Source organism: Azolla caroliniana, unplaced genomic scaffold (assembly GCF_043228905.1).
Source record: "Azolla caroliniana isolate FFs.n. ecotype wild unplaced genomic scaffold, voAzoCaro1.0.p SCAF_15, whole genome shotgun sequence".
Lineage (NCBI taxonomy): Eukaryota > Viridiplantae > Streptophyta > Polypodiopsida > Salviniales > Salviniaceae > Azolla > Azolla caroliniana.
In genome coordinates this window covers 7,409,103-7,481,191 of record NW_028230450.1, presented here as the reverse complement: position 1 = coordinate 7,481,191, position 72,089 = coordinate 7,409,103, and the positions used below count along the sequence as shown (strand labels likewise).

The window sequence follows — 72,089 nt, the reverse complement described above, 5'->3', positions numbered from 1 at the left end:
ATGTGTATACAATCCAATCACATTTACAAAGAATACATAAGCACATACAAAACCAGAAAGGTCTCATCCACACAAGAGGACTAACAGGAGGGCAAACTGTACTCCTCAAAAGAAATGAAATGCAAATATTTGACATCTATGAGCACCCTATTCTTGACAACTTGGCATTCACTACAACAGAATTGGGGATTAGCAATGGCCTTGTTTTTGCTAAAGTGCATCTCAAAGCAACACCTCAAGTGTGCACCATTGTGCGACGGTACCAACGTTGATGTAATGTTTCCATACTAGAATGTGTTGCTAAATGACATGCATAAAAAAACTTCACATAACAACGCATTTTTACACGTTGCATAGCAATGTGCCTAGAAAGACATCGTTGTGTGATGCCTTTTTTAAATGTTTTTACATTATTTTTAAGAAAGGGGGTTCATAAGACCAAAAGCTTACATTGTTGATGTGCAACAATGCAATAGATTGGCACCGAGATCCCCTCTTCAATTGCTAGATATGTTTAGTTAATTAAGTCTGGAGTTAATATTATGGTTACACATGTACATGAACAAAAAAATTCATTGATACCTACACACACATGCTCATTCAAAATTAGTATTAGGGTTTTAATATACATACATAGAAAATTTAACATGGAAATTAACCACATTCCAAATATATACATAGAAAATTTAACATGGAAATTAACCACCTTCACAATACATACACTACACACACATTCATTTATCTACACATATGCTACACACATTCATTCATTTATGCACACATACCCTACACACACATTTATTCATTCATACAAATATAGGTTCATATATTTATGCATTCATACATAAGTGTTAGAGTTTAAGTAATAAATTAAACAAAAGATAAGGAAGTATTGACAAAACAAAGGAAAGAGGGGTGCCAAACCACCCAATCACCCCTTAGCAATAACTTGAGCTGAACCGAACCTCCTCAATGTCCCACACCATTGAGGTTCTAAGGTGTGCAAGTATGGGGTGTTAGCATCACTAAGTCCACAAAGAAAGAGTTTGAAAATGTCCAACAACATTTTCTTAGAAAGTTTCTTCAAGTCAAGAAGCAAATGTCATACACCCTTGTACTTCTTGAGACAATATCACCTCCAATTGAGATCGTGGCCATGGAAACAGTTTTAGAATATATGCTTAAGGTTCAAAAACATCTCTCACGTTGACTTCTGAGAATTGCATGAGAAATAATTAAAATATCCAAAAGACAGATAAAAGAAAAATTGTGTGTTTTGGTTGGATGCAAGATATGGAAAAATAGTTTGGAAGATGGGATGCAACACACTTGCTTCATGATGCAAATTTGCTAGATTACTCAATAAATGAGGTATTATCACAATGCCAATGTATCATGACATGACAGACGCGCATGTTTATGCTTCACACATTATACTACATATGTTTCAGCTTATTACAAACCAGATTCTTCGATGATCAAGGGAACCACACACATCAATACATGTTAGAGCCCATCCCGTTCTCAACCATCCAAACCATTGCTTCCATGAGATTTAGCTCACACGCTCTACAATGTAAGATGAGTCATTGGGGAACAAGTGATGAGAGTAGTCAATTATCCATTCTTTGATTGAAACAAGTTTAGGAGTCTCAATATTACACTATAATTTAATGCTCTAGCTATAATCACATTCGATTATGCTTTCCACACATCTTAGACTAAACCCAATCCTTGCACGATTTTCTCTCACAGTCATAGTGTGCTCTCTTGAATACAACATTCATTAGTCAAGTTCTTGAATATCAAGATTCTCTACTCACTATCACATACATGTTACATGAAAATGTAATATTTTTTGTCTCATATTTGACTTTGAAGACGATAACACAATCTATCTATCTCATGGTGAGTCTATAATCAACATCTCCAACACCTCAATCATCGTAGGCCTATCATGCAAACCTTTGTGAAGAACTTCCTATATGGGTTCTCCTCAATGTCCAAGCTTTCGAAAAAATTCTCCTACAAGTCGTGAACCTAAGAATGAGCTCTTTCTATCTCTCATTTTGAAGCTCTTACATGAACTCTCATATTGAGTGTGACTAGCTTCTCCTTTTTCTCCACTTTTGGTGCAACGCTCTTCCTTTAACATGAACCTCTCATTTTTGTCTTGCATGGGAGCTTGGATTGACCAAAACTACATGTTTCACATTCATCCTTATTGATTGCTTTGATTTTGTCCTTGTTCGTTGTAGATTTATCCCTTTTCTTCCAATCATGTATAGTGGGCTTAAAATCCTCTCTTTTTGTTAACAATGGTTAACTCTTAATGTTTGAGCCATCATTTGTTTTGCATCTTTTTACATCTTCTTTTATCTCTCCTCCAATGACTACAATGTCCAAATTCTCAAGTTGTCATGCAAAATAGTGTTAGCCTCATGCATGCCTGAATGGAACCTCCTTAATTTTAGACCTAGGAGATGAATGCAATAAGTTTGTGAAGGGATATCAAGGACTTAGGTTAGAAGCCTATATAGAGTAACCTTAAGGAAGAAGATAAAAGGACTTTCTTGCGAGACTTGGTTTAAATCCCAACACACAAATCTCTACAATTCAATATCTTCTACATTATCTATTGCTTGAATGTTTCCCAATATATAGGTGCAAGTTTAAAACTTGCACCATATGTTTACGAGAAATAAATATTGAATATTTATTTACATCTATAAGATGTTTTTCATAAATATCAAATATACAAAAGTATACAATCTACAAGCGTCTTACATTGTGTGCTCTTGTATGTGCCATAAGGTAACATGAAGAATATCAATTAGTTCAACTTCTCTTTCCTTTGTCTTTGCTTCCCTAGTTTTACAGTCTTCCGTTTTTGTTAGGTTCCTTTGTATGAAGCTAAGAACCTCCTCGTTTTGAAAGGAGATTGTATAAGACCTATTTCACTCTCCAAAGTGCAACATGACCTTTGAGATAGCTGATAATATCATAATGAACCAATACTTAAGCCCATACTCTTTCATTTGAAATGCGGAGATTGTTAATAATATCACAATGAACCAATACTTCAACCCATATGTTTCAATTAAAATGCATACCAAACCTAAAGTAGGGGTTTTTTCAACAAAGATGGCCTTGTTCCTATCTTTCGCGGGTTGATTCAAAACAAAATCTCCTACATTCCGTAAACTTGCATCAATCCCATCATTTTTCTATATCAAATTTACCCACTTGATTGGGAACACTTTGACAAAGAATCCATCCTCCTAAGACTCCAAGCAATGGAGAAATGGCTTTTTCAAAGCTTTTCCGTCTCGTGCTAGTGCTTTTTTTGTTAGAATTTATTAACTATTTCAAAGAAAATTAAAAATATGTTAACAAGGCAAAAGAGTAATGTAGGGTTAGGGGGGTTTTGGTGGTTAGAAAGTAAAAGAGTTATCCATTTTGTGGGGCTCAATGAATCACAAATGGGAACACATTCTATGTCAATTATTGGTAGTTGAGATAGAGTTGTTGCTACATTTTTCGTCTATGATTGGAGGAGCAGACCATTGTGATTTTAATATGTTAGTCATGGTGTGTGTAATAAACAATGTCCGACATGTTTCAATATTCTATCAGTCCGGCTTACAATCCTTCACAAAATTGGCCCCATAAATGACTTGTAACGCAAGGATTTTTATAGATGTGGATGATTGAGAGAGATCATCTATCCATTTTTATAATAGAAGGTTTAGCTAAACATGCCTACTAGACAAGCAATTATCGGTGAGTGTGGCTTCCCTCTTAGGAGAAGATGGCAGTTAGGTATCACTCATATATCTCATGTAAGCATGAAAATGAAAAAATAGGTAAGAAAATAAAGAGACAAAGAGAGAAATAGTTGTGTTGATACACCCAACCAGCAAAGGGATCAAGATAAATCCGACCCATGAACAACATCCTACACCACCATTATCGGCTTTGAGTCATACCTAGTATTAACCCAAGCTTGCCACAAATTACAATCTTCACATATTAGTTGAATGATTCCCCAACGAGAGGTAAGCTAGGTGTCATAGATAAGAATCAAACCTCTAACTTCCCATGGCATAACCAAGTCTCATGGCTAATGCATATCATACATCATGTGATTACAAGATAAGGCTTATACATTTAGAGTATTTTTGTCATTCTAGAAATCTCTGGAAAGTTATAGAAAGTTTTGGTACAAGTGCATACAAATTTTCAAAATATTCTTTGCCTACATGCAATTCTCGCAAACACAAATAAATATGTTTATTCATCTTAATCCCAATCAAGGTGAAAAACACTAGTTACGGAATCATAAGTAAAATTTATTATTCTCTCTCAATATCTTGTCCCTTTTCTACTCTGCTCTAGCTATCCATGACAAATTATTCCCCTTTCCCTTCTTAAGTATTATCATGTTTGACTCCACCTATAACCTAAACCATATGGACAATCTTGGAACATATCTAGATTGAAAATGACAACCTTCAAGAAACACCAAATTGAAAATGACAACCTTTCTTAAGCCCCTAATATTCTGGAGCCTAAGGTTTCACATATTAGTTGAATGATTCCCCAACGAGAGGTAAGCTAGGTGTCATAGATAAGAATCAAACCTCTAACTTCCCATGGCATAACCAAGTCTCATGGCTAATGCATATCATACATCATGTGATTACAAGATAAGGCTTATACATTTAGAGTATTTTTGTCATTCTAGAAATCTCTGGAAAGTTATAGAAAGTTTTGGTACAAGTGCATACAAATTTTCAAAATATTCTTTGCCTACATGCAATTCTCGCAAACACAAATAAATATGTTTATTCATCTTAATCCCAATCAAGGTGAAAAACACTAGTTACGGAATCATAAGTAAAATTTATTATTCTCTCTCAATATCTTGTCCCTTTTCTACTCTGCTCTAGCTATCCATGACAAATTATTCCCCTTTCCCTTCTTAAGTATTATCATGTTTGACTCCACCTATAACCTAAACCATATGGACAATCTTGGAACATATCTAGATTGAAAATGACAACCTTCAAGAAACACCAAATTGAAAATGACAACCTTTCTTAAGCCCCTAATATTCTGGAGCCTAAGGTTTCACATATTAGTTGAATGATTCCCCAACGAGAGGTAAGCTAGGTGTCATAGATAAGAATCAAACCTCTAACTTCCCATGGCATAACCAAGTCTCATGGCTAATGCATATCATACATCATGTGATTACAAGATAAGGCTTATACATTTAGAGTATTTTTGTCATTCTAGAAATCTCTGGAAAGTTATAGAAAGTTTTGGTACAAGTGCATACAAATTTTCAAAATATTCTTTGCCTACATGCAATTCTCGCAAACACAAATAAATATGTTTATTCATCTTAATCCCAATCAAGGTGAAAAACACTAGTTACGGAATCATAAGTAAAATTTATTATTCTCTCTCAATATCTTGTCCCTTTTCTACTCTGCTCTAGCTATCCATGACAAATTATTCCCCTTTCCCTTCTTAAGTATTATCATGTTTGACTCCACCTATAACCTAAACCATATGGACAATCTTGGAACATATCTAGATTGAAAATGACAACCTTCAAGAAACACCAAATTGAAAATGACAACCTTTCTTAAGCCCCTAATATTCTGGAGCCTAAGGTTTCACATATTAGTTGAATGATTCCCCAACGAGAGGTAAGCTAGGTGTCATAGATAAGAATCAAACCTCTAACTTCCCATGGCATAACCAAGTCTCATGGCTAATGCATATCATACATCATGTGATTACAAGATAAGGCTTATACATTTAGAGTATTTTTGTCATTCTAGAAATCTCTGGAAAGTTATAGAAAGTTTTGGTACAAGTGCATACAAATTTTCAAAATATTCTTTGCCTACATGCAATTCTCGCAAACACAAATAAATATGTTTATTCATCTTAATCCCAATCAAGGTGAAAAACACTAGTTACGGAATCATAAGTAAAATTTATTATTCTCTCTCAATATCTTGTCCCTTTTCTACTCTGCTCTAGCTATCCATGACAAATTATTCCCCTTTCCCTTCTTAAGTATTATCATGTTTGACTCCACCTATAACCTAAACCATATGGACAATCTTGGAACATATCTAGATTGAAAATGACAACCTTCAAGAAACACCAAATTGAAAATGACAACCTTTCTTAAGCCCCTAATATTCTGGAGCCTAAGGTTTCACATATTAGTTGAATGATTCCCCAACGAGAGGTAAGCTAGGTGTCATAGATAAGAATCAAACCTCTAACTTCCCATGGCATAACCAAGTCTCATGGCTAATGCATATCATACATCATGTGATTACAAGATAAGGCTTATACATTTAGAGTATTTTTGTCATTCTAGAAATCTCTGGAAAGTTATAGAAAGTTTTGGTACAAGTGCATACAAATTTTCAAAATATTCTTTGCCTACATGCAATTCTCGCAAACACAAATAAATATGTTTATTCATCTTAATCCCAATCAAGGTGAAAAACACTAGTTACGGAATCATAAGTAAAATTTATTATTCTCTCTCAATATCTTGTCCCTTTTCTACTCTGCTCTAGCTATCCATGACAAATTATTCCCCTTTCCCTTCTTAAGTATTATCATGTTTGACTCCACCTATAACCTAAACCATATGGACAATCTTGGAACATATCTAGATTGAAAATGACAACCTTCAAGAAACACCAAATTGAAAATGACAACCTTTCTTAAGCCCCTAATATTCTGGAGCCTAAGGTTTCACATATTAGTTGAATGATTCCCCAACGAGAGGTAAGCTAGGTGTCATAGATAAGAATCAAACCTCTAACTTCCCATGGCATAACCAAGTCTCATGGCTAATGCATATCATACATCATGTGATTACAAGATAAGGCTTATACATTTAGAGTATTTTTGTCATTCTAGAAATCTCTGGAAAGTTATAGAAAGTTTTGGTACAAGTGCATACAAATTTTCAAAATATTCTTTGCCTACATGCAATTCTCGCAAACACAAATAAATATGTTTATTCATCTTAATCCCAATCAAGGTGAAAAACACTAGTTACGGAATCATAAGTAAAATTTATTATTCTCTCTCAATATCTTGTCCCTTTTCTACTCTGCTCTAGCTATCCATGACAAATTATTCCCCTTTCCCTTCTTAAGTATTATCATGTTTGACTCCACCTATAACCTAAACCATATGGACAATCTTGGAACATATCTAGATTGAAAATGACAACCTTCAAGAAACACCAAATTGAAAATGACAACCTTTCTTAAGCCCCTAATATTCTGGAGCCTAAGGTTTCACATATTAGTTGAATGATTCCCCAACGAGAGGTAAGCTAGGTGTCATAGATAAGAATCAAACCTCTAACTTCCCATGGCATAACCAAGTCTCATGGCTAATGCATATCATACATCATGTGATTACAAGATAAGGCTTATACATTTAGAGTATTTTTGTCATTCTAGAAATCTCTGGAAAGTTATAGAAAGTTTTGGTACAAGTGCATACAAATTTTCAAAATATTCTTTGCCTACATGCAATTCTCGCAAACACAAATAAATATGTTTATTCATCTTAATCCCAATCAAGGTGAAAAACACTAGTTACGGAATCATAAGTAAAATTTATTATTCTCTCTCAATATCTTGTCCCTTTTCTACTCTGCTCTAGCTATCCATGACAAATTATTCCCCTTTCCCTTCTTAAGTATTATCATGTTTGACTCCACCTATAACCTAAACCATATGGACAATCTTGGAACATATCTAGATTGAAAATGACAACCTTCAAGAAACACCAAATTGAAAATGACAACCTTTCTTAAGCCCCTAATATTCTGGAGCCTAAGGTTTCACATATTAGTTGAATGATTCCCCAACGAGAGGTAAGCTAGGTGTCATAGATAAGAATCAAACCTCTAACTTCCCATGGCATAACCAAGTCTCATGGCTAATGCATATCATACATCATGTGATTACAAGATAAGGCTTATACATTTAGAGTATTTTTGTCATTCTAGAAATCTCTGGAAAGTTATAGAAAGTTTTGGTACAAGTGCATACAAATTTTCAAAATATTCTTTGCCTACATGCAATTCTCGCAAACACAAATAAATATGTTTATTCATCTTAATCCCAATCAAGGTGAAAAACACTAGTTACGGAATCATAAGTAAAATTTATTATTCTCTCTCAATATCTTGTCCCTTTTCTACTCTGCTCTAGCTATCCATGACAAATTATTCCCCTTTCCCTTCTTAAGTATTATCATGTTTGACTCCACCTATAACCTAAACCATATGGACAATCTTGGAACATATCTAGATTGAAAATGACAACCTTCAAGAAACACCAAATTGAAAATGACAACCTTTCTTAAGCCCCTAATATTCTGGAGCCTAAGGTTTCACATATTAGTTGAATGATTCCCCAACGAGAGGTAAGCTAGGTGTCATAGATAAGAATCAAACCTCTAACTTCCCATGGCATAACCAAGTCTCATGGCTAATGCATATCATACATCATGTGATTACAAGATAAGGCTTATACATTTAGAGTATTTTTGTCATTCTAGAAATCTCTGGAAAGTTATAGAAAGTTTTGGTACAAGTGCATACAAATTTTCAAAATATTCTTTGCCTACATGCAATTCTCGCAAACACAAATAAATATGTTTATTCATCTTAATCCCAATCAAGGTGAAAAACACTAGTTACGGAATCATAAGTAAAATTTATTATTCTCTCTCAATATCTTGTCCCTTTTCTACTCTGCTCTAGCTATCCATGACAAATTATTCCCCTTTCCCTTCTTAAGTATTATCATGTTTGACTCCACCTATAACCTAAACCATATGGACAATCTTGGAACATATCTAGATTGAAAATGACAACCTTCAAGAAACACCAAATTGAAAATGACAACCTTTCTTAAGCCCCTAATATTCTGGAGCCTAAGGTTTCACATATTAGTTGAATGATTCCCCAACGAGAGGTAAGCTAGGTGTCATAGATAAGAATCAAACCTCTAACTTCCCATGGCATAACCAAGTCTCATGGCTAATGCATATCATACATCATGTGATTACAAGATAAGGCTTATACATTTAGAGTATTTTTGTCATTCTAGAAATCTCTGGAAAGTTATAGAAAGTTTTGGTACAAGTGCATACAAATTTTCAAAATATTCTTTGCCTACATGCAATTCTCGCAAACACAAATAAATATGTTTATTCATCTTAATCCCAATCAAGGTGAAAAACACTAGTTACGGAATCATAAGTAAAATTTATTATTCTCTCTCAATATCTTGTCCCTTTTCTACTCTGCTCTAGCTATCCATGACAAATTATTCCCCTTTCCCTTCTTAAGTATTATCATGTTTGACTCCACCTATAACCTAAACCATATGGACAATCTTGGAACATATCTAGATTGAAAATGACAACCTTCAAGAAACACCAAATTGAAAATGACAACCTTTCTTAAGCCCCTAATATTCTGGAGCCTAAGGTTTCACATATTAGTTGAATGATTCCCCAACGAGAGGTAAGCTAGGTGTCATAGATAAGAATCAAACCTCTAACTTCCCATGGCATAACCAAGTCTCATGGCTAATGCATATCATACATCATGTGATTACAAGATAAGGCTTATACATTTAGAGTATTTTTGTCATTCTAGAAATCTCTGGAAAGTTATAGAAAGTTTTGGTACAAGTGCATACAAATTTTCAAAATATTCTTTGCCTACATGCAATTCTCGCAAACACAAATAAATATGTTTATTCATCTTAATCCCAATCAAGGTGAAAAACACTAGTTACGGAATCATAAGTAAAATTTATTATTCTCTCTCAATATCTTGTCCCTTTTCTACTCTGCTCTAGCTATCCATGACAAATTATTCCCCTTTCCCTTCTTAAGTATTATCATGTTTGACTCCACCTATAACCTAAACCATATGGACAATCTTGGAACATATCTAGATTGAAAATGACAACCTTCAAGAAACACCAAATTGAAAATGACAACCTTTCTTAAGCCCCTAATATTCTGGAGCCTAAGGTTTCACATATTAGTTGAATGATTCCCCAACGAGAGGTAAGCTAGGTGTCATAGATAAGAATCAAACCTCTAACTTCCCATGGCATAACCAAGTCTCATGGCTAATGCATATCATACATCATGTGATTACAAGATAAGGCTTATACATTTAGAGTATTTTTGTCATTCTAGAAATCTCTGGAAAGTTATAGAAAGTTTTGGTACAAGTGCATACAAATTTTCAAAATATTCTTTGCCTACATGCAATTCTCGCAAACACAAATAAATATGTTTATTCATCTTAATCCCAATCAAGGTGAAAAACACTAGTTACGGAATCATAAGTAAAATTTATTATTCTCTCTCAATATCTTGTCCCTTTTCTACTCTGCTCTAGCTATCCATGACAAATTATTCCCCTTTCCCTTCTTAAGTATTATCATGTTTGACTCCACCTATAACCTAAACCATATGGACAATCTTGGAACATATCTAGATTGAAAATGACAACCTTCAAGAAACACCAAATTGAAAATGACAACCTTTCTTAAGCCCCTAATATTCTGGAGCCTAAGGTTTCACATATTAGTTGAATGATTCCCCAACGAGAGGTAAGCTAGGTGTCATAGATAAGAATCAAACCTCTAACTTCCCATGGCATAACCAAGTCTCATGGCTAATGCATATCATACATCATGTGATTACAAGATAAGGCTTATACATTTAGAGTATTTTTGTCATTCTAGAAATCTCTGGAAAGTTATAGAAAGTTTTGGTACAAGTGCATACAAATTTTCAAAATATTCTTTGCCTACATGCAATTCTCGCAAACACAAATAAATATGTTTATTCATCTTAATCCCAATCAAGGTGAAAAACACTAGTTACGGAATCATAAGTAAAATTTATTATTCTCTCTCAATATCTTGTCCCTTTTCTACTCTGCTCTAGCTATCCATGACAAATTATTCCCCTTTCCCTTCTTAAGTATTATCATGTTTGACTCCACCTATAACCTAAACCATATGGACAATCTTGGAACATATCTAGATTGAAAATGACAACCTTCAAGAAACACCAAATTGAAAATGACAACCTTTCTTAAGCCCCTAATATTCTGGAGCCTAAGGTTTCACATATTAGTTGAATGATTCCCCAACGAGAGGTAAGCTAGGTGTCATAGATAAGAATCAAACCTCTAACTTCCCATGGCATAACCAAGTCTCATGGCTAATGCATATCATACATCATGTGATTACAAGATAAGGCTTATACATTTAGAGTATTTTTGTCATTCTAGAAATCTCTGGAAAGTTATAGAAAGTTTTGGTACAAGTGCATACAAATTTTCAAAATATTCTTTGCCTACATGCAATTCTCGCAAACACAAATAAATATGTTTATTCATCTTAATCCCAATCAAGGTGAAAAACACTAGTTACGGAATCATAAGTAAAATTTATTATTCTCTCTCAATATCTTGTCCCTTTTCTACTCTGCTCTAGCTATCCATGACAAATTATTCCCCTTTCCCTTCTTAAGTATTATCATGTTTGACTCCACCTATAACCTAAACCATATGGACAATCTTGGAACATATCTAGATTGAAAATGACAACCTTCAAGAAACACCAAATTGAAAATGACAACCTTTCTTAAGCCCCTAATATTCTGGAGCCTAAGGTTTCACATATTAGTTGAATGATTCCCCAACGAGAGGTAAGCTAGGTGTCATAGATAAGAATCAAACCTCTAACTTCCCATGGCATAACCAAGTCTCATGGCTAATGCATATCATACATCATGTGATTACAAGATAAGGCTTATACATTTAGAGTATTTTTGTCATTCTAGAAATCTCTGGAAAGTTATAGAAAGTTTTGGTACAAGTGCATACAAATTTTCAAAATATTCTTTGCCTACATGCAATTCTCGCAAACACAAATAAATATGTTTATTCATCTTAATCCCAATCAAGGTGAAAAACACTAGTTACGGAATCATAAGTAAAATTTATTATTCTCTCTCAATATCTTGTCCCTTTTCTACTCTGCTCTAGCTATCCATGACAAATTATTCCCCTTTCCCTTCTTAAGTATTATCATGTTTGACTCCACCTATAACCTAAACCATATGGACAATCTTGGAACATATCTAGATTGAAAATGACAACCTTCAAGAAACACCAAATTGAAAATGACAACCTTTCTTAAGCCCCTAATATTCTGGAGCCTAAGGTTTCACATATTAGTTGAATGATTCCCCAACGAGAGGTAAGCTAGGTGTCATAGATAAGAATCAAACCTCTAACTTCCCATGGCATAACCAAGTCTCATGGCTAATGCATATCATACATCATGTGATTACAAGATAAGGCTTATACATTTAGAGTATTTTTGTCATTCTAGAAATCTCTGGAAAGTTATAGAAAGTTTTGGTACAAGTGCATACAAATTTTCAAAATATTCTTTGCCTACATGCAATTCTCGCAAACACAAATAAATATGTTTATTCATCTTAATCCCAATCAAGGTGAAAAACACTAGTTACGGAATCATAAGTAAAATTTATTATTCTCTCTCAATATCTTGTCCCTTTTCTACTCTGCTCTAGCTATCCATGACAAATTATTCCCCTTTCCCTTCTTAAGTATTATCATGTTTGACTCCACCTATAACCTAAACCATATGGACAATCTTGGAACATATCTAGATTGAAAATGACAACCTTCAAGAAACACCAAATTGAAAATGACAACCTTTCTTAAGCCCCTAATATTCTGGAGCCTAAGGTTTCACATATTAGTTGAATGATTCCCCAACGAGAGGTAAGCTAGGTGTCATAGATAAGAATCAAACCTCTAACTTCCCATGGCATAACCAAGTCTCATGGCTAATGCATATCATACATCATGTGATTACAAGATAAGGCTTATACATTTAGAGTATTTTTGTCATTCTAGAAATCTCTGGAAAGTTATAGAAAGTTTTGGTACAAGTGCATACAAATTTTCAAAATATTCTTTGCCTACATGCAATTCTCGCAAACACAAATAAATATGTTTATTCATCTTAATCCCAATCAAGGTGAAAAACACTAGTTACGGAATCATAAGTAAAATTTATTATTCTCTCTCAATATCTTGTCCCTTTTCTACTCTGCTCTAGCTATCCATGACAAATTATTCCCCTTTCCCTTCTTAAGTATTATCATGTTTGACTCCACCTATAACCTAAACCATATGGACAATCTTGGAACATATCTAGATTGAAAATGACAACCTTCAAGAAACACCAAATTGAAAATGACAACCTTTCTTAAGCCCCTAATATTCTGGAGCCTAAGGTTTCACATATTAGTTGAATGATTCCCCAACGAGAGGTAAGCTAGGTGTCATAGATAAGAATCAAACCTCTAACTTCCCATGGCATAACCAAGTCTCATGGCTAATGCATATCATACATCATGTGATTACAAGATAAGGCTTATACATTTAGAGTATTTTTGTCATTCTAGAAATCTCTGGAAAGTTATAGAAAGTTTTGGTACAAGTGCATACAAATTTTCAAAATATTCTTTGCCTACATGCAATTCTCGCAAACACAAATAAATATGTTTATTCATCTTAATCCCAATCAAGGTGAAAAACACTAGTTACGGAATCATAAGTAAAATTTATTATTCTCTCTCAATATCTTGTCCCTTTTCTACTCTGCTCTAGCTATCCATGACAAATTATTCCCCTTTCCCTTCTTAAGTATTATCATGTTTGACTCCACCTATAACCTAAACCATATGGACAATCTTGGAACATATCTAGATTGAAAATGACAACCTTCAAGAAACACCAAATTGAAAATGACAACCTTTCTTAAGCCCCTAATATTCTGGAGCCTAAGGTTTCACATATTAGTTGAATGATTCCCCAACGAGAGGTAAGCTAGGTGTCATAGATAAGAATCAAACCTCTAACTTCCCATGGCATAACCAAGTCTCATGGCTAATGCATATCATACATCATGTGATTACAAGATAAGGCTTATACATTTAGAGTATTTTTGTCATTCTAGAAATCTCTGGAAAGTTATAGAAAGTTTTGGTACAAGTGCATACAAATTTTCAAAATATTCTTTGCCTACATGCAATTCTCGCAAACACAAATAAATATGTTTATTCATCTTAATCCCAATCAAGGTGAAAAACACTAGTTACGGAATCATAAGTAAAATTTATTATTCTCTCTCAATATCTTGTCCCTTTTCTACTCTGCTCTAGCTATCCATGACAAATTATTCCCCTTTCCCTTCTTAAGTATTATCATGTTTGACTCCACCTATAACCTAAACCATATGGACAATCTTGGAACATATCTAGATTGAAAATGACAACCTTCAAGAAACACCAAATTGAAAATGACAACCTTTCTTAAGCCCCTAATATTCTGGAGCCTAAGGTTTCACATATTAGTTGAATGATTCCCCAACGAGAGGTAAGCTAGGTGTCATAGATAAGAATCAAACCTCTAACTTCCCATGGCATAACCAAGTCTCATGGCTAATGCATATCATACATCATGTGATTACAAGATAAGGCTTATACATTTAGAGTATTTTTGTCATTCTAGAAATCTCTGGAAAGTTATAGAAAGTTTTGGTACAAGTGCATACAAATTTTCAAAATATTCTTTGCCTACATGCAATTCTCGCAAACACAAATAAATATGTTTATTCATCTTAATCCCAATCAAGGTGAAAAACACTAGTTACGGAATCATAAGTAAAATTTATTATTCTCTCTCAATATCTTGTCCCTTTTCTACTCTGCTCTAGCTATCCATGACAAATTATTCCCCTTTCCCTTCTTAAGTATTATCATGTTTGACTCCACCTATAACCTAAACCATATGGACAATCTTGGAACATATCTAGATTGAAAATGACAACCTTCAAGAAACACCAAATTGAAAATGACAACCTTTCTTAAGCCCCTAATATTCTGAAGCCTAAGGTTTGTCTACCAAACAAATTTGATGGGATGTGCTATTAATAGTTTATAAATCAAATCCAACTATAGCCCTAATGCTATTCTAATGATTTTTATCGACCCAATCTCTTAGGTACTCTTCTCTCGGGTTCAACGTAGACATGGTTCGCGCATTTACTTAAAACATCATCACTTCTTCTTTAAGACTTTGATGTTTTCCTTGAGAAGCTTGAATAAAATTCGGGGATATGGAGTGATCTCAAAGGTCCTTACCGGGCTCTGTTCTTTATTGTAACTAATTAGATGTCAAAGCTCTTGAACAATAGACACAGCTGGCTCAGGCGGACACCTATAGACAGTTAGGTATTCACAGAAAGGGAGAGAGATGGAAAGACTAAGTAGAGGAGGAAAAAAAAATTACTATTCAAAAATATGACTCGGGACATACAAATGGCTTACAGAGCACTTTATATACAAGCCCTAACAAAAGGTTGACACAAGTATTGGCAAGTACTTGAATGCTCATAAAGGATGACCTAACAATATCTGAACATAATATTCCTAATACTATGTTCGGCCCTAACGGCTCTTCCAACCTATCGGCTCTTAGTCTATCTGGTTGTCAGTTTCTTTAGCCGATCTTCCTCAGCCAACTCGATTGTTGGCTTCTCCAACCGATCTAGCTCATGTTGATCTTGTCTCTCAACACTCCCCCTCAAGCTCAACTTGAGGTTCCTTGTTAGCTTTAGTTGATCCACCGCTCCAACTTCTCCTAGCTTCACGCCTCCTTGCTCGCGCTCCACGGCCCGTCCGGTCGGCTTGTCTGCTCCTTAGGCCCTCATTAGCCTTCTTCCGGCCTCGGTGACTTCGGCGCCCATCGATCCATCGATTCTCTCACTTCGACATCGTCTTCAACTGTCTTCTCGTCCGCTTGGCCCTAATATGATCCGGCTCATCCGAATCATTCCTCTCAACCGAATCAGCTATCTCCAAATTGTTCCCGCTCTTGTCTGAATTGGGTGTCTCCGATTCGTCTTCAAATTGACCTTTGGCTATATTAGCCCAAGTCTTCCTGGCTTTGTTCTCACAGGTTCTCCCCTTGTATTCGGGTGGCTCTGGCTCACTTGTTCCACCCCCCCTACAATTGGTTGGTCTTCCCTTAGCTAATCTTCTTCCAGTCGTTCTCCTGTCCAATTCAGATTCGGCTTCCTCAGTCGATTCAATTACTCTCTCGTTAGGTCTCTCTTCGACTTCGACTGTCCCCCTCAAGTTCGGCTAGTCGAGCTATTTTAACCCAAGCATGCCCGAGAATTGTCGCAACTTGTCAAGACCAAGGGGCTTGGTGAAGATGTTGACCATCTGTCGATCCTCGAAACATACACTAGTTCCACTTCACTAGAGAGAACATGCTCATGCACGAAGTAGTAGTGCACTTCGATGTGCTTCGTCCAAGCATGGAAGACGAGGTTTTTCTCTAATTGGATATTGTTGAGTTTGTCGTACTAGATCACTGTCAAATCAGACACAAGGGAGTGGATTTCAATGAGATCTTTGCCCCAGTAGTAAAGAAGACATCCATCTGAACAGTGTTGAGCATGACGGTCAGCAAGGACCTTGAAGTCGAACAATTGGATGTCAAGACGGTGTTCCTACATGGATACATTGAAGAAGAAATCTATATAAAACAACCAGAAGGATTCATCAAGAAAGGAAAGGAGCACCTGGTATGCCGATTGAAGAAGAGTCTGTACAGACTGAAGCAGGCTCCCCAACAATGGTACCGGAAGTTCGAATCCTTCATGGCCAACCAAGCATACCACAAGACACAGGCCGACCACTGTGTGTTCATGAAGAAGTTTGACAGAGGAGGCTTCCTAATCCTCATGTTATACGTAGACAACATGCTAATTGTCGAACGGGACTGTATGAAGATCGGAATGCTGAAGAATGCCTTCAGCAGGTCATTCTCAATGAAGGATATGGGTCCACCAAGGCAAATACTGGGGATGCACATTGTTCGGGATCGGACAAAGAGACTATTCTGGTTGTCACAAGAAAAGTACGTGACAAAAGTGGTCTTGAGATTCAGCATGCAAAACATGAAGTCGGTCGGGTCGACACTGCCGACAAACGGCAACCTATCTAGGAGACAAAGTCCAAAGACGAAGGCGGAAAAGGCTAAGATGATGAAGGTACCCTACACCTCAGTAGTCGGAAGCCTTATGTATGTGATGGTCTACACCAGGCCGGTCATCAAATATGCAGTCGGAGTCGTCAATCGATTCATGAGCAATCCTGGCAAAGAGCACTAGGCACTGGTCAATTGGATACTTCGGTACCTGAAATGCGCCTCGAGCGTATGCCTCTAATTCGGTTCAGGTAACCCCTTATGGGAAAGTTTTACCAACTCCGACATGTCAGTTGATGTAGACACTAGCCGGTCCACGTCGAGGTATGTAATGACTTATGCAAGGGGAGCCGTCTCATGGAAGTCGAGGCTGTAGAAGGTTGTAGCATTATCCACCACGGAAGTGGAGTATATGGCAATTGTAGAAGTCGGCAAGGAAATAATATGGATGAAGGGGTTTATAGGAGAGTTGGGGATTCAACAAGCAGAATTCCGACTATATTGCGACAACCAAAGTCTCATTCACCTTGCGAAAAATGTCACATACCACTCGAGGACTAAGCACATCCAACGGATATACCATTGGCTCAGGGAGAGGGTAAAAAAAAAGGAGTTTTCTCTAGTAAAGGTACACACAATGGAGAACAGATCGGACATGCTGACAAAAGTGTTGTCGGAAAAGAGGTTGAACGCATGTCGAAGTCGAGTCGGGTTAACGAACCACCCCATGCCGGAGTGAAGGGGGAGTTTGTTGGGAAACAAGGTCCCTCCAGATGGGAAGGAGAACACAAGTTGGATCCAAAGGAGAAGAAATGTTGGACCTAGATCCGGATCCGTGTCCGGATCAAGTCCAAATAGGCGTCTGGAAAAGGCCACATATGTAAATAGGTTTTGTGAAACTCCTGGTTAGGCCATATTTGTAAAGAAGCCCGAATGTTATATAAGTATAAATATAACTAGGAAAAAAACGTTTGGTATGATGTTCATATTCTTGTAAAAGTGTGATAGTGTGAGAGAGAGCGTGAGACAGAGACAGAGAGACAGAGAGAGACAGAGAGAGTTAGATCGTGTTGTTACATCTCTGTTGTACCCACCATCTGGTGAAGAAGATGAACCCAAGGTTGTTGCCTAGGAGTCTCTTTGTATTTCCTTTCACATAGTGAGATAGTTTGGAGTCTGTGGACTCCCGTGGTTTTTCCTTGTTAGGGTTTTCCACGTAAAACATCTTGTGTCACTGTACTTGTGTATTTCTGCTTCCAATTTTTCTTGTTCAAATCTTTCCACCAACATACGCTAGAGTATAAACCGGTTGTTGTCGACTTTGATCTCAAGACATAGTCCAAGCCCAATTGATAAAACTTTGTTGGCTTTCCAACTCATCTTGATCTCCTTAGTGTCGATGGTGTCGGTTCATCTTCTTCAATTGGTACACATGTTCAGCACCATCGGTTCATCTTCTTCAATTGGTACACATGTTTAGTTAGCGTGATTTGAACCCTTGTTCAATGGAGAGATCTTGTCGAAGGATATGCTTCTTCTACTTTGAGGTTATTCGACCAACTTGTTCCCACGATGGAATCATAAGGTGCATGTGTCGCCACCGGTTCGGGTTGATTAGTCGGCAAGTTGCTCGGAGTTCTCTCTATGAGTGCTCATTCAGCTGAACTAGTCAACTCGCTAGCCATTTGGAATTCTACTTCTGGCATTTGGTTCTCTAACTTGGTCAAAGAATTGTCAAAACTAACTCTCTTGCCGGTTCGAGGTTGCTTATAGACCAAGCCCATGGAGGCTTCATTGAAGACTACACCACTCTATCGAATCAATTTCCCATTTTTTGGGTCCCATAGCCTATAGCCGAAATTTCCGTCCATCCCATACCCAAGAAAAATACATTTTCTTGAATGGGGGGCTACATTCGTTCTTTTCTCCCTCAGTATGTGGGCATAGGTTTCGCACCCCAATGTGCAAAGCCAATCATAGTTTGGTTGTGTTCTCGACCATAGTACTTGTGGCACTTGAAGCTTTATTGCTTTCGACGGTGATAATTTTATCAACTATATTGCCATCTACAAAGCTTCAGCATAAATTTCAGGTTTGAGTCTTGATTGTTGGAGCATTACCATTATCCATTCTTGGATCATCCGGTTCATCTGTTCGGCTACACCAGTTTGCATTAGGGTGTAGGGAACAGCTTGTTGGTGTCTAATCCCTTTTTCGAACAGGTACTTTTCGAAGGCTTTGGAGTTGTATTCTCCTCCATTGTCTGACCGTAGTGTCTTGACTTTATAGTCGTATTATTTTTCGACTTCAGTCAACCACCGAGAGATAACCTCGAGCACTTCATCCTTGGACTTAATTGAGTAAGCCCAAACCTTATGTGTACAATCATCAACGAATGTGATGAAGTACCGTGAGCCACCTAGAGAACTTTTGGGCATCGGACTAGAGATGTTAGTGTGAATAACCTCTAGGGGTTGTCATACCATCTCATAATGAATTGAGTGTAGTCTTCGGGTCTATTTCCCTTATTGGCAATGCTGAGGGATGTAGCCAAGTGTCGAAAGTCTTTCAAGCCCTGCTTGTGATATATGGTTGAGTTGGTCATGCCATAATGATGTTGTCAGCAATTCGGATATGTTCAGTGATCCCTCTTGACTAATCAGAGTGAGTACATATTGTTGTACTTTACGTCATGGCTGATCCAAAGATTTCCCCTTGTAATGTACCACGACAACTCGCTCATTGTTGTCTTGTACCCGCCTTCGGCTAACATGCCAATGGAGATCAGACTCCTCTTCAGATCGGGTACATGCCAAACGTGGTGCAGGGTGATCATGCTTCCATTCAGTAGCCAAATGGGTGTCTCACCTATTCTCATGATTCAACGCTCTTGCCCTTTGCCCAGTCAGACTGAACCGGCTTCGATGGAATAGTCCGAAAACCATTCACATTGGAGGGTCATGTGAAATGTGGCTCCTAAATCGAGTAGCCATGTTTGTGCATTGTGTGCACTGAATTGGATCTCTCCAATGGACGAGCCTTCGAGTGAGAGGAATTCTCCCGACCGGGATTCGACAAAATTTAGTTAGTTGTCAGTTAAAGGGTGGTTTGAGTTGGATGATCCTAAATTCCGATCGAATTTTTTACCACCATTTCCCTACTTGTTATACGACCAGCAGTCGGCAATGTTGTGACTGACCTTCCTGCAGTGTGTGTAGTAGGCATTCGGCTTGCCATTTCGCAACTTCGACCATTGTCGGTCGTTCCCCCTTCTCATCCTACTTTGATTGCAGCCCGTCCTTTGAGTCGTTCCCCCAGAGAAGGGTGCTTCAGCATTCTCATCGATGGTCAGTCCCATTGACTTTCTTTGAAGCTCCTATGATAAGATCTATCTGATTGTTTTGTCAAGCGTCAGCTTTGTCGAGTTGTTCGTGACAATTGTGTAGAAGACTTCCCAACATGTTGGGAGGCTTGAAAGGAGCACAAGTGCCTTGATTTCTTCTTCAAAATTCAGGCCTTGTGAGGAGAGTTCGGTCAACACCCGATTGAAGGTGTTGACGTGGGAGGTAGTTGGCTTCTAGGTGGTGTCTTAAGTATGGCACTTAAGTTATCACTCCCTCTCTCTTTTTTTCTTTTTTTCATTTTTTCCAAAAAGATTTCCTTCATTAGTATTAAGAAAAAACGTCGTAAGGCTACAAACTATACAATTAGAGTGTTATATACAAAATGATAATCAAGGGAAGGGCCAGGGATGATGATATTTCTAGATAGGTCCTTGAGAGGAGATCATGAATAGAGGCAACTTCCTCCATAACTGCAGTAATTTTTTCCTTTTCTTAAGAACAACCTCCGAAGGGCCTGACATATTGTCATATTGCCCACGCACTACCACCAATAAGTTGTCCCATAATTCTAGCAATATATCTAAGAGAAGGGTAATTATAGAATCATATCGTCTTTTACACCGATACTTCCATAAGGTCCATAATGTAACCGTGGATACTGTTTTCCATACATGGGTTGCACGCATTTGCTTTCGAGGTTGCTGAAAAGGGGAGACAGATATTAGATGCCTATTGACGATTGTCTTAGCCTCTAGATCATCATCTGCCTCATACAATAAGAGACTGGAATGGAGAACCCCCCATACCATTGATCCCCAAGAGAATAGGCAACCTACATTAATTGTTAGGAATAAAGAAAGAACTTTATTCCATACATGTTGGGCTATTGAACAGGACCAAAGAGCATGCTTGGTAGTTTCCTGCAAGTCACCACAATAACTACATTAATTGTTAGGAATAAAGAAAGAACTTTATTCCATACATGTTGGGCTATTGAACAGGACCAGAGAGCATGCTTGGTAGTTTCCTGCAAGTCACCACAATAACTACATTGTCGAAGAACGGATGCCATGTTTCCTTTCAAAGACTGACCTATTGGTAGTGCTGCATGTAGTAAAAGCTATCTGAAGAGAGTGTATTTTGTTGGTCCCCTAAAAGACCAAATCCATTTCCAATAAGCCTTCAAGTGATTGCTTGATACACCCCACTTATTCCAATGCTTTTGAGCCGCATGAGTTGGAATATTCTTAGACATGAGTAAGGTTCTACCAAATTTCACAGTATACTGAAAGAACGGAACTTTTTGCATTGGATCCATCATGGGACTAGTCCAAGAGCATCCCCCTGGGTCCCACATTAGCCTATTAATTGGTTGTCGTGCATATAACCATTGTCATTGTCTTCGCCCCATATATCGAGTGTAACTGCTTAAGGTGATCCACTTCTGGCATCTGCCGAAAATGAATCCAGGATCCTACTGATGTTGCTGGCCCATTGTCTAATTTTCCCCATGCAAGACGAGGTCTAAGGCCCAATACATTTCCAGTAGAATCTTGAACAAGAGAATTAGCCAAAAGTGGTTGATTCATCCAACCATCCCATGTGTTAGGCATTTCCTTGCATAAAAAAATCTTGATTGCATCCCATGCTCTGATGATCCCTTGTAGAAATCTATTGGATGTTAGATTCCGTCTCGGTGTCAGAATATCTATCAAGAACATCCATTTCAAATATGGCAACCAGTTTCCTCCTGACTTGGGAGATAATTGCATCAGCTGATTAAGCAACATACCCTTCCATGCCTCTGTCCCTGGCAATAATCCTTTGACTACAAACTTTGTCGAGAGAGCTCGAGATTGTATCAAGGGATCTATTAGAGCCAACCCTCCCTGACTTTTTGGCCTAATCAAAACATCCCATGCCACCTTGGCCACTACATGAGATCCATTTTTTCCACCCCAAAGGAAGTTACATATGAGGCTTTGAACTTTCATGATTTCCAACCTAGAGAACAACCAAGCAAATAAGATAAACCACATTGAGGCCGACAACATCGAATTTGCAATGACAACCCAACCTGCAAGGGATAACTGTTGCGAGTCCCAATATACCAACTTACGCTTAATTGATAATAGCAATGGGGATAGCATCACTTCAGATGGTAAATCTATACCAACAAGATAGCCTAAATAACGAATCGGCTCCCCATGATTTAGCCAACGGAATGTAGGGCCTGGATACCATTCTGGACGCGGTTCATCACTGGTCCAAAGGCCTACAAATTTATTCCAATTGAGAGAGGCTCCAGTAGCATCTGAAAATATCTGTAAAGCATTCTGTACCCGATCAAGATTAACAACATCTCCGTGAATATACAGAGCAATGTCATCCGCAAACTCAGCATCGAGAACTATCGAGTTTGCAATAGGTAAAGCTATTGCTTGGATGGCCTTCATTGAGGATCTAAGAAAAGATGATAAAGCTTCCCCAAATAAAATAAAAAGAAATGGTGCTAACGGACAACCTTGTCGAACAGATCTGGAAATTGGAAATTGGTGTGTCTGCATTATATAGAGGCATGTCTATATAATGCAGACACACCTTTTATCCATGCACTTGGAAACCCTAATCTTAATAGAACTGCCTCTAGAAAGTCCCAATCTACTTTATCATATGCTTTCTCAAAATCTAATAATAGTATTGCAAGTGATTGTTTGTGATGTTGAGCCAATGCAATCATCTCCCAAAAAAGGAAGATATTGTCAAAGATGTTTCTATCTTGAAGGAATCCTGATTGTGTATCATGTATAATCGAGGGAAGCAACGGTCACATTCTATTAGCTATAGTTTTTGGTACTATTTTATAGAAGTTATCACTCCCTCTTAATATGTCATCATATCTTGAACGAATTGCACTATATGCCGAGCATGTGAAGAGCAAGTGACATTCATCCTCTACAATGCCTTCATTGCATACTTTACATGCCCTCAAATTCGTTACATTTCGATACCATGATGCAACTTCAATACCTAACATGTGAGATCGAGTGCAAAATAGTGTGAGGGCTCTACGAGCATTACTACTCATATTGGTAATGAGATAAGGTTGGATATGATCAATAGGCATTCTTGCCTTATATTGAGACCAACATTCAGTGTTGACATTTGCAATGTAATATTTTAGCTTTGTCCTCTTAGTAGCTTCCCATTTCATCCTTAATGATTCCACCAACCTTTCCTCAATCAATAGATAATGCATAGCATCACCCGAAAGCTCTAAAAGATTATCCACACCCCATCTTTTGAACCATTTTCTTATGTCAACAACCCAACCGGATGAGGGAATTTTACTCTTATGATTCTTTTGTAGCTTACGTCCAACATTCCAAGCAAGATGTGGTAATCGATGATTCGGCATATTCTTGAATTTTGTAATGTATCTATATACTCTTTGAAGTGCCAATATTTCTATGGGCCGAACAACTATTTCCAAGAGCATAACCTAGTAAGAGGTAGTGCATTTAACTCCTAATTGCCTCCTTAAAAACATCTTTTGAATTTTCTCAATTTCATTCCATGCATTAAGAGAGATGGTGTCGCCCCATACTTCTACTCCATAAAGCAATACTTGAGTTACCATGGCATTGAACAACATTAGTTTTACTTCCCATCCACAAGTATCACTTTGGTTGCATTGGTTCTCCAAAAGGTAATATGATCTCCTAGAATCAAAGTATGCACTCCATTTATTTGTGGCGGGTACATCAATACCAAGATATTTAAAGCTTTGAACAAATTTTATATTTTCACCTCTATATGTGAGCATAGGGTAATGATGGGGTTGGATGGTTTGCACTACCATCATTTTTGTTTTCTCCACATTCATTGCTAGTCCACTATTATGGCAAAATTCTTCTAATACCCCAAGTAAATGTTGCATACTATCAACATCATATGAGAAGAGTACCATATCATCTGCATAAAAACCAATAAGATAACATGTTGCATCAATTTGAGGACACTCAATTCTTCTTCTCTTGCAACCTTATTTACCACTTCTTCTAATTTATCAATACATAAGCCAAAGAGTGTGGGTGATAATGCACATCCTTTCTTGACCCCCATGTTACTTAAAAAGTGCTTTGAGAATCCACTATCCATTTTTAGTTGGCATTTAACTTGTTCATGTAGGCGTGCAACCGCAACTCGATACTCTAATGGCATGTCAATCTCTAGTATTCTATTCCAAAGCTCACTTTGTGTTACGGTATCAAAAGCTTTCTTGAAATCAACAAAACAACAATAAAGTGTTTTTCTTTGTAGTCGACTCTCTTCCATGATTACTCTCAATGTGACCAAATGGTCCATGATGGAGTGTTTTGGTCTAAATCTTGCTTTCCCAAGTGCTCTTTTGCTTGTATTTTCAGCCCATGTGCTTATCTTTTGCTCCATAATAGTGCTATATAATTTAGAAATAGTTGAGCTCACCATTATTGTATGATAATTTGATACTTGATTCTTATCTCCAACTTTAAAGATTGGTTTAATCCAATTCATAAGACAATCATTTGGAAAACCTTGTTTATAGCTTGCTCCATAATTATTGTCATTATTCAATGACGAGTATGTGACCTTGTCCATTTTAAAAGCTCATTTGAAATGTAGGTTACATTTGCTGCTTTTCCACGTGCCATCTTCATTATTCCCTTATTGACATCATCAATATCGATACGTGTATTGCATGGTGTTTCAATGTTCTCAACCATAAGAGCAACACCTTCATACATATATAGCCTTTGTACATATTCTAGGATGTCTTCATTTGTAAAGTGATCTTTCACATCATCTTTCTTACCCTTGAGTTGTCCCCATGCTAACTTTGGTTTGAGCATAAATAAGTTTTTCTTTTTCATCTCTTGCATTTGGAAATATCTTCTTTTCTTTCTCCTCACTACCTTCTTATATAGGTGCCATGTAACAATCCTTTCATTTTCCCCTTCTATAGACTTAAACCATTTGAGATACATCTTACATTCATCATCAAACCAAAAATTACAAGGAAAACTAGACATCTTATGCCCACCAACATGCCTCTCAAAGTATTGGTATCCAACCTTAAGAAGATATGCACAGAGAAAGAATGAGAGAGATAGACAATTACACAAAGACAATTAGAGCTCAAGAAGGTTGTTGCATTACTAATCCCACCAAACCATTTGTACAAGATACAGTTCCTCGTATTTATAGTTAGGGTAACTAAGCCCTAACTTTGAGGACGTGTTCACACTAAGAATACAATGGGTGGAGTGGAGTGGACCTTTTAGCCCAATGTTGTTTTCTGGAAAGGGTGTACCCCATCAAGAAAGCAACATGAGAACTGATGAAAAACATAAAGAATTTTGTTGATGTAGTTCATGGTTTTCATCCACGGTATCCACACAAGCCACTTGACAAAATTGTGTTGGTTGGCCTTAAAGGGAGAATATTGTCATAGACAGGACATAACCAAGTCTCATAGCTAATGCATCTCAATACATCATGTGATTATGACATAATACTTATACATTTAGAGTAGTTTCGTCATTCTAGAAATCCCCAGAAAGTTGTCGAAATGTTTGGTGCATTCTTTATATTCCATATTAACCCTTCTTTATATCCCCTATTAACCCTCACTCTTATCCTCATGTGAAGAAAACTATTGTAAACTACCACTGTATAAGTCATGGTTATGCCTGAAATGTATTCCACTTTCTTTAAGACATTGCACTCTTGCAAGGAAAAATTAGGGAAGTTAGTTTTAATGGTGTTTTATCATTCTAATGTAGCATCTTTGATAGACTTATCCATCAATTTAGTTTTTAATTCTTGGATTGACTTAGGTCATAGATGTTTTGTTTTAACATTGAAAATTCTATTTGGTAGATGTGATTTAGAAACTAAATCCTTGGAAGTAAGAAAATTTTCGATTGTAACTGTATTTTTGCTAGAACGAAGAAATTCTACCAAACAATGTAAATGAGAAACTAGATGGATTCCAACCCCATCAAGAAGAGTGAGGCGATATGCTAATAAACCAATGCATTTGAGAACATTGAAAGGTCCACAAAACCATGGGGCTAATTCAATGCACTTATCCATAGACAATGTCTTAGAATAATGAAGCATAAGTAGTACCTTTTGTGTAGGGGTGAATATACGAGGTTCCTTATTATGGTCGAGAAACAAAGTTGCTCTATCTTGAGTCGTTTCTATATTATCTCACACAATATTGCAACATATCCATTAGAACATTTTACGTACTTCTCAAACCCATCACGATGTATATTAACAACAATCATCGCTAATGGTTGAAATTCACACATCAACGTAAAAGGACTACATCTCATCGATGTATGATTGGAACTGTTATAATAAAACTCCAAAATTAGTAGATAGCATTCCCATTTTGTTGGTTTTGCCACAATATATGCCCAAAGCATGTCCTCAATAATTTTATGTACCTATTCCATCTATCCATCATATTGAGGACCAGCTTTGGGCATATATTGCTAAATTTTAGGGTTATTGGAATTTTAGGGATTATTAGAATGTGATCTCAAATAAAGATCAGCTAAATTGTGGACCATAAATGGTAATATTTCCATCCCCATAATAAATGATATGTATCTTTAAGATTTTCCCACTAAAAATTAGCTATAAAAAAAACTACTTAGTTGTAGTCATTTTAGCTACATGTTACCTATAATAGTGTTTCCATTCACATGCTTTCACCCTTCATGGATCCTTGTGTCGTCAATCAACGGTAATTCTAAAGAGGTTTTCACAAAAACCCCACAAAACCAAGGAATGATCGAACATCTTGAATATTGCAAACAATGGGCTAGAGTGTGACTTATGTTTATGCGAAAAGGATCAATTTGGACTCCATTCAATTATGAGAGGTTTGAGATATGTAATTGATCTCTTGAAGAACTTGTATTTTGAGATGATCTTCGTGTAGAACTGTTTGTCACGCAATTTTTGTAAAACAAAGCTAACATGTTTACGTTGTTCTTCCAATGTAACAATTATAAATCAGAATATCATCAAATAAATAACGAAAGTTGTTCTTTGAATATGTTGTTCAATTCTTGTTGAATTTTGGTTGAAGAATTGGTCAAACCAAAAGGCATGACCAAGCCTAATAATGGCCACAACGTGTATGAAATGTTATTTTTTAGAACATCATCCTCACCTATACAAATTTGATAGCGGGCCATTTGAAGATGATCAATCAAGTTCTCTGCTCATTGTTTGTGATCGTTAGTTTATTCAAATGTCAATAATTAATACAAATGTATGTCATGTGGTTACTTTTGTGTTTACGAAGAGAACCGGTGTACCCCATGGTGATTTACTATAAGGTATATGATATGACCCATTCGTAACAATTCCATGAGTTTCATAGAGATCTCATCCTCTTTGGATCGACATAGTTGATATGGAGTGTTATAGGTGCAACAACAAGTATAAGATCGATATAATGGTGTACATTATCTCTAAGAGGTAGTTCATATGGTAGTTCACTTGGAAAAACATTACAAAAGTCATTTAAGATTTCATCAAGTAGTTTTTGTTCAAAATAAGATAAAAGATCCCTATCATGCACCATCCAATGGTATGGTAGTCCGAATTGGGGATATCATTAACAAAACAAGCAATTAACCAATTGTCCCATTCAAGAACAGATTTTCAAATCTAGATTCTAGCATGGTGAACATAATCCTCAAGAGAGAGAAAATTTCAGTTAGAGAGGGTCATGAGTGCTTGTGTCACCTCAATGCAAGATGGCGATTCTAAAACGGGACCTTTGAAAATCATAACAAAGTCTTTCCCGATATCTTGCAATTTCTTAAGAGTGTGAACCCCACACCACCATGCAATTGCCTTACCCCTAAGTTCTTAACCAATATAGGAAATCTTCATACTCCGGCTTAGGATAGGGCTCAAAATGAGACTACCATCAACCAAGCCACGTGCATATTACTTGTTTGGTTCTCTCCTTCTAAGATAAAGGATAGTTCACTTTGACATCTGTCTATTGTGTGGTATCCTAATGCATATTAACGATATGGGCTTCAAGAGCTCCATTAGATTGTCATAGTTCGAAAATCTTGTTCAAGGTGAATTTAGGAAAAACTTGTATTTGTAAGAAAGACGAGTCAATCAGAATTGCTCCAAGAGAGTGGTTCCTTGAATCCCTTCCGCTTGGGAGGATGCCATCGGCTGGTCGTTATTATGAGCCCACATATATGATGTTGAAGTTTTTTTGTTGGAAGTACTTCTTGGATATACCGCTCCCCTTGAGTGATAAATTGATCGATCATCATAAAAAACAAAGTCAACAAAAGAAACGTTCGAGAAACTCGCTCCGATACCAATTATCATGGATATATGTAATGGAAGCTTCATAGGAAGAAAAGAAGAAATGGAAAATGAAAATTTTAGACAGTCTTGGAAACTAGAATATGGGATGATGCTATTTGTGGGAGAGCTGAACATTTTGATTTCTAGGTGCACTACGTACATAAAGAAACCCACTTGATGAAGAGGAGGAATCTACAACCCAATATATATATATATATATATATATATATATATATATATAATTTTCGGCTCTCCGTGGATCCAATCCAAGTGGGAGGGTCCCCCCTCAAGAGAGAAAGGCAAATCTAAAGAGAAGGAGATTAAAAAATATATACATATATAGATTTCTTTACATTCACAAACACAGACACATATGAATTTATATATGTATACAAATTGGAATAGTGAGTGAGTGAGTGAGTGAGTGTGTGTATAAATAGGCATGGGATCCAATTATCTCTTCCTCCTTCCTTCATTATTACATTACATCACATGCTTTGATTAGCTGCAAGTAGAAGCAGTGGCAGAAATAATGGATCGTGCAACCACCACCATATCCTTCATCATCATTTTGTATGCCCTTCTACTACTACTACTATTACTGCTCCTACCCCTTTCTTCTGCTGCTCCTCCTCCTCACAATGTCTTCACAGGTAAAACTAATCTAAAATCTAAACCAATCCTCTCTGTTGCTTGCTTATATTCTTCTTGGGAAAGAACATGCCAAAAGAAAAAGAAAAAGAAAAAGGATTAATTTTTGTGTTTTTTCTTCTTCTTTCCAGGTCGCCCTAGTGATTTCTCTCAACAAAAGGTTCGGATCACAAGCTTTGGGGGATGACTCTTCTTGTATTTGATGTTTATGAGTGTGCAATCAAATCCATTTTTTTGTTGAGATTAGGATGAATCAAACTCATTGAAAATTGAAGTACTTTATCCACGCGAATCTTTCTTTTACTCGATGAACACGCGTATTACGTTTCCTGACTGATCTTGGTCAAGCAAAAACAACAGTGAATCAATACGCTACTTTACGTTCTATGCACCCAGCAATCTCTGTATCAGAAATTTATGCGCCTTATCAATGAACCAATTCCTGCTTAAATAAACGAATCCAAAGTATCAAAGAAACGTGGATGGAAATCTGCCATATCCAATTCCACCACATAGTTGGATTCAAGTGTCTGTGTGTATTTTTGTGCGTGCGTGTGTATGTGGCGTGCGTGGTGCGTGCGTAGGTATGTGGCGTGTGTGGCGCGTGCGTATGTATGTATCATGTATGTATGTATGTATGTATGTGTGTGTGTGTGTGAGAGAGAGAGAGAGAGAAGAGAGAATAGAGAATAGGTTTGTATGTAACCTTAACGACTTGTTTATTAACAACTTTAACTGCCTTTTCCAAAATCCAGCCCATTCTGGAGGGTGCTAAACCTAAACCTACAAAAGCAGCAGAGATTCTGGCTAAGGATCAACAAGATGCAAACATTGAGCGAATCATGAGAAAGTTAGTAGACGATGATGGGGGGGTTCATATGCATATGAATAGAGATGAGGTGGGTCATCAAACGAGGACCACGTTACTCGGACACATGCGAGTAGCGAGAGTTCCAAACGCATTATTGAAGAAGAAGAAGAAGAAGAAGACAATGACTCCTCAAGATCCAAGAGTTCCATCACCACCACCACCCCTGCCCCCTCTTCCTCACACATCTTTGAATGATGTAATGTATCATGTTGACTACCATCGTGCCACAACACATACTCCAACCAATAACTAGATTATTGTTTGGGAAGAGTGCTTTCAAATTATCCGATCCATTCTTACACTGTGCCTCCTATGATTGTAAAGGACTGAACCATCAATCATCGAAGAAAAAAATTAATATAAAATAGTTATAGCCATTACCAATATCATTGCCAAAAGTTGGGAATATATAAAATAGCCATTACCATCAGTGCAAAAGCTGGAAACATATATATATCGAATATTTATCGTTTGCTATTTCCAATATATGTCTAGATTTGTGATGATGGATTAATAAGGCAGTGTTTATCATAATATGGACATCAGGTAAAACTTTCCGATTTAATGTGAATTGCTACATGTTACACTCCTATATACAACTCAGAGGACACATGCTTGTTCGAAAACACAACTGTGACAACACTATGGACCTAGATGTGTTCCGAAATTATGGCACCACATGCGTATATTGTAAGCCATATGACACATGAGATGTCGTCATAGACTATAGCGTAAGTAATTTCAAATGATTCAGAAATACCAAGTCCAAAACACCATTGTTTGTGGATTACCATATTCATTATTCTCATCAAAGTTCCCGCTTAAGAATCTGAAGGGGAGAATGGCTCTTGATTGGCGTAAACAAAATTCATGATAAATAGAGATAATAGAGCATTTAGATTGCAAGGTTGAAACAACCCAATAGTAGAGAAACATTCATCTCAAGATACATGTGTCATAAAAATTTTCATAATATTTCCTTTCTTTATTATCAGGAGGTTAAACATCCACCCCATTGAACAATATGAAGCATGTCTATGAGGACCTAGTGACCAGCCGGGACGGCAAAATGGACGTCTAGTCTTCTGTTATTTCAATTACTTGCCTTCTGGCTTTGTTCTAGACGTCGTAGTCTCCGTTTAGCTCTTGTTCCCAAATAATTGGGAGGCCTTGCCAACAAATCATCTTTCCTGTAGTTATGCCAACGTTTGTATTGTTGAGCATCGACCAAATACGGCCGTTGACGAGGAGCAGATGTGCACCCAAAAGAACAACATCCCTTCATTTTATGAGCACATTCCCCACAACATCTGTAAAGCCATCCAAAAATAGTTACATATATGAACCACTAGTTTTAGGAATTTGTAATACTACTAAACTATTGGATCGTATTTAATACTTCCAATCTAATAAACCACAGATGATGTTTATGAATTACATACCATTTACTTCTCAATTTAGAAAAAAATGGTGTCATCAAAAAAAACTTGCAATCTCAATTAAAAATTGGCTCCAATCAATAGTATAAACAGAGTAAGAGAAGCTTACAAGAACAATTTATTGCAGTCCAGATTCGTACAATTGCGATGTCTTATACTCGAAAGAGGTCCATTACATAGGCTGCATTGGCAAAATTCCACTTGAGTAGTGTGAGTCACTAACTCATCATTTACATCCTTACTCATCACGTTTAAGCCAGAATCCAAGTCTAATTTGTAATTCGAAGGTGGTACGGCAAGACGAGAATCGAAAACAAATAGATTCCCCAGCCAGTTTTCACCATTTTCTTCTATCAGATACCTGGCAACTCCTCCTTGCAAACTGTACAAGTTTTTGAAACCCTGCTTTCTGTTCATGACATATGAAGAGAATTTATGATGCTGGAGATTTCCTTTCAAAAGGCAAATGGCTCATCATTTTCACTCTTTGTATTATGGAAAAAACATCAATGTCAATCTTACAAAGACATTTTTCAGGTTCACACCACTGGCATACATGAACTCAAACTAAAATATGAAGTATCTCTTATTATGAATGCAACATCAAAACTGTAATCGTAAAGGTGTAGAGCACTAACTTCACCACTACACCATCATGTTTAGAATCTAAAAATTCAAATAAGCTAACAAAAGAAATGAAACTAGGATGTGTAAAGACGATACTTTCCCACTGTTCTAGTGCGAAAAGTCTTATTTTCTCTCCTAAACAGGGCCATCGCCACTTCTGACAACTGAGAGCGAGGATAGAAATTGAGCTCCTGATCTATAGCAAGGGTCTGAATCATTAGGCCAACTTCCCCCCTCCCTAGTCAATGATGTGTAAATAACTTTATTCTGAAACTAAAAATGACGGAAGCCATACCTTAGTAAGGCTGAATAAACATCGCAACGTATACCACCTGTGCAGTACATTAGTACATCGGTATTCTCCTTGTCCACATTTGCAAGTGGGTCCTCTTTATCCTGGCCATATCACATAGACTGTCCATTATTAAAGAAAAGATGAATTGTATTACAATCTTCACGCCACCCACACCCAGATAAACAAGAGAAGATGCTTGGTTTCTGGCCATATAGTGTGTTGATGTTTGGAGCTCATGCAAAAGATAGTTTTTTTACAAACAAAACAAATGAGGACGCATTGAGGATCAGATCCAATGGCAAATCATAATCTAATCTATTCATGAGCGAGGTTGAATTATACTACAGTAATCTGGTATATTTTCTAGAATCTCAAGGATGTTTCATTCCCTGGATTTCTTATATTTGTGTCTCTCTTAATTTGGGTTTGAAGGCTAAACCTCATTATATTGTAGTCCGAATTCAGTGCTCTTAAAACATTCTACTGGAGGTCTTCGTGCACCTTTAAAATGTCCAATATCCCATTCATAACCTACAACCATCAATTATTAAAATAATCAAGAAGATGAAAACACTTTCAAGAATGCATGACAGAAACTCTAAAGAAAAAGGAATCAAATAATATTTTCTTTCAGGAATCTTCCATGATAAATTTAAGAATTCTAAAAGATTGATACTTCGTCCTTGAACAAATTCTCCTACCATTTCTTACATCCAAAAGAAGCACGGGCCTCTCTATTGACTCGCCATTATCCTCTTTGCCAGGCATATTACAATTCTGAAAAAGCTTTGATTTTTCTGCTTGCAATAATCTCTGCTTCCAATTCTGCGGAGACAAAGGGACAGCTCTTGATGACGGATCAGTTATTGGAAGGCCCAGTGTACCACCATCTACCTTCACAAGCGGATTTCACAAGATATGTAAAAAGGAACTTCTATAATTCAGTCACATTTTACAGCTCCCCAAAACAGTGCTTACGATATAAATTGTAATAAAGCTGCAACTGACCTGAACCAGAGAAGGCTTATATTGTAGTCTGAGCCTGGGAAATGCGTGACCATTAAAAGAAGGTGAGACTTGGACATAGAGATGAGAAAATCGTGGATCATCCTTGACCCATTGTGCATATATCATCACGTCTTCTCGAGGTCCACTATACTGAACCATGATGCACCAAATTAACCTTGATACATTTCTCTACTCATTAGCATTTATTCTTGTTAATTTAGAAGGTTTGTGTTTCCTGAGTTATGTTTTACTGTTCTGAAACTTCCAACATTGTTTGACAACTTTCAGGATAATAAATACCTTACTAATCTTTTTACACACATGTTGAAGAGCAAAGACACAACCATAACATTGATACCTGGGCATTTATGCCTTGAGAGCTGATATAGATTCTCCCATGTATATCTTTACCCTGTAATGCAAGAGAAGTACCAACCAGATTAATATATTTGAGTTGGCTTCTAAAACAAACAAAACTTTCTTTCTAAGACCACAATAGCTTGAACTACAAAAATTAAATGCTCAGGTGCAAGTGAATGAAGGCGTTCATGAGTGTGAGGTATCAGGATTCAGCAGGCAAAAAAACTGAAGCTCTAGTAAAAGAAAATAATTGTGGATCTCATGAGTTTTTTCAGTTCACACGTTCTATTCATGCTCAATAAAATTTAGCCTTTTACATGATGGCCTATTACATACTCACTATATTGTGTCTGTGTCTCAAAAAATTTACCCAGTTATGGCATCATACATATCACACAGATCCAACTGACAGGTAGGCAAGCCACATTCTCATACTCTTACAAATAGTGAAGTGTCCTCAGAGATTGCTTTTCACTTACGCTTGACTCTCCTGAACTTGACCTAGAAGCCATTCTTTTAAACTTTATGAGAGGATGAGAATTCTTGAATCACCCCGTTCGGTACATTGATTCACCCTGTTCAATATGGTTTCATAGCAGCACAAGAAATCCTTCGTAATATTTTTAGAGTACAGATGCTTGTCCATTATGATAAGTATTCTCATTATGAAATGATGATGGTAACAGGTGGATTAGGAGAAGGCCTATGAAGTGGGTGGAACATACTAAGTTTTAACACGAGACATCTCAACTTATTTTCACGTTTGCACTTTGGTCTTGCTCCGAATATCAATTAGTAAGGGACGGCTTTCTTTTAGTGCCACAGTTTTTGTCATTTCTAGACATCCATTGATATATTGGTAGCTTCGCTGGTGACCAACAATTATTTCAGTTTCCTTCACGTTTGAGACATCAGCCATCACACATTCCATTGAAGATGTTTTCTTCATGTTCTATGATCTCAGAAAAACACCTTTAAAAACACTTTGGATGTTTGGATCTAATATGTTTCTGGCTTAATATTTGTGCATTAACATGCAACAATCAGTCCTCCCATGTACAATAATTTAGCACATGAAAAGGAAATAGTTGATCATGAATATACAATCTACCAAGAGATAATATTAGAACAAGAAGATTATAATGAATTCAGCATTGCCATGTTCCCCTAATGAGTGATCCTGAATGAAAAATGATTGTAATTCAGACTTTTTCTGAGAGCACGTTGTCGCGATATTCTGCGAGTACGTGTAGGATCCGAGGCGGGACCGCGGGGGTCTTGGACTAGGGAGTAGGGGAGAAAGAATAAGATATGATATGGAAGCTTAGCTCAAGAGGAGAAGAGGAAAGAATAAGATCATGACATAGAAGGAGAGATCGCGGAGGCAAGATACTCAACAAGTTATATTAAAACAAACGAATTATTACAACAGTGGTGGCCGCATGGGCCGCACCAAACGACTATGAGAAAACCTTAACCGAAGATGAATAAGGAAACCCTAAACGAAACCCTAACCCTAAAACGGTAAGAACTCTCGACTAAGTGGTATACCTCCCATACGCAAAATAGGCAACCCCTCAAAAGGGACCCCTCACTCCCTTTTATAGTGGTAAGGGGTGAGGCACAATACAATAGGAGTGGTCAATTCCCCTTTTCATTCAAAGGAGAATATTTGCCCCGATCTCGAGATTGATGGGCCTTAACTCTCTCTCCTCTAGCCGTCCTACTCAATGCCTATCACTCTTACACTGATTCTCTATGTACCTCCCTCTAGTCTACAAAGTGCACATCACATTTACACTTAACAACTTTGTAGAGCACCTTAACTCCTTACGCTTTATGTTTGCTTATTTGTCCCTATGTTACAATTTCCCTAAGTTCATGTGCAATGTTGCACATCTCCGTTTTCTCTATCCCGCTCGGTTTTCTCACCATGGACGAAAAACATCACGACAACGTCATCAACGACAGTAGTTGTTGCATGCATCCTGACACCTGAGTAAATAAGTGCTATGATGATTAATTACAGTCCCCTTCGCTGGCAAGCACATCAATGACCAACAATCCCCTTAAAATAATCATTCACTTTCCGGTAAATGATCTCAATAAACCTCCAATTTGTCGAGAAAATATTGTTACTTTCTTCTCAGTAGCCAGAATCAATATGCCCACTTAAATAAGCATGAGTTTACACAAGGGCAATTGTTCAAACTTTCATATGTCATTGAATTCACAAATTTCAGTTAGACTAATGGTCCTAATAAAAAATGCTTTGACGTGTCATCAATGGATCTTCATTTTGGCCACCATAACATTGGCATTAGTAGCCGCACACTGCTAACAACCAAAGCAGCCACTCACATCATATCGTTTTCATCAGAACATTTCAGTTTGTGGCACACACGTCATGGTTCAAATCCCAATCAAGATCGCTATGTCTTTGTACATATATACATGCATGCATTCATACATTAATACATTTTATGCATAGATACATGCGTACATACATATAGTATCCATGCATATACATACATTAATACATTGTATGCATGTATACATTCGTACATACATATAGTATCCATGCATCTATCCATGCACATGCACATGCACATACATACACACATACATACATAAATACATGTATCCCAATGCTCAAGTCACTGAGTTCCCAACCCATAGAAGAGAATCCTTCCATCTTCTCACATCCCATAATGTCAAGCTAATTATTGTTCAATCAGCGCACCTTCTCAGTTTTTCTTATGTTATTACTATTTGAGCGATTTATCTTTACGGTACAGCTGCGAATTTGCAAAACCAATACTAAATGAAAGCCATAAAATTAACTCTCTCCTCCATTAATTGTAAACTCTTACCTTTTTCTACGAATCTAGCTGTGTGTAGGCACTAGTAATACACGCACAATTTTCATCTAACAAGAAGCTAGTTATATTATCTATATGCCCCCAACCAAAATAAAGCAAATGATGGTACAGTTCTACCTCCATGAAAGAAGAATGGCGTGCCACTTCAAGCTTAGGATCCTCTACGTCAACGAGAACATAGAAGTTAACGACCAAGTACTGCTTCTCCGCTTTCTGCAAATGAGCCACGTTCTTTCCATCTTCCACCTCATTCTCGGAATCATCTGAAGACAATTGCTCAAAGTTCTCCATATCTGTGACGGAGTATTTCTCTACATCTGTAAGAGGGATATATCTCCCTTGAGGGGAAGCAGAGGTATGGAAAGAGAGTAAGTGCCATGGCCTGCCTGAAGAAGAAGGAGGAGGAGAGGAGGAGGATAAGGAGCATCTTCTTCTTCTTCTTCTGGTAATTGGAAGAAGTCTTCTGCCGATGAGGAGGGAGCTATGGAAGATGAGCGTCTCGCGGACTGCCAGGAGGCAGGCTTCAGTGGAGTTGGAAAGCCATCGATACCTCATCTTCATCTGCCTCCTCTTGCCTCAAGCGATGGAGGGAGGAGCATGAAGTCTTTGCTTTGCATATACATACATACATACATACATACATAATGTATGTACATATGTACATTATACATACATATATCATACATATATGTATGTATGTATATGACAGAGTATGTACATACATATATGTATAACAAATATACATACATATTCCCTCCATTAGTTGTTCAACTCATAGTCACCATTTATCATGAATGCTCTCGCTTTTCCTTTACGCAGCCAATGGTGCTGCTAGCCCAAGGTCCTAACGGACTATGAAATCAAAGAGAGTTAAATTTGACTCCATCCGAAAATGTGTAAGTTGCAGATGATATAAGCATGCCATCATGCTAATTCAAATGGTTTACAATGAGGATCAATGAGAAACTAATTAGCTTAGCATTTTGGGACAAACCCATAAGGACTTTGTGAGATATGGGAAAACTAGAAAGGGAAGCCAAGTAGGGGGCGAAAAGGGTAAATGAAAATTAGAGGAGAATTAAGAGGGATAAAGGGGGGAATTTGAAGAGACATGCTACAACAAAGATACGAGGAATTTAATAGAGAGCAACAGATAGGAGATGAAAAGGTACATATCGAAACCAGTTCTTACATGTCAAGGGGCATTTGGATCAACCAATACCTTTAAAAACCTCGATCTTCAATATACCAGTTGAGGTCAACTTCTTATAATGTTTCATTATGTGAAGGAGGCTTGGAGCTTTTGGTGTCTGGAGTTCAAATTGGGTGGTAGTTCGTTAGGAAACATATCTTTGAAGCCATTTACAATTAAATTGAGTAATCTTTGTTCATGGAAAGGTATTTGATTTACATGGACATTATAATGATAATATTGAATCACCAAATCAATGGCACAACAATAAAGCGCTAGATAACATGAACATTAAATTAGAGATGTGGAAGCCGCAATAGATTTCAAAGGAATTTCTATACATTGAATAAAGCATGTAGTGATGTTGTAAAAGTGATTGATTAGTGTCACATACATTTGCGCATAGTGTGTTACTTGAGCAGGACCACGGAGGGATATAGCTTTCTCAAAAAAAATTGCAAGTCATGGTAGTTTATTGGTCCCTTCTTCTACCTTCTTTGAGTTGTGACATGGTCGTCTCAACAAACTTGTGTGCTAGAATGTGTGTGTGATATTATGTTATTATAAGTGAGCTCATGTGTAATAATAATGGAGTGTGCAAAAGATTGGAATATTTGCACTTATCCTTGGTGTTGTGCACTTTGAAGATTGTCAAAGCATGGATTCTTGCCTATCAAATACTAATCTAGAATATATAACTTTCTAATACATATTAGAGTAGCTCACAATGGTAGTCCACACATGCACTCACACCTAAAATCTTAGGTGGGATCTAGACTCGTTGACTACAAAATTAGTGGGGACCAATAATAGTCACAACCACTATGTAAGAGAGAGAGAGTGGATATATATTCTCTGTTTGGTATGTGTCACATTAAATGTGCAAGTCAGTTGATAGTAGTGGGGATATTCATTTTTTGTCAATTGACTTGTCATTTAATATGATGATTGATCCAACTCCTTCGATACAAGCTAGTGCTAGATAGTACTTATCTTAAAGTCAATGGAGTCAATGGCATATACTTCAAGACTAAGTACATGTTAATTTGCCCATAGATTATTCTTCTAGTCAACTTGACTAGTAAATCCTATAATCCTACTTCCCTCTTTCCTAAATACATTATCTCCTACTCATCCACGGTTCCTACATTGAAACATTATCGACCCATGTGGTTGGGTTGCACAATAGTTACTCCTCATTTAGGGCGCTATCATAAACTGTGCACTCTTAAGAATTCATGTGGGGATGAATTGACAACTTGGGGTTGATAATTGATTATATCGAACATGTTTCCTATTGAGATATCAAGCACAATTAGGTTTAGCTATTTAGTTAACCATGTAACTTAGTAGTTACATAATTAGAATCTAGTTAGAAGTGTCGAACTTAAAGCCTTAAATAAGATTTTGTACTTGAGTGGGATACATTCTAGAACCTTCACTACCAAGTTCATTGAATATAGGCCTTACATCCTTGTACCTATATTCTCCTCACATATGTGCACCCTTGCACATGAGATGTATATATACCACATTGTGGATATCATTGTATTTTGATGGTTATTAATATAGAGAAAGGTCTTTAGCTACACTTTTGTTAATCATCCCCCATTTATCTTATTATTCATAAGTGTAACTTCCTCTTTGTCTTCCTCTCACACACATACACACACATATCACATAATCTTTTGCTGCGTTATCAACTACTCACATAATTAGACACTAATTAACCATAGTTAATTACCTAATTATTAACATGGTATTAGAGTGTTTGGTTTAGTACATTGTTGTTGAGTGAGCAAGCTCAACTCAAGTTGAGTGGCGGAAGAAGCCAAGAACCAAATCGGTTGAAGACCGATCGGAGAGACCCAAATCGGCCGTAGGATCGAGAACTGAGAGCCATGTGGTGAGGGACTCGGGTAGGCCGTTAATAGACTATATTCCTGGTACAGTAAATAGGAATATTGTATACAAAATTAGTTTCAGGCTCATTTATGAGCATTCAAGTACTAACGGTACTTGTGTCAGCCCACTTGTCAAGGCTTGAATAAAAAGTGCTCACCGAGCACGAAGTATGTACAGAGCGTTATTCCTTTGAAATAATTTTGTGTATGCTCTCTCTGTCTCTCATTCTCTGTGTTCTCTGCATTTACCGAACAATTGTGTTTCCAAACATCAACACTATACTCCGTGTCTTGTATGCACACTTCCGCACATCGTATTCTTTTATATGGTATCAGAGCACGAGGGTTGAGACTCCTCTACAGCCGACAGAAAAAGCAAGCGATCAAGACAGAGTCAAGTTTTCTCGTTTTTCGAAAAAGATACGACAAAAATATGGACAGAGGAATGGGAAGCTCGCTTCTGACTAAAAAGCTCGATAGGAGCAAGTACGCATCTTGATCATTTAAGATGCATCAGTACCTGCTCGGCCATGGCTACTGGAGTTATATCAAAGGAGCTAATGATGTAGCACCCGAATTGACACAAAGAGACTTCCTAGCCTAGGAACAGGCAGCAAGCAAAGTTTTGTACTGTTTTGCGTCCTGTGTGAGCGATCAACTCTTGAGCTACATTCGGGATGCCAAGACGCTAAAGGACGCAGGGGCGAATCTCAAAAGGATTTTTGTCGCCTGCACGACGGCCAGGAAGTTGCAGCTCAGGCATGAGCTAAGCAATGTCCGGTAGAAAGATCTATCTATGGCCAATTATACAGCTCGAATCAAAGAGATTTGCGACTCTCTCGCCTCCGTCAAAGTGAACATCAAGGAGGATGAAATGGTGCAGGTTTGCCTTGGAGGGTTAGCATCTAAGTTCGGAGCATTCCTAACGTCGGTCTGCACAAGGGAGAACACACCGTCATTTTTCGAGCTTCAATCGATGTTGCTCTAGAAGAAAACCACGCGATCATGTCCACGAGTACGCACACCGACAACAAAATGTTGTATACGGAGGCAAAGAGGTCACGTGGTCGTGGTGGACGAGGCGGGTTGGCACACAATGGAGGCAGTCGACAAGAGCTGAATTTACGGCATAATCAGAATGCCGACAACAATTCCGGACAATCCACAAATAGGGGGACCGGGAGCTGGCAAGGGAAAGCCGCAACGGACTGCTAGTATTGTGGCAAGAAATGCCACAGAGAGAGCGAGTGTTGGAAGAAACGAGCCGATTCGGACAAGGCCGGATCAAGCCGAGGAGACGTAGATAGGCGTCAGAGATCGCACTACGCAGAAGGCTCAGGGCGAGCCGGCACGGGCCCCGCCTTCGTCATGAAGCACAAAGCTAACTCGATGGCGGTGAATACCTCGACATTGAATGAGGTATGGTATGTGGATTCAGGAGCATCGAACCACATGACGAATCACCAAGAGTGGTTCTTGACTCTAGAAAAGCCAGAGCAGCTGGGGGTCGTCGAAACTGGTGATGACACCCCTCACCCCATTGAACACATTGGAGATGTCCCTCTTAGCCATGTCAGCCAAAAGGGAATCATGAGAAATGTCTTGCATGTGCCGACAATCACCAAAATTTTGGTGTCGGTCGGACAGATAGTCGACCAAGGCATGTGTAAAAACGAGGGTGCGGAAGCGTTAGACAACCTGTTTAGACGGATAACAACAGAGAGAGAGAGATGTTGATTGACACACAAAGTGTACGCGGGAGAGACAGAGAATGAGCAGAATGTTAATAATCTATTACAAAACAATAATAGTTCTTTGCATCCATACAACGTGCTCAACAACACTATTTATACAAGTCCTAAGAGGACTGACAAAAGTATGGTGTACTTCAATGCTCACACGAGCGTCTGACACTAATGATGAAACATTAACTACCTAGTAGTCTAGGCTGCTACTAGGCTTCCGGTTACTGCTGGATACGGCTAACCGGCTCCCAGCTCACCGGCTCATCGATCCGGCTCAGGCTTATTCAGCCGATCCGGATTCGGTTGAGCTTGCCTCTCAACACTCCCCCTCAAGCTCAACTTGAGGTCGGATCGTAGTGTCAGTCTCCATGGCAGCCGGTCCTTCCACCCGGCTCCTTCTGGTGTCACTCCGCCTCGCTCGCGCTCCTCGTCCGGTCCGGTCCGGTCCCGTTTGCCGTGACCCTTCTGATTCTGCGCACCTCAACCTCCTCGGTCGGCTTGTCTGCTCAACAGGCCCAATTCAGCTCCCTCGTTGTTGTGACTTCGGCGCTTGCCAATTCGCCGATTCCTTCGTGTTGGCGTTGACTTTCGTTGCCTTCTCGTCCTCTTGGCCTTGAATTGATCCGGTTCTTTCAAATCCTTTTGTTGAAACAAATCGTCTGTCTCCGATTCATTCCAGCTCTTGTCCGAATCGGTCGCTCCCGATTTGTCTTCCGGTTCCAGGCCCTTCACCACATCGAACCATGTCTGGGTCTTGGCCTTCTTCTTTCAGTCGGCTCTGTCCTTCTTGACTCTGCCGTTGCTGCCGCTTGTTCTGACTTGTTCGGATGTGTCAACTTCCTTTGTCGACTCGGCTCCTTTCTTCTTCTTGTCTCCCCCTCTTTCGATTCTTCCCTCACCGGCGCAATCGGTAGTTTCTTTGCCTTTGCCCGTTCTAGTGTCTTTACCCGTTCTCCCCCTCAAGTGTGGCACGTCGAGATGCTGAACACCAAGCATTTCGGTGAAGTGCTGCAACTTGTCCGATCTGAGCGGTTTGGTGAAGATGTCGGCAACTTGCCAATCCGTATGAACATACCAAAGTTCGACTTCACCGCTCAGAACACGCTCACGCACAAAGTGGTAGTGCACTTCTATGTGCTTTGTGCGAGTATGGAATATGGGGTTCTTGGCGAGCTGCATGCTACTTATGTTGTCGCAGTAGATCAGGATCGGGGTCGGTGCTTTGATCCATAGGTCGTGCAGTAGTCGCCGAAGCCAAATGGCTTCACAGGTGGCAATGGTAGCGCCCCGGTATTCAGTCTCAGTGCTCGAAAGAGCCACTGTTGGCTGCTTTTTGCTGCTCCACGCAACAACCGTGTTACCAAGGGAAAACATATAGCCAGAGGTGGATCGGCGATCCGATGCATTGCCGGCCCAGTCGGCATCGGTGTAGCCGACTAGCTCTTCGGTTATACCATGCCGGTATAACAGTCCCCGGTCATTCGTGCTGCTCACATATCGCAAAATTTGATGTGCGCACAGAAGGTGCTCCATGGTCGGCTTCTGCATATATTGGCTGATCACGCCGGCCGGATAACTGATGTCGGGTCGGGTGATTGTCAAATATATAAGGCTTCCGACGATTTGTCAGAACCGATTCTCATCACAGGCCGGTCTGGAGTCGGGACGAAGCTTCTGGTTCCTATCCAGTGGTGTGGAGATCGGTCGGCATTCCGTCACGCCGAACTTATACAACATGTTCAACACATAGTGTCTTTGTGAGAGTAGTATGCCGTCGGGGGTTTGGATCACCTCGATCCCAAGGAAATAGTGAAGGTCCCCCAGTTCCTTCATCTCAAATGCGTCCGACAGCTAGGACTTGACTCGACTGATTTCATTGAGTCCGGGTCCGGTGATGACTAGAGCATCAACATACAGCAAGATGCAAACCAGACCATTTTGACCTTGCCGAATGAACAATGAAGAGTCAGACTTGAAGGCCACAAACCCCATCTTACGCAACCAGTGCGTGATCTTCGCATTCCAAGCTTGGGGGGCTTGCTTCAGGCCATAAAGTGACTTCTTCAGCTTGCATACCACCGACTTGTTCATCTCCGTGTGGAAACTGAGAGGTTGGATCATATAGACCCGTTCTTCAAGGTCACCTTGAGGAAACACATTCTTCACGTCCATCTGGTGAAGATGCCACCCCCTTGCCGCAACAACTACCAGTACCACACGAACCGTCGTCATCTTCGCTACCGGAGTGAAGGTCTTGTCATAGTCGATTGCGTGGGTCTGCACGTATCCCTTCGCCACTAGCCGGGCCTTGTACCGGTTAAACGAACCATCGGCATTGTACTTTACCTTATACACCCACTTACATCCGATCGATTTACAATGTCGGGGAGGGTCAACGAGGTCCCATGTGTCATTGGCATCTAGTGCCCGCATTTCTTCCTCCATAACGGCACACCAATTTGCGTCCTTTGCCGTTTCTACATAGCTCTCCAGCTCACGCACTTCTGCCACCTTAGTCATGAACGCATAATGATGCGCCATGTACTCATTGTACCTGTACCGCGTAACTGGGTTCTTCAGGCGATAAGACCGGCATAACTTGGTTTTACCCGATTTGGGGCCCTTCTTGGCCAGGTCGGACTTTTGTTCCCGAAGATTCGCCTTTATCCTTTCCAGAGTCGGATTCGCTCTGATCCAACTCAACGTTGCCGGTTTCATATTCCGGCATCTTCTTCTTCCCTTTCTCTTTGCGCGTGAACCGTGTCCTTGGTTCCTTGCACGGGGAGAGCATGACAGAGTCTCCACTACTCGCCGGTTCCTCATTCGACTGGTCATCCCGACTCAGCCGCTCATTCGGTCCACTTAGCCGGAATGAGATCGAACTCTCTTCTAGAGTGCCGAAATCTTCATCTTCTACCTGGAACTCCTCGGGCTCACTAGCCTCATCTTTCGGAATCGGGCCGGGGTTGGAAGTCGGATCCGGTAAGGCATACCATGATGCCGTCTCATCAAACTCAACATCCCAGCTAACTTGGACCTGCTTCGTCCGGGGGTTATAACACTTATACCCCTTTTGTTCATGCGAGTAACCGACCAAGATCCATTTCTCCGACCTTGCATCCAACTTCCTCCGCTTCTCATCTGGCACATGCATATATGCAATGCTACCGAATATCCAAAGGTGTCTAAAATTCGGCTTGCGCCTGAAATACAGCTCATGCGCAAACACCTTGTCACCGATTCGGTTTTGGATGTAGACGACCGTCCGGACCGCCTCAGCCCAGTAGAAATGGGGCATGCTCTTTTCCTCCAACATTGCCCTTGCCGTGTCGACAATCGACCAGTTCTTCCTCTCGGCCACACCGTCTCATATCAAACCCGTTGTAGAATTGATTCTTATTTTATAAAAGAATCTATTATATTGTAATAAACTAATGTTTGGTTTCACCTATATGTCTAATATGTTATTGTCATTTGTGCTTATTTGTTTGTGTGTCTTGTGACAAGGGAGCGTTTCGGACTTGCCCATGCACCTCTCCTTTCACAAAGGCATTCAAACTTACGTATCTGATATGTTATCATCATTTGTGCTTATTTGTTTGTGTGTCTTATGACAAGGGAGTGTTTCGGGCTTGCCCATGAACCTCTCCTTTCACAAAGGCATTCAAACTTACATGTCTTATATGTTATTGTCATTTGTGCTTATCTATTTGTGTGTCTTGTGACAAGGGAGCATTTCGGGCTTGCCCATGCACCTCTCCTTTCACAAAGGCATTCAATCTTTCGTGTTAGTGTAAATCTTGCTTGTGTGATCGTGTGACTTGTGTCAAGGGAGCGTTAGGGCTTGCCCATGCACCTCCCCTTTCACAAAGGCATTCGAAATTGTGTCTCCCATGTGTAAACCTTGCTTGTGTGTTCGCGTGTCTTGTAACAAGGGAGCGTTCGGGCTTGCCCATGCACCTCTCTTTCCACAAAGGCATTCGAAAATTTGTCTCTCGTGTGTGTAAGTAAGCCTTTTCCTTGTGTGTCCATGTGTAAGCCTTTCTCACGTGCAATCGTTTGCCTTGTGAGTAGGGGTTGATTCAGGCTTGCCCATGCACCTCTCCTTTTCACAAACGCGTTCAAAACTTTGTCTCTCGTGTGTGTAAGTAAGCCTTTTCCTTGTGTGTCTGTGTGTAAGCCTTTCTCACATGCATTCATTTGCCTTGTGACTAGGGGTTGATTTGGGCTTGCCCATGCACCTTTCCTTTTCACAAACGCGTTCGAATACTCGTGCCTTGTTTGTGTAAAACTTCCTTGTGTTGTGCGTGTGAGCCCTATTTCCTTCCCATCCATAACCCCGGCGGTTCCACCTCACGATCCACACATAGTGATGGATTTTCACGACACCAATTATTCACGGCCTCCGTTGCTCTTGCTCCTCGTTGGTGGAGCTCTGTTCAACCTGCCCCTCACGACCCTATCCTTGGCGTCACTTCTACCTTCCTCGCCAACACTAATCCTACAAAAATCAACGTTAGCATAGGTGCTTATCGCAGTGATGAGGGGAAACATGTTGTGCTTGAATGTGTTAGAGAAGCAGAACGTCATATTGGTGGTCGGGAGTCAAATCATCACAACATCTTCAAGGATGTTGGTGTCAAGCAGCTTACATATAGATATTACAAGCCCAACACAAGAGGCTTGGGTTTTGATAGATTGAAGGAGGATTTGAAGAAAGCTCCACGAGCTTCCATCATTATGCTGCATGCTTGTGCCCATAATCCAACTGGGTGGATCCTACTCTTGAGTAATGGAAAGAACTTTCACAACTTCTCAAGGGTAAAGGGAATTTTCCATTGTTTGACATGGCATATCAAGGATTTGCGAGCGGTGACACTCAAAAGGATAATCGAGCCATAAGGATCTTTTTAGAAGATGGTCATCAATTGGACTGTGCACGTTTAAGGTTAAATCATGGGACTATTTAGAACATCTTCGAGTCCTCCTTGTCTGCCCTCCCTCCATGCCCATCAAGCTTTTGATCATCGATTCCATTGCTGCACTCTTCCGATCAGATTTTGATAACAATGGAAGAGATCTTGCAAGAAGAATGGAGTGGTTCTTTAAGCTTTCCAGCAAATTGAAACAGTATGCACATCAGTATGACATAGCTATACTAGTCACAAATCAGGTGGTGGATCATGTTGAGCAAGGAAGAGATTGAGAAGATGGTGCAAGATGCAGAGAAATACAAATCTGAAGATGAAGAACACAAGAAGAAAGGGGAGTCTAAAAATTCTTTGGAGAACTATGCTTACAACATGAGAAGGCTGTGGATGATTTCTCAGATGCATCGGGTGCATTGATAAATTGGGATAAGCCATCAGGTTTTTGCGTCGCTTCGGGAGATCCGCCAGTTAATGTACCCTCTTTAGGATTCACATGGATACCTCAAGGTCAGTCCATTAGGTATTTAGGTTGTCGAGTGGGTGTGGGATTAAAGTCAGAAGATATGATTGCACCCTTATTGTTAAGATTAAGAAATAAATTAGTATATTGGAATAAAGAAAAATTATCTTTAGCAGGACGTGTAGTTGTAGCTAATGCGGTGTTGTTGTCCTCGATTTGGTATATAGCATCTACATGGCTGTTTTCTAGGTCAATAATGTTGAAAGTTCAACGTTTAGTACGGAATTTTATTTGGGGGAACAATAGGTCAGTCAATCCTGTAGCAAAGGTAACTTGGTCTATCCTGATACAACCTAAACAAAAAGGTGGTTTAGGTTTGATTGATCCATTTATGCAAAGCAAAGCTTTACTTACTAAACATGTTGTTAGGAGTTTATTGCCAGGACAGGAGTTATGGAAAAAGCTATGGATGCAACATCTATATAAGGTCAAGCCTTCGGTAGGTGGTCAATGGAAGGATAGTCTTAGATGGTTCTTTAATGCAGATTTCCAGCTACCTAAGTCCAATGATGGATCATTGCGTTTCTTCAATGGAATTTTTCGGGCATGGGAAACTCTTCGGCAAGCGCTTGTTTTCTTGCCACCGAAAAGCTATCATCAATTTATGCGTCAACCATTGATATGGAATCCTTTATTTACTGATGAAGCTGCATGTGTTTTGGGTTTACGCCCTAGGTTATCATGGGCTGCAATGGATAGTGGACCAGCTCATACGGTTGCGGATTGGATAAGGTTTATGCAGTCCTCTACGCTGGAGCAAAGTAATAGGTTATCGAACTTAAGAGGGGCTAAGATCATGTTATCACAATTGTCCAGGGTGTATCAGGTCACAGTGCCTACATTGCAATTCAATCATTTTCAGAGTTGGTACGGTATGTTCTCGACACTCAATATACTTATAGGAGCTCGGTTATATGATCAAAATGGTAGCATTTATTTTTATGAAGTGTTGGACAATGGTAGGTTGATACTAGTGGATGAGGAGTCTCAAATCATGTTGGCTGCAAAGCAATTGCCAATGCGAGTAATTGCTAGATTAGATAAAAATATATATATCGATCCTAGTCCACTAATAGTTAATTTTTCATCTCATATTTCGATGTTAGACTCTAAACCTATTGATGACCTGCAGTGGATCCAACGGATTATGGTTGGAAATTATCCATATCTGACTCTTCGACTAAGATCCTTCCTTTTTTTAAATATTCAGTAGCATTTGGTAGGAATTTTATGTTGAGGCAGACCGAGCCGATACCTGCTGGAAAAAAGTATTGGGAGGAAGGTAATGTTTCATCTACTCATATGGTTATGTTTTGGAAACAGTTTTGGTCTATTAAATGCATGAATAAGATATTGCATTTTCGGTGGTTGATGATTCATTATGCATTGCCAATAGGTCATTTATTGAGGGGATCGGTGAGTAATCGGTCATGTATTATGTGTGGGTTTGCGGATGAGACATTGCATCATGCATTTTGGGAATGTGTTTCCGCAAAAAGTTTTTGGTGTCGAATTCTTAGGCTTCTAGGTCGTAAGTATAAGTCTGCTATTTTTACGTGGGGTGCAGTCTTTTGGGGAATGTTGGATCAACAAAGGGCTTTTTATCATTATAATCATTCTTCATTGTCTTTATATGTAAGAAGTTTTCAGTTATATTCTACTTCAAGATCCTTGCAGGGAGTCAAGTTCTTCTCGCGGAGCTATGTTTGGCAGATTGTCTCCTCGTTGTCTCTATGGGTTCTTTGGAAAGCTCGGTGCTCCAAGTTATACAATGATGAAGACATTCACGTTGTGGATCAGGTAAAGTCTTTTTGGAATTTATTAGTACATTCGGTTAAAGGTGAGTATGACAGGTATAAAGGCTATGGAAACACAGCCATTCGAAAAAGAAAGAGATTACGACGAGTTTGGTCAGCTATTCCTTCAGAGGTTAGGTGGAATTATGTGCCACCTCGTTGGTTGTTCCCGCCACCAGTACCATTCTTATGGCGAACAACATGAGATAACAGGGAGGAGACTGTGGTGGCATGTATGAAGCCTATTTTAATGTAGGTAAGATATACATATGCTAGAAGAAGATATGAGGAAATGGGATGATGTTCTGGATGCTGAATCAGGCTAGTAAAAGAAGATTTTAGTGGTATGAGGCAGATTTCGTGTGATAATCAGAGACATCGACATGGTGGATGTGGACAGGTTGAAATAGGTTTAAGTTGTTTTGTGATTAGGATGACTGATGGTGGTGGGGGTTGTCGAAGATTACTAGGAGAAGGTGAGGATTTCTGTTTGTTTTCTACTTGTTTGTTGGTTGTTAGTGTAACAGGATTGTCGAATCGGAGATAGTGAGATGGTAGATGGGGACATGACGAAGCCGTTTTTCTGTTTTTTGTGGTTAGGATGAGTGATGTTGGAGTGGGGGCTGAAGCAGATTATTATGAGAAGGCGAGGAATGATTTTCGCTCATTTTTTGTTGTGATTACAGGGCCGCGTTAATCGGTGAGATGGAATAGGGGAAGCAAGATACCCTAGATATGGGTTGACTTAAGACAGATATTATGGTTCTCATAGGTTGCGGGATGATGGCAGTGGGATTTGAAGCAACTTTGTCATGGTGTGAGGATGAGTGGTGTTGGTGCGAGGGCTGAAGCGGATCAGGAGGGGAGAGGAATCATTGTTCACTTATTTTGTTGTTAATTACACAGGATATTGGCAGTACTCGGCGAGATGGTGGATGTGGATTGATTGAAGCAATTTGTTTGTTTTTAGGAGTGATGATGGTGGGGGGGACAGAAGCAAATCATGAGGGGATGAGGAACCATTATTCACTTGTTTTTGTTGTTTTTTGTATAGGTCAGAGGTGGTATTCGACGAGATGGTGGATGTGGTTTGATTGAAGCAATTTCTCTGTTTTTAGGAGTGACGATGGTGTGGGGGAACGAAGCAAATCATGAGGGAATGAGGAACAATTTCTCATTTTTGTTGATTCATTGCACAGGACATTGGTGCTATTCGGCGAGATGGTGGATGTGGACTAAAGGAAGCAATGTGTCTGTTTTAGGAGTGATGATGGTGGGGGGGATCGAAGCAGCTCATGAGGGGATGAGGAATTTTTTATTTATTTTGTTGTTAATTCCACAGGACATTGGTGGCATTCGGCGAGATGGTGGAGGTGGATTGAATGAAGCAATTTGGTTGTTTTTAGGAGTGATGATGGTGAGGGGGCCGAAGCACATCATGAAGGGAGAGTGAATAAGTTGTGGGGATCGAAGCAAATGGGGTGAGAGGTGGAGATTAGTATAGTACATTTCATTTTCATGGTCTGTTTTTTTCTCCCCAACAGTTTTTACAAATGTTGGAATCACTTCAGATCTGTTTGCAATTGTTTCTGTTGGGATGGTGAATCTTCTTACAGAGACGGAAATCTTCTTACACCTGACACATATGATTAGAAAGACGGAGGACATGGAATCTGCAGCAGATCACTGGAATCAATGCTGTGTTTTATGGCTGTTTTTTTTTTTCCCAACAGTTTTTACAAATACTAGAATCATTTCAGATATACTGGTGGAGATGAAACAATATTATGTACTATTTGTATACTGTCTCCAGGCTTTTTATTAATACCAATGGAGCATATGTTTTATGGTAAAAAATTAAAGATGATAAGATTGTTGATAAATTGGATGTCACTACAATCATCACCACCGCCATCCGCTAGAATCGAAAGGCTGGAATACGAATTTCAAAAATCGAAGAAAGAGAAAAGAGAAAGGGGTAGAAAGAAAAATTTCAGAAACTCGAGGGCATGCAGACAAATTTTGGAAATAGAAGGGCGGGACATGAAATTTCTAAAACCGGAGGGTACTTAATATAATTTTAGAAAAAAAATCCCGAGGGGTAAGACATAAAATTTCGGAAACACAACTCATCACTACACAAGAAAAACATATATATGTCTATATATACACACCCACAATTATTAATAAACCTAAATAACGGTACCATCGTGGATAAAACGATTGGTGTGCGATCCAATCGTGCGATTATGCTGACCAAACGAGAAAGTTTGTGTCAAGCTAGCTCCGATCGAAGTTATTGATCGTCGAGCAGTAATCCGGTTGAGGAATTTCCAACTGTGAGAGAAGACCGATGGAGTTCCGGTCAATAAGAGTTTTTTCGGCATGGGCTTGTGGGTTCAACGGGCAATGCACTGTCCCACAAGCGTGCCATGTGTTATCCGTATAGGTGTACGGGATGAATAGGGTATAATGTGTATCGTGTGGTGTGTAATATGTAATATGTATACGAATGTGTGAGGATGAGTATGTGTGAGCACATGCACAATTATGTGCATGTGACAAGAGTGTAATGGTCGTCTTTTTGTAACGGTCATTATTTACCATTACATTATGTATTATATAAACCCCTTATGGGGCATGTAATGGATATACCTTTTTCCCCTCTCACATTTTATGTCATTTTCTATCTGTCTTTCTCTCTAGCTCTCTCACTATCGAAACCCCCTTGGGAGAGAAGCTCAACAACCCCATTTACATCAACCTCAACAAACACAGAAGGCTTATGCAGATCCTCATCGGCTTCCGTCCTGTTTTGACATTGGAAATCGAGTATGGTTGTTACGACGACACATCAAGACTACTCGACCATGCAATATATTGGATTATCGACGATTAGGTCATTTCCGTATTATCGGAAAAATTAATGATTTCACTTTTCGTCTTGATCTACCTCTGCAACTACGGTTACATCTGGTTTTTCATAGTTGTTTTCTCGAACCCTATCAAGATAACACCATTCTTAATCGTATTACACCACCTCCACCCCCGATCAAGCTTGACGTAGGATCGGAGTATGAAGTTGCTGCCATCCTTGATTCCAAGATTGTTCGCAACAAGCTCTACTACTTGGTCGATTGGCTAGGCTATAGTCCAAGCGAGCGTACTTGAGAACCAGTCTAGAATGTCGCAAATGCTCAAGCTCTTATTTAGAACTTCCATCAACAATATCCCGAGAAACCGGGTCCTCCATCTAAGACGATTAGTCACACTCGTCATCTTAAAGGGGGGGGGGGGGGGGGGGGGGGTAGTGTCATGATATGGCATGGTATGGCTCCGAAGGGATTTGGACCCATGACATTGTGTTACATGGGTTGAACCCTTACCATTAAACCATAAATTGTAATACAAAAGATATTAGTTTCATTTATTATTTCTATAGGAAATTCATGTATATTCTAGATTACTCAAGAACATTCTAGAAACTTCAAGAGTAATCTTCACAACACTTTAAATAGAGGCATAAGACATTATTCCGAACCAATTCAGTTCAGTGCCAGTCATAAGCCTCCTAGTTATTCTTGTATCTTTCTTTATATAATATAATATACTTCTTATTGTCATCATTATCTCTCTCTTTTTTTTTTTATTGTAATTACCTTACCCTAGTGGTAAGTTGTTAGCACTACAAGCATTGCGTTGTGGGTTTGAAACGCAACTTCCTCACCTCTCTATCATATACTTCATATATATCTCTTTTTAATTAACTAGATGCCATTGTGGAATGTAAGGGTTGAACCCATGACCACCTGGTCTCCATCTAGGCAAACTTACCAATTGAGCTACATCCATCTGGGCATTATTATCTCTCTCTCTCTCTCTCTCTCTCACGTGGTTCTCATACACTCTTTCCCATCTTAGTACTAATACTCATTCTTCTCCTCTATCTTTAGTACTAATTCTCCTTGCCTCTAGTACTATCCCTAACACATAGTAGATTGGCCGGTACCAATTCAGAGGTGTCATATGCATTATTGCACTCCCGATGGCCACGTCGGATGCATCGATAAAAACATGGAAGGGTTGTGACCAATCGGGCGGTTGTACAACCGACGCATGAGACAACATGATCTTTAGAGCCTTGTATGCTTCATCTTCTATTGTCGTCCATCAAAAGGGTGTTTTGTGAACCGTTGCATGTAGCGGCGTCGCGAAATCGGCCAAGTATCATCGCATTCGGCTATGCCATCGAATTTGCCCTAAAAACTAGCTAAGAGCCTTTGCGGTGGTCGGAGCTGGAGCGGCCAGGATGGTATTTACTTTGTCTAGGTCCATTGCGATCCCATCTCAACTCACGATATGCCCGAGTAGGGCACCACTCAATACATTAAATGCACATTTCGCCGGAATAAGGTTTAGCTGAGCTTGTTGACAACGTTCCAAGTAGAGACGTAACTAATCGAGATGCTCCAGTTGGCGGCCGTAAACAACAAAGTCATCTAGAAATACTTGCATTAAGGCCAAAATATATTCGATGCTACGTTGGAATGTGGCAGGTGTTGTCTTCAACCCGAACATCATTGCTACGGCCACAAAAACACCCCACTCAGTCACAAATGTTGTCTTTTCCTGGTCCTCGGGGTGCATTCGGATTTGATTGTAGCCACTGAACCTGTCTAGAAAGTTGTACCTCTCGTGGCCTGCCAGTACGTCCAACATGGTATCCGTAAAAGGAAGGGGAAATGTGTTGGTAATTGTTTCTGCATTTAGTTTCTAAAGTGAAGAAATTGATACCTTCACTAACTGTTGCGAGATGAGAACATTGATAATTGCAAGATGAGCTCATCATCAATACAATTACATATGACTTTGAACAATTTGATTTTTATGTTCGTGCTTTCTAGTGCTTTCTAATGTTTAGTAGTTAAGTAATTCCTAAGTTTTGAACTTTCAATTGTGTTAGACCATAGTCATTTTTTGAAATTCCAATCCTTATTATTATTATTATTTTTCAACTTATAAATCCAATCCAACATTCAGATGATTTCCCATACATGTCTGATTGAATCATTCTCGAACGCGAATGCACGTATGGTTCACTCTATGTATGTGATGTATGATGTATCAGGACATATGTATGTATCTCCATAATAATCCTCATCATCATCATCCAGAGAGTGAATGAAGGAAGTACATACATATACATATACTGTTTATTATACATATACTGTTAAGCTTTGAGACAATTGAAATTTGAAATTTGAAAATTGTGGCGAGAAGAGAGATTGCGGTTCCGACAGACAGAGAAGCAGATTGAAACCCTAGCAGACGGACGCACACAGACACAGACACAGATAGAGAAAGAAATAGAGATAGAGATAGAGATAGAGATAGAGATAGAGATAGAGATAGAGACAGAAGGAGGCCATACCAAAAGGAAAGAGGGAAGGAATCCGTAGTAAGACACAGAAGAAAAAGAGGTTACGTACAGATGTACAGTCACAGCCATGGAAGCTCCCCCCCACTCCCGCTCAGTCCTCTCTCAGCTGATCTGACGGTGAAACGTCTCGATTTTGAGAACATCCCCGTTGCCACAGCTATATCTCCTCCAACTCAGGCTCTCAATATCCGCAGGTTCTTCTCCTCCTTCATCGTCGTCATTTCCTCATCATTTTGTATAATCATGTATGCAATTCATCTTGGCTTCGTTTCAAGGCAGATCCCATCGCTCAAGAATCTTCCTTTCTTTTTATTGCCTGTTTCCTTCGAACAGAGACTTGGCAAGATGTAGGGACGATGTGTCTGATACAAGTGAACTCATTGAACCGCTCAAGCTGACGGCAGCTGAGTATGCTGATGTTGATCCTTCCAAGCTATGGGTAATTGAAATCAAAGGAGTTTAGGGGATCACACTGAAAGAATGCACTTCTGTATGTCTTCAGTTTGATCCAAAAATTGTTTTAGGTTATCGGGAAATATTGAAACTGGTTGCGAATGGTGAATGTAAAATTGATTTTTTTCAAGAAATGGTACATCCAGCCGGATCAAACTGAATGAAGTTTTCTTTTGTAGAATGAGTATATGCAACTTAAGAAGGAAGTTCTTCAGGTTCAAACTGAAAATCTGTTTTTGGAGAGCTACTTAGAACCAGAGTCTGCAGTTGAGGATGTGAACGGTATTTTGTTGGATCCACAATTCCAATTTCAACTTTTGATTACTTGGTTTTGGTCTTTAAACTAGTTTTTTCTGGATATTCCAAGATTGGTGTCTTGGTCTTTGTGTTGAATTTGATTAGGTCACAATACATGTTCACGTATGGTATGAATTTGCATGAAAATGTATAACTACCTATTACACATGCACATGCGAACATATATATATATATATATATATGTATGTATGTATGTATGTATGTATGTATGTATGTATGTATGTATGTATGTATGTATGTATGTATGTATGTATGTATGTATAAGCACAGCACAGACTATTTTAGATTCAGATTTGTTATGTTTACTCTCTGAAGGCATTGCGTCCATGTATAATGCATTCAATACTTTTGAATCATATTTCTATGCCAGATTCGAAAATTATTTGTATATGGTTTTGTGGTTGGGTACATTATGTGAATAATGATTGTCAATGGCTTTGAATCATGTCTTTAGTTATGCTTGCAGGTACCATGTAAAATTATCAGTAGTTAAACACAGTTTATTTACTTCACTTTATTCATCAGAATTATTATTTTATACTTAGTTTGGACTCTGGGAATATTGCAATTTTTAATACGAGCATGAATTATAGTTATACTGGCCTTCCACTGGTTAAAATAGGGATTGAGCTCATGGAATCAAACTCTCCATGTCCTGTCATTATTAAGTGTATTAGTTGGAACTATCTACTGAAAAGTCTGTAAAAGCGTGGCAGAGTCAAGCTATGTGTACCAATTCTACATTATTCTAATCACTTTTCTGTGAAAATAGGAAATGTGCATAAGTTGTGTTATGAGTCAACAGTAAGATGAAATGCTTTGATTTATTATGTTGGGTGTATATAAATCAACCCCTTCATGTCACTTTATTTTGCTGATGAAGCATGCACTATATGATTCACTGGAAAAACTTTTGATGTTCTGAAGTATGTATTGGATTCATTCAGAAAGTGATTTGCAAGTTCTAGAAAATCAACTTGATGATGTACGATCCGCATTATCAAAGGAACGTCAAGAAATTGGAACTCTCATTGGCACATTTGCAGCAGGTGCCTCTTGTACAACTTATCATTACATTACTGTTGATGTACATACTTATTTGATTCACTTTGATTTGGTGTAGCAATGGAAAACTTCCCCCAGCTAATGGAGTCTGTACTGAATCACTTTGATGAATGTGATAGAAAAGTATGGCATTTGAAGCTTAAACACCGAATACTATGATGATGTACATTCTATAGCTGATAATGTGTGATTGTTGCCAATTCCAGTTACTAGAGGGATCCAAGCAGGCGGGAGATGAAATGGTAAGCAAACTAAAATCTTTTTCAATATTCTCGAGATTCTTTGCTATTGGATTTCGATAGATATTCCATTGGTTACATATTATAAGGATTCTATAGGTCACATGCTATGCTGATGTGTTTCTTTATTTTTCTCCTTGTCCAGTTCTGCATATATTCAGCTCTATTATGGTGTATATATTTCTGAGCTTCCAATACTACAAGCTAATTGAATATTTACCGGATACTCGAGAATATTCATAACAGCTTTCAAAATACATGTTTAAGACCTTTCCAAAAACGTAATCTAGTGTTTGTGAGAAGCTGAGTTCAAAAAGTAGAATGAAAAATTTGTTGATGTGCTCTTAATTCAAATGATTAGATGTTTTTGTAAAACTAGTTAACCTGTTTTATTAAGAGACAGGTAAATCACATGTATTGTTTATATAGGGTTCGTGTTTAGGTTCAAGATTACAAGTTCCATTGATATATATTATGTGGTTCTTAATAGGATTAGGACTCATTGTCTATACACAGTTTTTAGTACATTTGAACTTCTTGTAGGAAGAAGCTACAGTTTTGAATAACGAAGTAGACAACCTTGAAAGTAAGGCTTGTGAACTCAGAAGGCTTGCAGGAGAGATGGAAATTCAGGTGAAACTCCTATCCCTTAAACAACCTCTTTACATTCATGTTTTATGTTTTTGATTACGATGCAACCCATGACCATGGATATATGGGATCGGCCTCCTCTCTGCAGATAATGGAGCTGGATGAGGAGAATCTAAAACTAGAGGAGTATTACAAATATTTACAGTCTTTACATGAGATGCATACAAAGTCAGTTTCACATGCATACATCATAATAAGATCTATTTTTCATGCCAAACTGAATGGGTAAACTGAAGTTTCGACATGTTGATGTCTGTTTGCAGGTTAGAACTCTTAAACAAAGTAATGACTTTTTTTAGTGATTGGAGTGTAGATAGTTGTGAAGAGGATGTGGTTACCTTCACCTTTAGAGGTTTATCAACTAAGCATCAGAAAGCTAAACAAAACAAGCACCAACAAAAACCAGCAAAAGATTTGGTGTACAAGTTGCATGTCAAGATTGACATGAAGTCTTTAGCTGTAGAGAATGTGCAGGTAGATATGTTTTTCCTAATATTATTTCTAATTGGTGGTTCCAAGTTCTAACGGAAACAATTGTGTGCATGATTAGCGGTTTGAACCCAAGCATGAAGTTCCTCCTATTGATGACATACTCAAGGAGATGAGTTTTAGAAGGTATAGAATTGCATTATGATTTAGACTCTTTGGAGTTGCAATGTTTATGCTATATGCTTTATCACCTGTTTAAAACTTGCTTCATGCTTATGCGTAATGCTTTCTTTGAAGGACAATGCATTCTATGGAGGCTTCCCATGAGGCTCACAATGATCTAGAATTTTTGTTGAGGAGAGTTGGTCAGCGAATCTCTTCTTTGAAAAGCTCCAGTATATAGAGGAAGAAAACATCCATGTAATAGCTTCAGCACAATGATTCACTTGCTTCCAACTATTCATTGACTAGTCTCCACCTATTAAGCTCAACTATGTATTGCGCTGTTAACTTGTTGGCACCTATGAATCTCAACTATGCATGAGTGATCTAGTTGGCAAGGATGATGTAATATGAACCTAAGTAAACTTATTATCAAACAAACGCTCTAATTCTCTCAATTTTGGAAGTCATAAATGATTATACAACACCTATGGTTGACATTTGTTTTGTTAAATCCAATGTTATTTTAAGCATGAATGGGGAAGAAACAAGTACCTTTTTTCATCCAATAATGTCAGCCAATTTGAAACCCTTATCTTGGGGGTTATAGTGATATAGCTGGAATTGTGACATTCAAACATCCATAGCAATTCTAAAGGCATGGCAAATGACTCCATTTATAATAAACATTAGATTGGGCCTTAAATTGTTCAACTGTAAGAGGCATCAATGGTTTCGTTTTAACTTTATGCAATCCTACTGTCTTGAGATGTAGAACAAGTACCATTTGTGTTTGTATACCTAATTCGCCCACTAAAATGAGCGTTGTGTTTGATTTAAATATGGATATATAATTTATGTTGTGAATGGTGCTTGTGAAAAGGAAGGCTTGGTAAATTACAGTAAATTGGGGATCTAATGAATGAGAAGAAAATGCTTTCATGGAGATTCGAGCAAATTTTTTGTAGGAATTTGTCTTGGAGTGAGACAATAAAGAGAAATAGAGACAATTGCTTTCATTGAGAGTTGAACTCAAGACCTCCCGCTTACTAATGCTCTAACCAACTGAGCTATGAAAGCTATGGATAAAATTTTTAATTTAATCTTTAAAATTCTAATCCCTCAAATTTCTATTTGCAAGAAAGATGGGTAATTCTTACTTTTCTAGAGCTACATTCGTGTATATATAGAAACCACACGAGGTATAGTATATATTGGTATTGGTTAGAGGCATGTTATGTTGATACAAGAGCTATATTGGCATTTTCAAAACAACATGAGGAAAATTCGATACCATCCCTTATGTAAGGAGTCTTTGTTTATATTTCTCCTACCCAATCAGATGAGAGGAGAATAGTATGACATGGCATTACCAGCCTACCATAAACAATTCAAAGTTTCTATAATACTGTGTAATAGTTCCCTCAAACATATTTCAAATTTCGCAACAACCATGTGGCAATTTCATCACTTACGTAAGAAATTGATTGTGCTAAGGTTGTAATTATGTTCATTATCAATTCCATTTCGAATTAGAGTTGTAGGCAGTAAACATCAACACGTTAGAAAACCCAAATGACGAGTTAATATGGAGTAGCTTGTATGTGAGATACATGTTCAGAAGTTTGGTGTAGTTTTACTATCCCACTTCTAGTATTTAGGAACCTCTTATGAGAACAAAAAAAGATTTCATAATGAGATATGATAAGTGAACCTTCCCATTCTACTCATTGTGATGTTGAGAATCAAGATCTTCTCTGATTTTGTGGGTATTGATGACTTTTAGAATTGCAAAATATTATGCACCTTTGAAAAGACTAGGAAAGTGCACAAAATTTATTTGTAGAAAGTATGTCTAAGGTGAAAGATGGCATAAAGAAGGCTCTATGCATGCTAAAAGGTACAAGTAGTACGTAGAACATTTGCTTGAATAAGTAGCTAGGAAAGAGGCCTATAGTTTTATAGAAGAATTCTTACGATATAACCAAATAGCACTTATCGTTGAAAGTGAACATAAGACAACATTTGGATTGACCTGCTCTTTAGTACTTACCAACAAGGGGCTGACAACATCCTTACAACCAACCTCAAATATTGTAGTTGTCACAAATGGTGAATTTATCACTTTGTAGAAGTCAATGCAGATATAGATTTTACGCTTTTTCTTTGGAACAACTATTGGGAATACCTACGTGATACAATCAATAGGATTCTTGATTCATGCTTTCGGCATTTTTTCCACTTCATTGCACACTTGTGCACAATGATGGTTCATAGGCCTTGGCCTTTGTGAAATGGGTGTAGCATTTTTTGTCCATTGGGATGGTATGTATCATAATTTTAGGGCATCTATGTCATGACTTCAACACTTTTGTTCATATGGATGGTATGTGTCACATCTCCTTCTTTGCATAACTCCACACAAACACATCCCTAAAATCTCAAAGTAGTCTAATGAGTGTCGTTTCTTTGTTGAGGTAAGGTCTATGACTATGACCATTGGTTTCGGTTTCTCATTAGTACCCAAATTTATTTTATTTTCTTGTGTGGGCCTGCCGCAACTTATCCCAAGCTTTGTGGCTAGTTGTGTTGGTTTTCCACAAACTACTTGGTGAGTGTCATGCACATATAATTTAAAATGCTCAGGTATGTGTTTGTTGACTTGTTGGTTAATCTTGCCATATTTCTCATTAAATGGTGTGGCTTTCTTACACGTAAGGATGTCTACTTTCCAAATAACTTTTTTTTTTCCAAAAACCTTTCCAAATATCTTGACTCAATGTGTTACCCGTTCCTTTGGGTGAACACCTTCGATAGACCCGCGGCTATCGGTATCCAAGGGCGTGGTACGTGAAGGCTCGAAACAGAGGCGTCGTGAGGGAGGAAATGATCAGAGATAAAACACTAGCGAGGTCTTGATAGGCGTGGGCGGCGCTGAAATCATAAGTATGAGCCAAAGCATAGACACATGGAGCAAAATGGACACAAATCAGATATATTACTGCAACACCAAAAGGATTACAGAACATAGCCTACGGCCGGTGACCTTACAGGATTATCTAGTTACGATGGACTAAGCTAGTGCTTCCGCCTATATTTTTCTCCCTGCGCTCTGAGGTATTAGACCTCGTTTAAATAACGTTTCCCCTAATACACAGCCGAGCCGTCGGTGTCCCATGATACTCGGACTCGGCGCTCTCTGGCGTTCATTCCTACTCGGTTACACTACCGTCGTTTGCTAATTTCCTAATTTTACATTTCTGTCCTCTGGACAACACCTGGCACGCCCGTGGGACAGAACCTTGTCCGTCGGACCCACGACTTACAAAATACTAACAATATTACAAAAATTGCCTTTTAGGCGTGATCCTCGTTTCATTCCTCTTTTAAGATGTCGAGGATGTTTTCGGGGTCCGGGGTGGTGGCAGGGTGGTCTGGTTGGACTGTCGGTGCAGGGGGTTGAGTTTGGTCCGGGGGTGTCATATCCTCTCGGGCGTCTGCCTCAGGTGCGGCCGATTCTTTTGGTGGTGGTGTGGGTTCGAGGGCGCTGACCTCTACTTCGACTAGATCTGGTACCGTGTGGGCGTCCTCGGGAGGTCTGTTGGCCGGGGCGAGTTCCTCCTGTGTCGTGTCCATGATCCCCTCACTGGAAGGTTCTTCCTTCTGCTCTGTGGCCATTGGAGGGCTGGTTGGGATGGATGCGAGTCGTTCTCTCGTTCAAAGGCTTCTGCTTCCAGGCGAAACAGCATCTGACCGTCATTGAAGTCCTCCAGTATTTGCTCGAGTGCCGCAGTGTGAGATTTTGCCAAGGACTGGTAATCCTCGGTTAAATCTGCACGCAGGTTTTGTATGCTGGCTTCGTCCATTTTGTAAAAGCCGCGGCCCTCCTTCCGTCGGTTCTCGGCGTCGGCGCGTAAAATATGGAATTCGGCAGCTTGGGCTGCCCATTCGTCTCCTGCGCGACTTAATGTTTCCTCGACCTTTTTGGTGAGGTGATGGCACTGTTTCTCGATCAGTATTCTGATGCGTGACTCATCCATGTCAGGCTGTGCTCGGACGGTTGCCAATTCCTGGTTTAAGCCGTTGACCTCGGCCTGAAGCTTCTTTGCTAGTAATTCATAGGTGGCTTGAGTGTTCTTTGCATCCACGGTTACGAGCTAGATAGACTGCTCGTAATGCTTGGTGAGTTCTTCGGTAGCTTTCTCCCATTCTTTTTGACACACGGCCCGGACTTGTTCCCGTTCGACAATTCTCTCTTCTTGTAGGGCGAAGTAGGAATCAGATAATTCGTCTTTTTGCTCCGAAAGTAGCTTGCATTTGATGAAAAACTCATCAACCATTTCTTTAAGGGTCGTACGCTGACTCTGCAGCTCAGCATTCTCCGCGATCATTCTCTCCTCCCGTTGGCGATTTCTTTCCTCCTGCCGGTGGTTCCAGTCTTTCGCATTGTCGAGCGCGGCCTGTAGGTCTAGGACCTCCTTCTCTTTCTCTGCCATTGTGGCCGCGTATTCCTTCAGCTTGCTTTTGAGTTCTGCTTCTTTGCCTGCGGCTTGCACTTGTACCCGGCCCAGTGCTTCGTTCTGCTCGTGTATCCTTTGGTCGGCATGGGCTCTAATCTCGGCCATCTGTTTGGAAGCTTCTTCTTCTAAGCGAGCCATGGCCTCCTGATGTCGTTGTTTGTGTCTCTTGGTCCGCCGTTGTTCTTCTTTAAGCTCCACTCGGTAATCCCAGAGTGGGGGTTCTGTCTGGGTTGCCACCTCCTTGGGTGGATGAGGGGGTGGTATCTCGGTCTTCTCCATGGGCGTGGCCGCCTCGGTTGTTGTCCAGGCATCGACCATTTGTAACGAGTCCGTTAGTGTGCTAGCCTGGATCGTCAGGATTGAATCCGTGATGGTGCTTTCATCTATCATTGTTATGCGTGGAGGGGCTGGGAGGGCCTCGATGGTCGTGGCCGGAAGGCTCAAGAGTTGTTGTTCCGGCCGGTTTTGCTCCCAGGCTGCCAGTTTCTGTTTCGCAGCGTGCCATAATTCCGTAGCCACCTTAGCCTGTTTTTGGGCTGTTTTTATCTTTCGGGCCATGTCTTTGGCTACCCACGTAGTGCGATCCAGGTCCCTATATGCCTCGATAAGGGCCGTGTTCAACTCGGGGACCTCCATGAGGAGAGCGGCATGTTTTGCCTGCTTCTTTCTCCCTATTTTTTGTAAAGCCCTCTCCTCCTGGGGCTCAATTTCACCTAATAGCGCACGTTGAATCATTTTTGTTTCGGCGTGCTCTTCTACCATTCGAGCGATTGCCGCGACTTGGGCTCTGGCGAGGAAGTCGACCAGCTCGAATGTCATACTAAGGCATAGGAGCGCACTAAATTCGTAAGCCTCCGCGGGGAGGTCTTTATACCCAAGGACTTCATCCTCCGAGATCTGCGTTGTCTGCCCATGCTCGATCTTTCCCTGGTTCAGCGATGCCTCCTCAGGGATGATGGCCAGGTTGCTCTAGCTGACAACTAAGGCTTGCTCCTGTTGTGGCTCTTTCTGTTCTGCCGAGGACTCGCAGTTGAGTCGTCTTCTCTTGCTCGGCTGGGTTTGGGGTTCCGGGACCGGTAGTGTCGTTTCCTCCGCCTGCTTCCTTTTCTGGGGTCGTGGTGGTGCTGCCTGCTATGTGTTACGAGCCTTCACGTACCACGCCCTTGGATACCGATAGTCGCGGGTCTATCGAAGGTGTTCACCCAAAGGAACGGGACCCCGGGTCGATGCTGAATCTGGAAATCAAATTCTTGGAGTAGGAGCATCCACCGAGCCAACTGTCCGGTGAGGGCTTGTTTATTGACCAAATAAAGAAGGGCCGAGTGATCCACGTGAAAGGTAAACTTCCGGCCCAAGAGGTAATGCCGGAATTTATTGATGCTATAAATCATACCGAGGGCCTCCCGCTCGGTGGTGGAGTAATTATTTTCCGCGGTCGAGAGCCATCGGCTGGCGTAGTACACGGGCCTATACCAATTCGGGGGTGTGCATTGCATCAGGGCACTTCCGATGGCGATGTCCGAAGCATCTACGAAGACATGAAACGGTTCAAACCAAACCGGAGGCTGGACCACCGGGGCATGTGAGAGCATTAGTTTCAGGGTCTGATAGGCCGTGTCCTCGATTAACGTCCATTGGAAGGGAAGGCGATGGACGGCCGCGTGTAAAGGTGTCGTGAAATCGGCAAGGTGTCGTATCATTCGGCTATGCCACCGGATCTGTCCCAAAAATCGGCTTAGTGCCTTAGCATTCGAGGGTGCGGAGGCGGTCAGGATGGCCTTTACTTTATCCGGGTCCATAGCGATGCCTTCTTGACTGACAATGTGGCCGAGAAGGTTGTCGTTGGTGACTAAGAACGCGCATTTCGCCGGGTTTAAGCTCAATCGAGCTTGGCGACATCGGTCCAGGCAGAGTCGTAACTGGGTCATGTGTTCCCGTCGATGGCCATACACGGCGAAATTGTCGAGAAAGACTTGCATGAACGTCGGGATGTAGTCATGAAAGATTTCGGTGATGATGCGCTGGAACGTAGCCGGCGCCGTTTTTAGACTGAACATCATTACTTCTGCCACAAAAACACCCCATTCCATGACGAAAGCGGTTTTCTCCTGATCCTCAGGGTGCATTCTTATCTGGTTATAGCCGTTGAACCCGTCGAGGAAACTGTAGCATTCGTGGCCGGCTACCGTGTCGAGGACGCTGTCCGTGAAGGGGAGAGGGAAACCGTCGGTGGCTGTTGCCGCGTTAAGCTTCCGATAGTCGACGCAGACGCGGATTTTTCCGTTCTTCTTTGGGACTACTACGATCGGGCTCAACCACGTGGCCCGTTTAACAGGGCGAATGAAGCCCACTCGGAGTAGTTTGTCGATTTCCTCTTTTACTTTAGCGGCGTAGTTGGGGTTCATCCTGTAGCGCCTCTGCTGAACCGGTCGAGTGTCGGGTAAGAGGTGGATTTGATGTTGGTAGTATTGAGGATCCAACCCCTTCATATCGGTGTAAGACCAAGCGAAAACATCCTGGTAGTCGGTGAGCAATCGTACGAGGGATGCCCGTTCTCCGGTTGGTAGATTATTGGCAATTTGTAACATACGGGGATTCTCGTCCGAGCCGAGGTTTATTGTTTCCAGGGTTGATGCTTTGACTCGTTGTGAAATGGCGAGTTCGCGTTCGAAAGCCTCCCGAGCATGGCGTAGCTCGGCAACTGTGGTTGGATCTGGTTCATCTTGGGGTGGTGATTCCTCCGTGACTTCCTCGTCTTTAGGTGGTTCGATGGTTGGTATGACATTGATTTTGAAGAGAGGGATGATCGTGGGATGATCATCTAGGAAGTCATCGACCTCCTCATCGGCCAAACCGTTAAGCATATGGACCCCTTCCGCATATAACGGCGAAGTGTTGAGGGCGACAGGGACTCGTTCTTCAATGATGATTCGGACTTTTGTCTTGCCTCTTCGGAACGAGATCATGTTGAGTTGCCATTCGCTGTACTCAACCATGGTCGACCTAGTAACATTGGGTAGGCGCCTTGTGTCTCCAGTCTTAGCACGACGGCCGAGATCATGAACATGTGGCCTCCGAGTGTGAAGTCGAGATGGCGGATTAAACCAATGGGGCGAACGGAGCGAGTGTCGGCCATCCGAAGCCAAAAGGGGCATGGTTCCCATTGACTCAAGCCGAGGTTGTGACACGTTGACTCGCTAATAATGTTTACGCCGGATCCGCCGTCGATGATGCATCCGTGCAGGTCTTGTCCCTTAATGATGATTCGCACGGCTGGGTTCTGAGAATCCATGAGTGGTGGACCGGTTCCTGCTTCGGTGAGGTGTACCGGTAGCGTCACGGGCTTAGTATTGGCCTGGAATGCCGCCAGGGTGTCCCGAAATCTCGGCATGAGTGGTAACAGTTTATGTAGGGGCAGCGAGATGCGGGAGTTGGTAAGAACATCCCATAGTTGGTCGTCCTCCGTCGACGTGGATGGTACCGAGGTTTGTGGTGCTTCGTTGGGCACGTCTCTCATGTCAGTTTGCATGGCGCGCACGGTATTCTTTTTATAGGCCGTGTTGATCCATTCTTTTGCTGCCTGACGGACTTCGTCTTGGATTTGCCACTATGTAGTCTGCACTTTACTTCGGGTAGTGACGGTTTGAACATCGGCCATGATATTGTTCACGGCAGGTGCTTTGCCACGATCGGTTGTTGGGCATAGCGTGGCATAGTGGCCTGGTTGGTTACATTTAAAACACGTAACGTTGGCCGAGCTGCTGGTGTCCGCTCGGTCTGTGTGTGGAAGTTGTTACTGTTGATTCCCAGTCTCGTTTGGTGATGGGTTGGTCCGAGGTGCGTTGGAGTTGCGCTAGTCATTTTGAGGAGCGTCCCGTCAGCGGTTGTCGTTATGTCTTCTATTGTTGCGTGAGTTGCCGTTGTCATTTCGCCGATCAATGCGTGAGTTCCGTCGGTCATACCGGTCATCGCGATCGTCATCATATTGAGCATAATCGTCATGCCGGTCATCGCGATAGTGATCACGGCGGTCATCACGTCGGTAGTCGTCGTCTCGGCGCCGTCGATCCGGGGATCGCGGTCGGTCATTATCCTGGTCTCGGTAGGCATATCGCTCATCCTGCCGAGAGTATGTATTTCTTGGCTCGATCTGGCGGACCGGTGCCACCGTTGTGCAGTTCAGCATATTATATTCGCACTGCTCAACAGTGTGAGCTCGAGACTGACAGATCGAACACTGTGGTCGGTGGGGACATTCGAGGGCCAGGTGCCCTGATCCTGAACACGCCGTGCATTGGAGAGCTTGGCGAAAGCGATTATCCTCTTGGGGAAGAGCGTTTTGTAAGATGTCATCGAGAAGGTCGCGCCATGCTGGGTCCGATCGAGGGCGAGTAACCCGCGCTATGACTTGTTCAATAGTATGGTTGGCGAAATTTGTAAGTGTGAGAGTCGTTCGGAGAGGCTCTCGTAAACTGGACAGGAAAGTGTCCGGTATATGTTGTGCCGAGACATCATCGGCCACTTGTCTGTAGAGATCCTAGAACCGGATCGTGAACTGCGCGACCGTTTCCTGCGGTTCTTGGCATATAGAGAAGAATTGCCGGAGTAGTTCCCGTTTAGGCACCTCGCGATGAAAATGTTCAAGGAACTTTGTGCGCACGATTTGGAAAATGGTGGCCTCTCCTATTTCGAGGCGAGAGTACCATTGTGCGGCCGGTCCATCGAGGGAGAGTGTGAACTCGACAATCTTTGAGGCATCGATTTCGGCCGGCGTGAGGCGGTGCGTTGAGTGGTTGGCATGCCACGTGGATATGAAGGCACGGATGTGTGACTCCGCGTCTGGTCCGTCGATGTATCGTGGATATGGGTACGGCATGATGTCGTACTCTAGGTCTTCTGGTAGCACCGGAAAAGGGTTTAGTTCCGGTTGATTGACCTCTGGAGGGCTCGGCGGGGGTTTTGGTGGTGAATCAAGCCGCGATCGAGTGTCCGGTGGCGAGGATTGCACTGGGGAAGCCTCCGATTGCTCGGGAAAGGATTGGTCAGTGACCGCCGAGTCGGAAGTTCCTTCGACTGGCTCAGGGCGTCGAGCAAGTGGCCGAGACCTCGTGGTGCGAGAGGGCGCCGTAACGGCGGCTGGTGGTTACCTTCAACGAAGTTCGTTGTGCACTCACAGTTGTAACCGGGCGTGCCAAATTGTGTTACCCATTCCTTTGGGTAAACACCTTCGATAGACCCGCGGCTATCGGTATCCAATGGCGTGGTACGTGAAGGCTCGTAACAGAGGCGTCGTGAGGGAGGAAATGATTAGAGATAAAACACTAGTGAGGTCTTGATAGGCGTGGACGGCGCTGAAATCATAAGTATGAGCCAAAGCACAAACACATGGAGCAAAATGGACACAAATCAGATATATTACTGCAACACCAAAAGGATTACAGAACACGGCCTACGGCCGGTGACCTTACAGGATTATCTAGTTACGATGGACTAAGCTAGTGCTTCCGCCTATATTTTTCTCCCTGCGCTCTGAGGTATTGAACCTCGTTTAAATAAGTTTCCCCTAATACACAGTCGAGTCGTCGGTGGCCCGTGATACTCAGACTCGGCGCTCGCTGGCGTTCATTCCTACTCGGTTACACTACCGCCACTTGCTAATTTCCTAATTTTACATTTCTGTCCTCTGGACAACACAATGTAAGTGTAGTATGCAGACATCTAGTGTTTACTTTAACATATTTGCACCACTCTTGTTTGCACATTGTTGTAGGTTTGTTGAAAGTCATGAGGAAAATTCTCTGTTGGACTATTTATGTTCATCATAAAAGAACTTATGATAGGCCCCGTTATCATCTACACGTTTGGTTCCTATTGAATACATACTTTCAACTATATCTAATGTGTGCACCCAATTCAAAATCGAGGATCCGTTTTCGGATATTTTTCCACCACACTCGGGGTATGACCACGCTTTATGTTTAATGTAGGTGAGTGCATAATGGTTAGGCAATGTAGGGTAGGAGATTTTCCTCAAACTTGTTCGTTAGAAGAGTGGTCATCCATTAAATGATTGCCCTCTTGCTCTTGTATTTTATGTGTATATGCCTTGCGATGATAAGTTTTGTATCCTTTCACATGTAGAAGACATCATTCCAAATCCAATACCAATTGATTAATTCATAAGAATGGTCTCCTTAATAGGCACTCATAACTAACATTGTTGGAAGGTCTTGTTATTATAAAGATGAGGTAGTCTTTGATGCCATAGATCTCAAAAATGTACTAGTCATCATGCCCTAGTGATTATATAGTCCTATTGTCCATTCTAAGTTTAATTTTTGATTGAGACAGCTTAGGGCTTTCCCATTTTCTCCAAAAATCATACTTGATTATGCCCATCCTAATGCTTGTGTCTAAAATTGCGAGAATTGTAATCCCATTGGCAATGGTTGGCAAACTTAAACTAGTGTCATAGTCTTCAAAAGGAATTGCCTCAAAAGCATCTATTTTTTGTAGAAGCGAGACCTTGGTATTTGTAGTAAAAGAGGCTCTGAGGACTACTTCTCCATACCTTGAATTAATACATCTTGTCAAGGTTTGGTGTCTAACTTCAGGGCTTCTTCAAGAGAGAGTTTTAGCTGTTTTGATAAGATGTGTTATGAGTGTAGTCACATTGTATAATTAACCGTAGTTCTCTAACGTTATGGTTAGTAGGCGTGGGCTAGTTCATAAGGAATGAAAGGTAAGATTTGAGTTATTCTCAATCATATGGCAGGAGATAACTTTTAAGTATTTCATCTCTTGACCACTTCTAACGAAGCACTCAAGTGTGAATAGAAAAATGAATGGGATTTGAGCCTATAAACAAAACATAGCTACCTTCATGAAGGGGACTAGAGTTACTATGTAGAGACTTCGCCAAAGTGGCAAAGCTCTAATTGCATATGTGTGTTCCTCATTCGTGAAATCCTTGGTACGATCCATGTTTGTACTTGATGGTATGGATGCCAATGAGGGACTCATATCTATCTATTACCTTTGTTAGGGGTGGTTGGGTGGTCTAACACCCTTTCTTCCTTATTTTATTTGCTTAACATTAATTGAGATTTTTATTAGATGTAATTCAACTTCTATTGTTCACTTTCTCTACAATTTGTCATAGACATATGCCACGAAAGAAAGTAGGGATTGAACACAAGACCTCATGGTCTCTATTGGGCAACCCTACCACTTGAGCTACATATGTGTCCTTGTATTTAATTCAACTTCATATAGTGTAGATTGAACATTGGAAGTTCCTAGCTTGCATCTATTCTCATTTTCTAGCTTGCATGCATCCTCATGCATTCTCTATTGCATGCATCCTCACGTGTACTCTATTGCATGCATCCTCATGCATACTCTATTTCTAGTTGGCTTACATAGCCCTACCTTCTTGTATAAATACTCATGTGCACCTTGATTCTAATCAAGGTGAACAACACAAGTTACGGGTTCTATAAGTTGAGTTCTTCTTCTTTTACTCTCTCTTGTTCTCTAGTCTTATCTTTGTTCTACTCTATTATACTAGTCCGTGACACAATTGGCTAGTTGACATATCTCTCTAAATGGTAGATTAACTATAAGTTAAGTAATTGTTGACATAGAGATACATGGACTTTTGAATCTTAATCCTTCTTGACTCCTCCTAAACTTGTTTCTTTATTAGGTTGTGGTGATGATTATGCAAGTTTGATCATAGGGTCATTCATGGATATTGACTTTGTTGGATCTAAGCACTTCCACTTTTGGACTTTATCTTGTGTGTCATTACAATTGTTATATTTAAAGCTTGTTCTTTGTTTTTTGTTAAGAATTCGGTAATTAAGCAAGGGTTAATTAGTACCTAATTATGTGATTAAGTTAAGTGGAAGATTAAGTGATATGTGTGTGTATGTGTGTGTATGTTTGTGAGAGGAAGAGAGAGAGAAGTACACTTATGAGCAACACAAGATAGGGGATGATTAACTCTATATTAAATTATCATCATCAAAATCCAAAAATACCCACAATGAGGTATATATACAACTCATGTGCAACGGTGCACATGTGTGAGTAGAATATAGGTACAATGATGTAAGTCCTATATTCATTATACTTGGTAGTGGAGGATCTTGAATGTATCCCCACTTACGTACAAGTACAAAATCCTATTTAAGGGTTTATAGTCAACACTCCTAACTAGATTAGTCATGTACGCATAGTGATGCGCCATGTACTCATTGTATCTGTACCTCTGGACGGGGTTCTTCTAGCGGATTGAGCAGAGTAACTTTTCGTTAGCCAGTTTGAGGCCCTTCTTGGCCGGTTCAGACTTCCTTTCTGAAGATCCGCCTTCTTCCTTTCCAGGGTCAAATCCGCTCCGATCTGACCCTTCACTGCCAGTATCGTATTCCAACATCTTCTTCTTCCCCTTCTCTTTGCGCGTGAACCATCTCCTCGGTTCCTTGCGCAGGGAGAGCACAACAAAGTCTCCACTACTCACCGGTTCGGTTGAATATTTGAAGGTGTCTCAAATTCAGTTTCCGCCCGAAATACAACTCATGTGATGATACCTTGTCTCCGATCCGGTTTTGGATGTAGATGGCCGTCCGGACCGCCTCAGCCTAGTAGAATTGGGGCATGCTTTTCTCCTCTAGCATTGCCCTTGCCGCGTCGACAATCGACCAGTTCTTCCTTTCAGCCACACCGTTTTGCTCCGGTGTGTATCTACAGCTGAATTCTCTCTTAATTCCGTTCTACTGCAGATAACTGTTGAATTGGCTGGAAAAGTATTCTTTTCTGCCATCCGACCACAGGCAATTGATCTTCCTCTCCGTTTCCCGTTCAACTAAGCTTTGAAGGTTTCGGAAACATTCGAAGACTTCGCTCTTCCTCTCAATGAGGTAGATCCCTATGTGTTGGCTATAGTCGTCGATGAGGGAGACGAAATACCGACTCCCACCAAGACTAACGTTCTATGTCGGTCCCCATACATTCGAATGTATTAGATCGAACTTGTTATGGCTCCGGTTTCGTTCGATGGGGAATGGAAGTCGATGTTGCTTCTCGAGTTGGCAGGCTTCACATATTTGGGCCTTTTGGCCACTGAATTTCGGCAATCCGAACACAACATGTTTCAATTGCAGGTCTTGAAGCCTCCAATAGTTGACGTGGCCGATCCGCTTATGCTAGAGATCGATGTCCGATTAAATCTTCTGTCCTTTGGCAAAGGTGTCTAGTGTTGAGGATGAACAGCCTCCCTTCTCTGCGCCCTTGTGCAATTATGCGGCCTTCTTCCTCGATGAAGCACCCGAGGTGCGTAAACCGCACCTGCATCCCCTAGTCGACAATTTGTCCAATCGACACCATGTTCTTTGTGATAGTCAGAACATGGAGTACGTTCATCAGCTTCCCCTTTTGTCCGACATGGCTTAAAGGGACTTCTCCGACATGCACAATCGAGTGAGGGGTGTCGTCTCCAATTTCGACAATCCCCGGTTGTTCCGGTTTTTCCAAAAAGGAGAACCACTCTTCATGGCTCGTCATGTGGTTTGGACGCTCTGGAATCAGCATACCATACTTCCTCCAATTTGGAAGTAGTCTTCTTCATCGAG

The 72,089-nt window shown here is 40.1% G+C and overlaps 3 protein-coding genes across 3 annotated transcripts; 2 read left to right on the top strand and 1 right to left on the bottom strand.

Moving 5' to 3' along the window:
* The first annotated feature begins 29,426 nt into the window (after window positions 1-29,426).
* LOC147854519 (uncharacterized) lies at window positions 29,427-30,846 on the top strand. Its single transcript, XM_087331418.1, has 3 exons — window positions 29,427-29,609; window positions 29,739-29,767; window positions 30,363-30,846. Exons 1-3 carry the CDS (start codon window positions 29,489-29,491, stop codon window positions 30,729-30,731), a joined length of 519 nt encoding a protein of 172 aa, XP_087187544.1. The 5' UTR covers window positions 29,427-29,488; the 3' UTR covers window positions 30,732-30,846.
* Window positions 30,847-31,345: 499 nt separating this feature from the next.
* On the bottom strand, window positions 31,346-37,465 carry LOC147854518 (rhodanese-like domain-containing protein 8, chloroplastic). The gene is made up of 8 exons (XM_087331077.1): window positions 37,207-37,465; window positions 34,206-34,259; window positions 33,848-33,997; window positions 33,541-33,733; window positions 33,279-33,370; window positions 32,840-32,940; window positions 32,027-32,326; window positions 31,346-31,788 (listed from the first exon to the last, which is right to left on the bottom strand). The coding sequence occupies exons 1-8, from the start codon at window positions 37,378-37,380 to the stop codon at window positions 31,572-31,574; spliced, it is 1,281 nt and encodes a 426-aa protein (XP_087187203.1). The 5' UTR covers window positions 37,381-37,465; the 3' UTR covers window positions 31,346-31,571.
* LOC147854517 (uncharacterized) lies at window positions 35,718-58,432 on the top strand. The gene is made up of 12 exons (XM_087331079.1): window positions 35,718-35,731; window positions 54,647-54,811; window positions 54,951-55,056; window positions 55,250-55,352; window positions 56,336-56,437; window positions 56,512-56,576; window positions 56,654-56,695; window positions 57,236-57,325; window positions 57,432-57,511; window positions 57,607-57,817; window positions 57,894-57,958; window positions 58,070-58,432. The coding sequence occupies exons 2-12, from the start codon at window positions 54,669-54,671 to the stop codon at window positions 58,173-58,175; spliced, it is 1,113 nt and encodes a 370-aa protein (XP_087187205.1). The 5' UTR covers window positions 35,718-35,731; window positions 54,647-54,668; the 3' UTR covers window positions 58,176-58,432.
* The last annotated feature ends 13,657 nt before the right edge of the window (window positions 58,433-72,089 follow it).

Bases quoted from the DNA above. Each gene is read 5' to 3' on its own strand.
- LOC147854518 (XM_087331077.1), bottom strand. From the start codon at position 37,380: ATGGAGAACTTTGAGCAATTGTCTTCAGATGATTCCGAGAATGAGGTG. The intron at 34,260-37,206 runs GTAGAACTGTAC...CTTGCATTACAG, and splicing joins GCCATTCTTCTTTCATGGAG to GGTAAAGATATACATGGGAG. The intron at 33,734-33,847 runs GTCAGTTGCAGC...CCGCTTGTGAAG, and splicing joins ATAAGCCTTCTCTGGTTCAG to GTAGATGGTGGTACACTGGG.
- LOC147854517 (XM_087331079.1), top strand. From the start codon at position 54,669: ATGTACAGTCACAGCCATGGAAGCTCCCCCCCACTCCCGCTCAGTCCT. The intron at 57,326-57,431 runs GTGAAACTCCTA...TCCTCTCTGCAG, and splicing joins CAGGAGAGATGGAAATTCAG to ATAATGGAGCTGGATGAGGA. The intron at 57,512-57,606 runs GTCAGTTTCACA...GTCTGTTTGCAG, and splicing joins TTACATGAGATGCATACAAA to GTTAGAACTCTTAAACAAAG.
- LOC147854519 (XM_087331418.1), top strand. From the start codon at position 29,489: ATGGATCGTGCAACCACCACCATATCCTTCATCATCATTTTGTATGCC. The intron at 29,610-29,738 runs GTAAAACTAATC...TCTTCTTTCCAG, and splicing joins TCCTCACAATGTCTTCACAG to GTCGCCCTAGTGATTTCTCT. The intron at 29,768-30,362 runs GTTCGGATCACA...TCCAAAATCCAG, and splicing joins GTGATTTCTCTCAACAAAAG to CCCATTCTGGAGGGTGCTAA.